The sequence below is a fragment of the Coregonus clupeaformis genome, unplaced genomic scaffold, assembly GCF_020615455.1.
Source record: "Coregonus clupeaformis isolate EN_2021a unplaced genomic scaffold, ASM2061545v1 scaf0462, whole genome shotgun sequence".
Lineage (NCBI taxonomy): Eukaryota > Metazoa > Chordata > Actinopteri > Salmoniformes > Salmonidae > Coregonus > Coregonus clupeaformis.
The window spans coordinates 84,738-156,826 of NW_025533917.1; the positions used below are offsets into that span (position 1 = coordinate 84,738).

General features: G+C 43.3%; 1 pseudogene; it reads right to left on the reverse strand.

Moving 5' to 3' along the window:
- Positions 1-3,732: 3,732 nt before the first annotated feature.
- LOC121559287 lies at positions 3,733-48,514 on the reverse strand (annotated as a pseudogene).
- Between the last annotated feature and the right edge of the window lie 23,575 nt (positions 48,515-72,089).

Sequence of the window (72,089 nt, forward strand, 5' to 3'; positions counted from 1 at the left end):
CCTATAAAGCTATGTGGTGTATAATGTAGCTGGACATTGTAAAGTCTGCTTCCTATAAAGCTATGTGGAGTATAATGTAGCTGGACATTGTAAAGTCATACATACAATTATATTACTTCTTATTGACATTCAACCTGGGAATGGAAATGTAAGAAATTAATGTACAAACATGTATAAAACAAATCCTGCAACAAAGGACCAGGTGTGAATGTTCTAGGGGGTCTAAGTCTACCCCTAAGCAGTTTGATTACACTGTTTGATTTCACCCCCAGACCCCAAAACACACCCCATTCAAAACAGTTAACAGCCCCCACCCGATGCAACTCAATATTAAGAAGGCATACAGTCAGTGTACAGACCAATGCACTACCCCCAGGATCACAACAAGCCCCTCACACATTGGACCACACACACACAATGTGAATGGAAATATATTATTATATTTTTATATATTACAATCACAAGAAAGGGTGTTGGTTATTTTAGTTTTCCTAGTAACATTTCTTGGACATGTCCTTACTTTAAAAAGAAGCATGGTTGGTCTTGTTTGAATCAGCCCAATTCTCTGGTTATAAATAAAATAACCATGATTTACAGATTTTTATTTTTTGCACTACATAGGGAACAGGGAGAGATTTGGGACAGAGACAGTAACTCCTATATGGAAATCTTCATTATAATGACAGTGAGCAAATCTCCAATCTCCACCCTATTCCCTATGTAGTGCACTACTTTAGATCTGGTCAGAAGTAGCCTAGTGCACTACGTAGGGAACAGGGTGTCATTTGGGCCAGAGTCAGTAACTCCCTGGGTATGAATTGTCTCTCTATCTTATCTGTCTTCTATATTATGTTCTCTCTCTTCCTCTCTTCTCACCTCTATTCACTCTATTCTATCATCCACACCACATGCCAGCTTCAACACAATCCATTTACAAGTTAAAGACACACCTTGGAATAAATAGCAAAGGAAAACTACTACTAGATGGATTTTTATTTCCCATTATATATGTTATATCCATAGGCTACACTCAGTATAGTGTTAATGATGACTTTCAGCTAATTATCTTCAGTTTGGTGCCTAGTGAATACGACTCAGGTCTCTATGGAAACATCAATGTAAATTCACCTTAGGTTTTTACTCCTCACTTTTCCCTTTCAGGTCCATAGGGTTTTGCTGCCCCCTGCTGGAGACTGGAGCACAAGGCAGTCCCTGGCTTTCTTTGGGCAGCCGGAGGATGAGGCCCTCCTCACCTGTTGTGACGGGTCCAACAAATATCCCCTGGTGAAGGCAGGGTCCTATCTCATCCAACGCTTCAATGACTCTTATGGGAGGCAGTGAGCATTTCCCATGTTAAGCTATGGAATTAATTGTACAGCATTGGATTGGTGTTGGCATGGGGTAGAGGGAGTTTACATATACCAGTCATTTCCTTTTAAATCCATGAAGGGAAGTGGACAAGTTCACACTTAGAAAGGAGATAATAGTTCCACACCCCATGTGTCCTGATAACTACAGGAATGGAACCATATTGAGGTTGTCTGCTTTCTATACGGGTTTGAGGGGAGAGAGAGAGAGACAGAGAGAGAGAGAGAGAGAGAGAGAGAGAGAGAGAGAGAGAGAGGACATCAGGTAAAGTTCTGGAGATGAGGGAATATGTGTGCAGAAAGAAACCCTCCAGGTATGGATTAACCCCAGTTAGGCCCAGTATGGACTATCAATACAAGTGACCATTTAGAATGTGATCCAGTTCAATGGGTCTTAACAGAACTGGGGGATGTCAGCCATGAAGTTGTCTAATTACAAATAATATAATTTGTTTGTGATTCATTGTTAATGGATTTTCCATTAGGAACACAGGGGAAAAACCTAACACAACAACACACATAACACACAACCAATAAAAACAAAGGGGAGGAAACCACTAAAGTCATTACCATATTGTAATTTTCTAACGACAGGAGAAAACATGTAAAATCTAGAAGACTACTTTAGATCTGGTCAGAAGAAGCCTAGTGCACTACGTAGGGAACAGGGAGAGATTTGGGACAGAGACAGTAACTCCTGTATGGAAATCTTCATTCTAATGACAGTGAGCAAATCTCCACCCTATTCCCTATGTAGTGCACTACTTTAGATCTGATCAGAAGTAGCCTAGTGCACTACGTAGGGAACAGGGTGTCATTTGGGCCAGAGTCAGTAACTCCCCTGGGTATGAATTGTCTCTCTATCTTATCTGTCTATGCTTGGTTGACCTAGCAACTGGGTCTGTTTTAATGTCCAGACAGCATGTACCCAACAGTGAGGTCAGTGGGATTGGAGAGAGTCCCCTCTCCCTCTCTTTGTCTCCTCCCGAGTATCATTTCTTGCTCGGCAGGATCGTCCACGTTATCGGAGGGCTCCTGGCAAGCGGGGAGTCGCCGACCAGCGTTCAATGTGCGGTCCGCTTAGTAAGAAGAGTGCGTCCGCACGCCCCATGTCTTCTTTTTTCATTTTCATATTTTTGAAAAAATAATTTTACATATTTTTTTTTCTGCTTCAAAGTAGATTAAGTGAAGCTTCACCTCCATTCAGGCAGTTATCACACCCCCCCACCCGGATTCGACCCCACTGGTCATTTAAAGACGTGTTTGGCTACGGGCACGTGGTAAGTTATGCGTTCACCTGGTAGTCGTCTTTTTTTTCATTTTCATATTTATGAAAAAAATATATATATTTCTTTGGTAGTCATTTAGCAGACACTCTTATGATGCATATTTTCTTCATATTTTTTATTTTTTTTTATATATATTTTTTTCTAGCTTTATAAAAAAACAAACGGATAAAAACCTGGTTTTCTAATATGTACGGGTTAATGAGGGTTGCCTAATCACACATGTGACATTTGGAAGGATGTGACCTTTTTAACCCTTCAAACAGCACCTATGACCACAATGTAAGGCACTTCCGGTTGTCACAGGAAGCTGTAATTAAACACATATCCTCATTGGGACAAGCTCTTACAGAATCCTGAGTTTCAGGTCAATCCGTGAAAAACTAAACTTTTACAGAGGGTTGAATGTAGCGTTTGTCACTATCTGCTGGTGGATACATCTAAACCATATTTAGGGTCAATCTTCCCACTTCCGGTTGCTCCAGGAAGCTTAAACTCAACACAGGTAATCCTTATAGTGGCCTGATGGGTTGACAAAGAAGACAGTTTGATATGGCAATATAAACCCACATAGGCATCAAGTTGAAGTTAGGGCAGCAGGCAATGTATTTCTATATCCCCTGTGGAGGCTGGCCACTCTCTCCCCCCTTTCTCCTAGCCTGCTGCACCTCATATGACATTTTGGAAGGATTTAACCTATTTGAAAAAGTTGAAGGCAACGTGGATCTACTGTGGTGTGTTCTTCCCAGCATTGCAACCAAATCAGATTTGTATTACATATTGCCTGGAGTGATTTAAAAGGAAAGAAAGCTCTAATCTTTACCCAGCTGGACATTTGTAAAGTCTGCTTCCTATAAAGCTATGTGGAGTATAATGTGGCTGGACATTGTAAAGTCTGCTTCCTATAAAGCTATGTGGAGTATAATGTAGCTGGACATTGTAAAGTCTGCTTCCTATAAAGCTATGTGGTGTATAATGTAGCTGGACATTGTAAAGTCTGCTTCCTATAAAGCTATGTGGAGTATAATGTAGCTGGACATTGTAAAGTCATACATACAATTATATTACTTTATTGACATTCAACCTGGGAATGGAAATGTAAGAAATTAATGTACAAACATGTATAAAACAAATCCTGCAACAAAGGACCAGGTGTGAATGTTCTAGGGGTCTAAGTCTCCCCCTAAGCAGTTTGATTACACTGTTTGATTTCACCCCCAGACCCCAAAACACACCCCATTCAAAACAGTTAGACAGCCCCCCACCCGATGCAACTCAATATTAAGAAGGCATACAGTCAGTGTACAGACCAATGCACTACCCCCGGGATCACAACAAGCCCCTCACACATTGGACCACACACACACAATGTGAATGGAAATATATTATTATATTTTTATATATTACAATCACAAGAAAGGGTGTTGGTTATTTTAGTTTTTCAAGTAACATTTCTTGGACATGTCCTTACTTTAAAAAAGAAGCATGTTTGGTCTTGTTTGAATCAGCCCAATTCTCTGGTTGGAGAGAGTCCCCTCTTCCTCTCTCTGTCTCCTCCCGAGTATCATTTCTTACTCGGCAGGATCCGTCCACGTTATCGGAGGGCTCCTGGCAAGCGGGAGTCGCCGACCCGCGTTCAATGTGCCGGTCCGCTTAGCGAGTCGTCCCGCGCCCCCATGTCTTCTTTTTTTCATTTTCATATTTTTTGAAAAAATAATTTTTCATATTTTTTCTGCTTCAAAGTAGATTAAGTGAAGCTTCACCTCCATTCAGGCAGTTATCACACCCCCCCACCCGGATTCGACCCACTGGTCATTTAAAGACGTGTTTGGCTACGGGCACGTGGTAAGTTATGCGTTCACCTGGTAGTCGTCTTTTTTCATTTTCATATTTATGAAAAAATATATATAAATATTTTTTGGTAGTCATTTAGCGAGACACTCTTATCCAGAGCGACTTACAGTTAGTGATGCATATTTTCTTCATATTTTTTATTTTTTATATATTTTTTCTAGCTTTATAAAAAAACAAACGGATAAAAACCTGGTTTTCTAATATGTATGGGTTCATGAGGGTTGCCTAATCACACATGTGACATTTTGGAAGGATGTGACCTTTTTAACCCTTCGAAACAGAACCTATGACCACAATGTAAGGCATTTCGGTTGTCACAGGAAGCTGTAATTAAACACATATCCTCATTGGGACAAGCTCTTACAGAATCCTGAGTTTCAGGTCAATCCGTGAAAAACTAAACTTTTTACAGAGGGTTGAATGTAGCGTTTTCACTATCTGCTGGTGGATACATCTAAACCATGTTTAGGGTCAATCTTCCCACTTCCGGTTGCTCCAGGAAGCTTAAACTCAACACAGGTAATCCTTATAGTGGCCTGATGGGTTGACAAAGAAGACAGTTTGATATGGCAATATAAACCCACATAGGCATCAAGTTGAAGTTAGGGCAGCAGGCAATGTATTTCTATATCCCCTGTGGAGGCTGGCCACTCTCTCCCCCTTTCTCCTAGCCTGCTGCACCTCATATGACATTTTGGAAGGATTTAACCTATTTGAAAAAAGTTGAAAGGCAACGTGGATCTACTGTGGTGTAGTTCTTCCCAGCATTGCAACCAAATCAGATTTGTATTACATATTGCCTGGAGTGATTTAAAAAGGAAAGAAAGCTCTAATCTTTACCCAAATGGTCTCAAATTATAGGCCTGATCACCCTGGACCAATGCCTGTTGGTAATTTCAGTAGAACCAAGCAACTCAAGTAGCTATTCAACCTCAAAACTACCTGGTTTGCTATACATTCAAAACAGCAGTATAATGTGAAATTTTTTTGTGGGCATTTAAAAATGACAGAAAATCTTTTCCAAAATGGTCTCAAATGAGCTGTACTCTCAGGCCCATGGGAGAAAGGGTTTTACTAGGCAGGGGAGTGTAGAACAAGATGCATGGAGCTCCAGAGGTCACAAGGTCAATGTGGGCCTGCATGGATGTCAGCAGGGCATGAGGGAGAAGGCCCAAGTGAATAGGTGTGTCTGTGTGAGTGTGTGTGTGAGTGATGTATGTTGTTAAGCTATGGAATTAATTGTACAGCATTGGATTGGTGTTGGCATGGGGTAGAGGAGTTTACATATACCAGTCATTTCCTTTTAAATCCATGACGGGGAAGTGGACAAGTTCACACTTAGAAAGGAGATAATAGTTCCACACCTCATGTGTCCTGATAACTACAGGAATGGAACCATATTGAGGTTGGCTGCTTTCTATACTGGTTTGATGGGGAGAGAGAGAGAGAGACAGAGACAGAGACAGAGACAGAGAGAGAGAGAGAGAGAGAGAGACAGAGAGAGAGAGAGAGAGAGAGAGAGAGAGAGAGAGAGACATCAGGTAAAGTTCTGGAGATGAGGGAATATGTGTGCAGAAAGAAACCCTCCAGTATGGTTAACCCCAGTTAGGCCCAGTATGGACTATCAATACAAGTGACCATTTAGAATGTGACCCAGTTCAATGGGTCTTAACAGAACTGGGGGATGTCAGCCATGAAGTTGTCTAAACACAACTGGAATATAATTTGTTTGTGATTCATTGTTAATGGATTTTCCATTAGGAACACAGGGGGAAAACCTAACACAACAACACACATAACACACAACCAATAAAAACAAAGGGGGAGGAAACCACTAAAGTCATTACCATATTGTCATTTTCTAACGACGGGGAGAAAACATGTAAAATCTAGAAGACTACTTTAGATCTGGTCAGAAGAAGCCTAGTGCACTACGTAGGGAACAGGGAGAGATTTGGGACAGAGACAGTAACTCCTGTATGGAAATCTTCATTCTAATGACAGTGAGCAAATCTCCACCCTATTCCCTATGTAGTGCACTACTTTAGATCTGATCAGAAGTAGCCTAGTGCACTACGTAGGGAACAGGGGGTGTCATTTGGGCCAGAGTCAGTAACTCCTGGGTATGAATTGTCTCTCTATCTTATCTGTCTTCTATATGATGTTCTCCTCTCCTCCTCTCTTCTCTCCTCTATTCACTCTATTCTATCATCCACACCACATGCCAGCTTCAACACAATCCATTTACAAGTTAAAGACACACCTTGGAATAAATAGCAAAGGAAAACTACTACTAGATGGATTTTTTATTTCCCATCATCATGAATCATATTTAATAACTGAACAGTAGCAGACCTAACTTCATCTGTTCCTGACTCTAGATAGTTCATTTAAAAAACCATCAATCTCAAATGATATTAAAGTACAATTCTGAACATTACTGATATACTGAGTGGCAAGTCAAGATATCTGCTGTTTTTATTGTTTGGTTAATAGCACCACCTGCTGGACAGGTTTAATGTTGCTTGACTGAGCAGAATGGGAGAATAAACGATGCCAAACTTAGGGCCGGTTTCCCGGACATCTCCATTAAACATGCTTTTTATTCTAGGACTAGGCTTCATCTGTGTCCGGGAAACCCGCCCAAATAGTTAAATTAGCAAGTAAGTAACACTACCTGTTCCATGATACTGAGGAAAATGACATTGAGACAGAGAACAAATTGAGAAAACATTTCAATGGTTCTGAATGACAACCAACATACATTAACAGCATACATCATGATTAATGTGAATATATAAGATTAAACGTTGCACTTAAAAAAAATATGAAATGCATTGAATTGTAATTCATAACATATTCTGAAGATCAAATCAATCAAATCATTGTACATAAAACAGAGCAGAATGAATCATCACATCTGGGGACCATCACCACCAGCATGACTAGTATCTATGTGGACCCTACTACAGTTTAACCAGCTCAGCTATAGACTACACCAGTATGACTAGTATCTATGTGGACCCTACTACAGTTTAACCAGCTCAGCTATTGACTACACCAGCATGACTAGTATCTATGTGGACCCCTACTACAGTTTAACCAGCTCAGCTATAGACTACACCAGCATGACTAGTATCTATGTGGACCCTACTACAGTTTAACCAGCTCAGCTATTGACTACACCAGCATGACTAGTATCTATGTGGACCCTACTACAGTTTAACCAGCTCAGCTGTAGACTACACACAGCATGACTAGTATCTATGTGGACCCTACTACAGTTTAACCAGCTCAGCTATAGACTACACCAGCATGACTAGTATCTGTGTGGACCCTACTACAGTTTAACCAGCTCAGCTATAGACTACACCAGCATGACTAGTATCTATGTGGACCCTACTACAGTTTAACCAGCTCAGCTATAGACTACACCAGCATGACTAGTATCTATGTGGACCCTACTACAGTTTAACCAGCTCAGCTATAGACTACACCAGCATGACTAGTATCTATGTGGACCCTACTACAGTTTAACCAGCTCAGCAGTACCATAGAGCCTAAACCCAGGATAGAGGGGCTGAGTGAATGTGGTCTGGACTCTGTGGAGGAGGGTCATTGTGTCAGAGACACTGTAGAAGGACAGAGTACCTGCCTTGTGATCCAGGTCCACTCCTACTCTGGAGGACCGAGGGTCTGATACTTTAGTCTTAACATTATTGTGTCTGAAACAATAACCACCACTAGAGCACACTAAACTCCAGGACTTGTTATTGTTTCCAAATACACCATCTGTCCCTGTTCTGCTGATGTCTTTATATGAGACTGCTGTAACAACCCACTCCCCACTCCACTCCACCTCCCAGTAACAGCGTCCAGACAGACCCTCTCTACACAGAACCTGGTAGTTGGTGAATCCGTCTGGATGATCAGGATATGGTTGTTCTTGGTCTGTATAGGTCACCTTTCTGTTCCCTTCAGACAGAGAGAGGTGTGTGCCTGCTGTGTTTGGGTCCAGTGTGAGCTGACAGGAATCTGGGAGAAGAGCAGAGCAGAGACCAATGAGGGGGAGTTAGAACAATAAGTGAAGTCAGATACTGTATCTACCCTGTCTTTGATTAGAGCACAGTAGAGATCAAATCAGAGAAATATGAGGAGTCAGATAGATACCCAGTCTTTGATTAGATCTACTATTGCTATATATTTCTAGAGGGATTGTTAGGAGTGTCAGTAAAAAGAGACTGTTAGTTACTTCCAGAATAAAGAGACTCACATTGTAAGAACTGTTCTCTGGTCTTGGGCTCTGGAGGCAGTACAACATCCACTATATTCACTACAGACACACAAACACATTCACAGAGAGAGGGAATGTTATCATCATACCATATTCCACATGTATATGACTAGTAGGGAACTTTCAATGGTCTAAAGTTGATGTTCTTATTATTTTCAACACACCTGTAGTGGAGATCTTGGTCCATTCTCCTTTAAGGGACGTCTTCTAGTTCTCTCTCTCAGTTCAGACACAGTCTTACTCACATCTCCAAAGTACTGAAGAGGACGGACAACGATGCTGGTTAAGTCTGAAGATACAATGGTACCGGAGAGAGACTGATAACTCTGGAGAGAGAGAGCGAGAGAACAGAACCAAATGATTGAGAGTTTCACATTGAGTTTTAGTTTCATATCACATGTATCAAGGCAGTTTAGTTACCTGGAGGAAATGGATGTGATCCTCTGTGTGTGAGAGCTGCTCCAGCTCAGTGCTTCTCTTCCTCAGCTCAGCTATCTCCTGCTCCAGTTGCTCCAGGAGTCCTTCAGCTTGACTCACTTGAGCCTTCTCTTGGGCTCTGATCAGCTCCTTCACCTCAGAGCGCCTTCTCTCAATGGAGCGGATCAGCTCGGTAAAGATCTTATCACTGTCCACCACTGCTGCCTGTGCAGAGCGCTGTTAAGAGAGAGAGACTGACTTGTCTTACTTTAAAGAGCCATCCTCATTACTCTAACACCCCCACCCCTAAAAACACATTGCGTGACACCACAACCTCCACACAATCACATTATCCAGTACCCAACACCACAGTACAATACACCATCCAGCACCACATTCCAACCGTCCATCCAACCCCTCCTCTCCAGCCGTACAGACAGCCCCCTGAGCCCCCATACCTCCTGAAACATCTCCACACTGTTGATCATTTTGTACAACTCAAACTCAACCCTAAGGCGCAACAGTAATGGCATTACCCTGGCAACACAGAAAAACATGATGAACAGTCTGTCATTGCAGAAAACGGACACCCCTCCCCAACTCCCAGGTCAACCCGAGCCAACCAGCTATTGGTGTCCAGGGCTCCATGTAATACCCTCCACTGGAGGACCCCTGACCTTTCCAGCACTGGGAGCTTATAGAGCACCCTCCACTTATACCCTGCCATGCTCTCAGCCCCCACAACCCCCTGCCACTGATGCCCCTTCACTCCCACTAAGCTCAGAGTGTTAAAAGTCAGTAAGTCCTCCAGACTCTCCTGCCAGTCCCCAGTCTCTGCTGTCACTTGCAGTGGTGGAAACGGTGGTGGCCCCTCCTCAGGCTGCTCCAGCCCCCTCCTCACTGGGTCAGGCAGAGCCTCCTGGACCTCCCCATGACTCTCTCCAGCAGCCGTTTGTCCCGCCTGCTGTGCCGACTCTTGGGGGTTTTCCACCCCCCACAGCCGCAGGTCTGCTAGTCTCCTGATGCCTGCTGCCATTAAAGGTCCCTTCAGGATGGCTGAATGAGTGGACCTCAACAGGATCAGTGGGTTGTGGAAGATGGGCTCCTCCCATACCCATGGCCCAGGCACCACACCCCCTCTGGTGTGGTCAGCAGCTGCCAGGCCCTCAGTACTGCAGCATAGAAATCAGAGACTACTGCTGTATTGAGTCTCTCCTGCCGCATGATGAAGAGCTGCTGATCCAGCCCCAAACCACCAGCCCTCCTCAACAGAGCACATGCTGGTTCCCTCCAGCCCACCTCCGTACGGTACAGTAGCCTCTGCGCCGCTTTGAGTCAGAACGATGGAACTGTCCCTGGTGAACGTGGAGCCCCAGATCGCGGGAGATTACAGTATGTCTTCCATTTCCTAATAATTGCTCCCACAGTTGATTTCTTCAAACCAAGCTGCTTACCTATTGCAGATTCAGTCTTCCCCAGCCTGGTGCAGGTCTACAATTTTGTTTCTGGTGTCCTTTGACAGCTCTTTGGTCTTGGCCATAGTGGAGTTTGGAGTGTGACTGTTTGAGGTTGTGGACAGTTGTCTTTCATACTGATAAAGTTCAAACAGGTGCCAATAATACAGGTAACGAGTGGAGGACAGAGGAGCCTCTTAAAGAAGAAGTTACAGGTCTGTGAGAGCCAGAAATCTTGCTTGTTTGTAGGTGACCAAATACTTATTTTCCACCATAATTTGCAAATAAATTCATGAAAAATCCTACAATGTGATTTTCTGGAAAAAAAATCTCATTTTGTCTGTCATAGTTGGCGTGTACCTATGATGAAAATTACAGGCCTCTCTCATCTTTTTAAGTGGGAGAACTTGCACAGTTGGTGGCTGACTAAATACTTTTTTCCCCCACTGTATTTGACATAATTGGTGAAATAGACAGATATCTGCTGATGTAAAAAGGACTTTATAAACACATTTGATTGATTGATTGTTAGGATTAGGGTATTTAAAGCAAAAAAATGAATAGGTTTATAGCTCTCTTGCTCCTCCCTGTGGCCTTCTGTGGGTACTACATACCTCATTCACGACACTTGCTAGGCTCATTATCTGAGGTAGCAACTGTGTCAGATCTATAAATCAATGAGCTACACCTATCCATTTAGTTTACAACTCAGTGAACCTGCGCAGCATTAGCTCAATTCAATGCCAACGAACTTACAGATTTCGACGCATATCAAATTACCCAGCAGTAATATAGAAACAATAAATCGACAAAAAAATGTAAAAGGTTTTTCTTAATTGTAAAAAAATTATTCTGGCTGTTTAAATCGGCCACATCTTGAAAAAAGAGGACGGACATGCGTTTTGTTTAGGTTATACACCTTTTCTGAAAAGAAAATATGATTAACTGTGACCAGAAAATGTTTAATGTTTGATTGCTATGCGCCAACCATACGTAGCACTGTGGGTCACCACAAGGTGTACCCAGGTGAACAGTGAGTTTGCTCACCAAGTAGTCATAACCTTGTTATGTAATAAGTTACCTGAGGTAAAGCTACAATGTTAATACGGGCTGGTGTCATTACCAACAATAGTGAAGCTGGCATTGTGACGCAGAACAATGGGCTGGGAATAGAACTTTCATTAGGCGAGTTGGTGCCACAGAGCTCAGAACAACTAATAGGAGCTGGCAGGGTGAAACATGCCCTATTATTTCTAACCTACGGCAAGCATCTGGGACATATGGTAATATTATGAAACTGGGCTCCATGGCAGATGTATTTAAGTAGTTTTATCAGAAAAAGGTGTTAAAAATGTATTGTGTCCACTAGAAACACCCAAAACTATCTGTGCTAGCAAACCCTGCGTTCCACCCCTCCCCTGCGTAACCTTGAAGTTGTCTACGAAAAGAGACAACATTTTTATCGGATTCCGCTTGGCACCCAGCCGAGAGCACACGAAAACCACTTTATTTTTAAATTTACCAAAACTAACCAACTACTTGCAGTCTGTTCGTAAGTAATAAACGGAGACAGATTAGCCACCACAACTCTTGTCGAAAGAGGCGAATTCAGCACCAACACACCCCTCACAAAAATCCCACTCGCAACAAGACAAACCTTTTTCATTAACACAACCACCGCCTTGTTCATTCTGGATGCAGAGTGCAGATGTTCTGCTCCAACCTGTTCGCCGACCATGAGCAAAACTTCCTCCACACCTTTCTCCGGAACGCACCCGAAGCGACAGCGTTTCTTCTCCACCCGGTTGAGGCCATCACGCCGCCCTAACAAACTACCCCTACTCCCCCTCAACTCTAAACGATAAACAGTGGAAACCAATAAACAAACCCTCCACCATGAGAAAATACATTCATTAAATACGCAAGAACCAAAAGAAAAAAAGAATAGTAGCCCCTCCTCACGAACCACAAATCTCTCACACAACCAACTTCTTCTTCTATGATATAATGGCGGTCCACAAACCAACGTTAAAGGTGCATGCCGCCACCCTACTGTGCTGGAGTGTGTGGTCAATCACGGTTTCCAACATTTCTAAATCCTCCTTCCCTAACTCAGTACTTCTGAGAAAATAAAGAAGAGCCCTACTAACTTCTAATAGACCCTCCCCATCCCCAAAATCCCTTCCAAACCCCCAACCCCGTCCAACCTCAATGACCCTACACATCTTTCCCTCTCTTCAACATACTTACAACAATATAACAACACATGCTCCACCGTTTCATCGACCGTACCTTCCAGACACAAACCATTCCCATGCTTGCCAACCAGATGTAATGACGAGATCAATGTACAATGTCCTAAGCACAATCTAGTAAACACCACATCTTCCTTCCTAATCTGACTTTTGAATCTTGGTCCATCGATCTTTCTGTAAAACTGTAAACTATTCATATAAATGCCGGCCCTTGTGCTCAGAGTACCATCTCTTCTGCCACACATCTATCAAAATGTCTCTGATCTTACATTTGGCCTCACCTCTACCCAGTGGAACATTAATATCAATTATATCTCGTTTCAAACCTCTTTTAGTAACTGGTCTACAATTTAATTCCCCTTCCACACCAGAATGTGCTGGGACCCAGCAGAATCTCACTACTACACCCATTCTCTCAATTCTCCATAATAACATTAATACCTCCAATAGCAGGTCACTCCTATTAGATTTACCAGATGATAAACTATTCAGTACAGACAGAGAATCTGACCATACTATAATTCTACCAGGTTGTACGTCCTCCACCCACTGGAGGGCAACTATTATCACCAACAGTTCAACTGAGTATACTGACAGTTCATCTGTTAGTCTTCTACATATCTGCACATCAAATTCAGGAACGTAACGCCTGCTCCAGTGAGCCCACTATCTGGGTCCTTGGATCCATCTGTAAAAAAGCATAAAAACTTTTACCAATGTAATTGTCAACCAGTTTCACTATATCACTGACTTCTGACCAATCTTTCCTTTTCTCTACCAAGGTTAGATCAACAACAGGGTCTGGGAGTAACCATGGAGGAACATCCCCTATCACCACAGAAGGGCCAACCCAACTCCCTCAAACCACTCTCATCAGCAAGTTTTCCAACTGTCCAACCAAAACCACTGCCTTGTCTACTAGTATATTCCCAAATCATCTAGAACAGTAGCAGTGGGATGCTCAACCTCACAGCCTTTCAACCTAATAAGATAATGACCATTTTTTACGCCGTACATACAAAGGCATCTCACCTGCCTCCACCAGTAAGGCACATACAGATGTTGATTTAAATGCACCAATACATATCCTTAAAGCTATATACTGGATTCTGTCCAGCTTCTGAAGCCAAGTCTTTACCTCTGTTCCATAAACTATACAGCAGTAATCAATTGGCGTCTGATCAGAGCTCTATAAATATCCATCAACAATTGTCTGTCAGCACCCTATTCATAACCAGAGACCCACACAACCAACTACCATGAAAGTTAATGAATGAGAGAGACATGAACATCGTTACAATACTGTACATAGACATAATGTAACGGTTCTTCTTCTTTGGTGTTAACGGCGGTTGGCATCCAATATGTCGCATTACCGCCCCTCAACTGGACTATAATATAAATCCATTATACTTTGTGACACCAAATGGGAAAAGGGGAAATTATAATAATAATAAAAAAACACCCTTCCAACTAACCCTACACTCATTAAATACCCACTACCCCATTCCACTACTTTGACCCTATCTGCTCCCTGCACCATGCCAACGGCCTGGGAGGACAGGAAATACCACCATAATTTGCAAATAAATTCATAAAAAATCCTACAATGTGATTTTCTGGATTTGTTTCTCTCATTTTATCTGTCATAGTTGACGTGTACCTATGATGCAAATTACAGGCCTCTCTCATCTTTTTAAGTGGGAGAACTTGCACAATTGGTGGCTGACTAAATACTTTTTTCCCCCACTGTACACCTGTTCTGAAAGGCCCAAGAGTCTGCAACACCACTAAGCAAGGGGCACCATCAAGCAAGCGGCACCATGAAGACCAAGGAGCTCTCCAAACAGGTCAGGGACAATGTTGTGGAGAAGTACAGATCAGGGTTGGGTTATAAAAAAATATCAGAAACTTTCAACATCCCACGGAGCACCATTAAATCCATTATTAAAAAATTGAAAGAATATGGCACCACAACAAACCTGCCAAGAGAAGCCGCCCACCAAAACTCATGGACCAGGCAAGGAGGGCATTAATCAGAGAGGCAACAAAGAGACCAAAGATAACCCTGAAGGAGCTGCAAAGCTCCACAGCGGAGATTGGAGTATCTGTCCATAGGACCACTTCAAGCCATACACTCCACAGAGCTGGGCTTCATGGAAGAGTGGCCAGAAAAAAAGCCTTTGCTTAAAGAAATATAAGCAAACACGTTTGGTGTTTGCCAAAAGGCATGTTGGAGACTCCCCAAACATTTGGAAGAAGGTACTCTGGTCAGATGAGACTAAAATTGAGCTTTTTGGCCATCAAGGGCAACGCTCTGTCTGGCGCAAACCAAACACCTCTCATCACCCCGAGAACCCCATCCCCACAGTGAAGCATGGTGGTGGCAGCATCATTCTGTGGGGATGTTTTTCATCGGCAGGGACTGGGAAACTGGTCAGAATTGAAGGAATGATGGATGGCGCTAAATACAGGGACATTCTGGAGGGGAAACCTGTAAGTATTGACTTTGGGGGGGCGTTATGCACGCTCAAGTGTTGTGTTATTTTGTCTTATTTCTTGTTTGTTTCACAATAAAAAATATTTTGCATCTACAAAGTGGTAGGCATGTTGTGTAAATCAAATGATACAAACCCCCCAAAAAATCCATTTTAATTCCAGGTTGTAAGGCAAGAAAATAGGAAAAATGCCAAGGGGGAGAATACTTTCACAAGCCGCTGTATGTATAGGGGACATGAGTCAGTCATGGTTACTTAAAGTTATGTGATGAGGTAGCCCTGCCTGCAACTTCAAAATCAGTGTCGGCCCACGGCCCATTATGGGGAATGTCCTCTTGGTGTAATGATCAAGACCCAGGTTCATATCCCATCAGTTACATTAAGCAGTCTATTCTCTGAAAGGGGGTCCAGACATAGTGGGGTCAGTGGGATTGGAGAGGGGTCCTATCTCTCTCTCTGACTGGAGGAGACAGGTAAAATCCTCTGGTCAACAATACTCACCTTGAGAGACTTCACATCTTTTGGAGCTTCTTCAGCTCCTTCTCTCTCTCCTGGAATCTCTGCTGGACCTTCTGCTGACTCATCCCCAGCTACCTCTGTGGAGAATCACTCTTCAATGAGCTATCAAGCTTTATTTGTCCAGTAGATCAATAGTATAGTAATGTGACATAGGGCCCATAGAGAGGAAGGTCTAAAATCTTGAGGAAGTCCCTTTACCATATGACATTTTCTATGTTGCTATGTTAATGATTATAGTGTTTATGGTAGGTGTACATGTATCAAGGGGTTGAAACTCAACTTTGGACTCATAACAGGGCATTCGGAATGATAATAGTGTTTGACTTTAGAAAATGGTGATACATTTGGAGCAAACTCAATATACACCAAAGTTTGTGTTCATATTTCTTCTGCTGTGGATATATTTCATTTGAATTATCTCATATTCAAACAGCCTCAGATCCTACTGTATCTTTAATTCTTTGTTTATCAGACAGTCACCAACAAGTAGTTCTGGTCTTACCTGTTTCTCAGTCCTCTCTGCTGCAGCTGACACTGTATCATGGCCTTTATGTTCATCCATTGTACACTGATTAACAGATACACTGCTGATCGGTACGACAGTAAACCTCCAGCAGTTTGTCATGATGAGAGCAGATCTTCTCCTGTAGTTGTGCGGTGGCTTTGACCAGCTTGTGCTTCTTCAAAGCAGGGAGATTCATAGTGAGGTTGGAGGTGAGTCTCACAGTAAGAGGCCAGACACACCAGACAGGACATAGGGGCTTTCTGCTTTCTGGTCCCAGTGCAGAAATCACACGCCACATCTCCAGGTCCAGCATAGCACAGAGCAGGAGGGGAAGCAGCCTGGAGTCCTGTCTTCTTCAGTTTCTCCACCACTTCAGCCAACATGTTATTTTTCCTCAGAGTAGGCCTTGGAGTGAAGGTCTGTCTGCACTGAGGACAGCTATAGACCCCTTTCAGAACATCCTGATCCCAGCAGCCCTCAATACAGCTCCTACAGTAACTGTGTCCACAGGGAATAGCCACTGGCTCCTTCAGTAGATCCAGACAGACAGAACAACAGAACTGGTCCGGGTCCAGCAAAACTCCCTGCTGAGCCATTTGGACGGTTGTTCACTCTCACACAGACAGACGACACAGAGACTCAGATCAGTTTCGTTTCCACAGAAGAGAGTTTGTGGAGGGGAGGGACTTCCTGGTTCTGCCAGAGGGGTGGGGTTAGAGGGAGAGAGAGGGAGAGAGAGAGAGAGAGAGAGAGAGAGAGAGAGAGAGAGAGAGAGAGAGAGAGAGAGAGAGAGAGAGAGAGAGAGAGAGAGAGAGAGAGAACTGTCCACAATGTTAATAGAGACAAAGATTTGTGTTCCTAGGTTAGGGCCCTTAATATGGAATAAATTAAATAATAGAGTGGTTAAAATATATAAAAGGGTAACAGTTTCTATGAAGTACATATGTATAATGCTTTTAATGAATTGTGTAATGCCTTAAACTTGTGCTATGAAACTTGACATTAACTATAAGAAATTAATACTGTATGTATTGACCGATCATTGAGAATGATGTAACACTTTACATTACAGTGTGTTTATTGGTGTGTAATTATTCCTGTTAGTCCAGTGGTGTAAAAGTACTGTGATGCCTCATTCTTCCACTGTACTAGCAGCAGTAACCCTAGCCAGTAATAAGGCTACTGGAATGGAAAGGGTTACAGGAAATATAAAGGAAGGATTTATACAGGGCATCTATGATATAGTCTATGTAATGATATGTCTATGTCTTCTAGATGGTGTTCTATACTGTATGTAATGATATGTCTATGTCTTCTATATGGTGTTCTATACTGTATGTAATGATATGTCTATGTCTTCTAGATGGTGTTCTATACTGTATGTAATGATATGTCTATGTCTTCTAGATGGTGTTCTATACTGTATGTAATGATATGTCTATGTCTTCTAGATGGTGTTCTATACTGTATGTAATGATATGTCTATGTCTTCTAGATGGTGTTCTATACTGTATGTAATGATATGTCTATGTCTTCTATATGGTGTTCTATACTGTATGTAATGATATGTCTATGTCTTCTATATGGTGTTCTATACCGTATGTAATGATATGTCTATGTCTTCTAGATGGTGTTCTATACTGTATGTAATGATATGTCTATGTCTTCTATATGGTGTTCTATACTGTATGTAATGATATGTCTATGTCTTCTATATGGTGTTCTATACCGTATGTAATGATATGTCTATGTCTTCTAGATGGTGTTCTATACTGTATGTAATGATATGTCTATGTCTTCTATATGGTGTTCTATACTGTATGTAATGATATGTCTATGTCTTCTATATGGTGTTCTATACTGTATGTAATGATATGTCTATGTCTTCTAGATGGTGTTCTATACTGTATGTAATGATATGTCTATGTCTTCTATATGGTGTTCTATACTGTATGTGAATGATATGTCTATGTCTTCTAGACGGTGTTCTATACTGTATGTAATGATATGTCTGTCTTCTAGATGGTGTTCTATACTGTATGTAATGATATGTCTATGTCTTCTAGATGGTGTTCAATACTGTATGTAATGATATGTCTATGTCTTCTATATGGTGTTCTATACTGTATGTAATGATATGTCTATGTCTTCTAGATGGTGTTCTATACTGTATGTAATGATATGTCTGTCTTCTAGATGGTGTTCTATACTGTATGTAATGATATGTCTATGTCTTCTAGATGGTGTTCTATACTGTATGTAATGATATGTCTATGTCTTCTATATGGTGTTCTATACTGTATGTAATGATATGTCTATGTCTTCTAGATGGTGTTCTATACTGTATGTAATGATATGTCTGTGTCTTCTATATGGTGTTCTATACTGTATGTAATGACATGTCTATGTCTTCTACATTGTGTTCCATACAGTATGAATTCTGAGGATTTAAATATGAATCTATAATCATGCTTCCCTTTTCATGTCAATGTGTGTTTGTAACATTCTAACACAGTGTTATAATAGTACTTTGACAAAGAATCTTTCTTCGAACGCGTCAGCAAGTAATATCATTGAAGCTAATTAATCTGCCCTCCTGCACCTTATTTTACAATTTCACTATTTGAAACCATTTCAAAAGCTTGATTAAACTTGGCTGGTCAAATGGAGCCAATAGAAAAGTGAGAAAAGTCCAAAACCCCGCCCACCCGACACTCCAGGCTGGGAAAAGCAAACACTCAATGTATTTGAAAGATTTCAAATAGTATTTGAACACAGCAGTGCTTAATTTGTCAATCGGGAGGTGCCGGAACAAACAGTGAGCTCGAGAGGGTGGTGACCTGGGGAGTTCTGAGGTACTGGAATGCATCAAAATATATATATCCTTTATAATAAAGCATTGCATTCATATCATCAAATTTGCGTAGTGGCATAGAGCAGTAGAGTAGAGGCACTTACAGAAGTTGTACACATGGAGTAAATTTTTAGTAGCTGTTATGATGAGTTCCTCTGGTATCAAGTAATTCATGATGCAAGAAGATATTTAACACTTTGATGGAGAGTTGATGCAAAGTATTTAATTGATTACGGTACCGGGTTCGTATAACAAACGGCACGTGCTTTGCCTCTTGTCATCCGAACTCTGGACAAAGGAAATGTTATATACTTAATGTTCCACGTTTCTTCAACGACGTCTGGTAACCATCAGTGGGCACTCCCCACTCTGATGTTATTACCTTGTACCCCAAGTCAGTATATTCCATCTAGCAATCATTCTAAGATAAACCTAGTAAGCTCCCTAGACATACTGTAATCCTTAGCATTCAGACTCTGTGGCACCAATAGTTACCTATCTAACAGATTTAACATTGCTCATGCAACACTATGACAAGACGTTATATCAATCCCCCATTTCTTTTTCTTTTGTTGTAAGTAAAATTCCCCTTGTATGACATTACTTAAACCCAACAATTCACACAAAACTTCATATTAACTAAAATGTTCCCAAATCAGTAGTATAGATATCTGATTAGAGCCTAAACTATGCTAGATACCGGAGAATTCATCCCCCTCTACTTTCTATACCTGAATCCAACCAGATTCTCCATTTATTTATCAACAAAAGGTATAGATTCTCAGTCACCTGGCTCCTGCACGATCAAACATCTCAAACCTCTATGGAGTCAGTCCGAGTAAAAGATTGATACATGATTAACTACTATATTCACGCTTAATATCTATCTAGGCAAAACCTCACTTATATATAAGGGAAAAATCCCACATAGACCATACAAGAAAAACATACATAAAATGAATGTTGAACATCATGACATCATCCAACCAGATACATTGATTCATGACCATTTCTAAGTTACATGTAAAGTACAATATAGGTATATGAATATATCCCAATAAAAACTGAATTCTTCATTTTCTTGATTCAGAGGAACCCCAAGCTTTTCTCTGGTTACTTGGGGCGCTATCTGATCTACTAAAATAGTCACGTTCCCCAATGACGCATCCTGTAAACCTTATATTCAACGTTATACAATTCCCACATCACATTCCCAAATCCTCAGTCAACAATATCAATGGACTCTACACTTGAATAAGATGATATAGATGATTAATTTGTACTTTTCCTCCTTGCATTAATATTGACTGATACATTTATTTTAATTTATATAAATTTTTATTTAACCAGGTAAGCAGTTGAGAAAAGTTCTCATTTACAACTGCGACCTGGCCAAGATAAAGCAAAGCAGTGCGATAAAAACAACAACAACACAGAGTTACATATGGAATAAACAAAAGCGTACAGTCAAAAACACAATAGAAAATCTATATACAGTGTGTGCAAATGTAATAAGTTATGGAGGTAAGGCAGTAAATAGGCCATAGTGCAAAATAATTACAATTTAGTATTTAAACTGGAGTGATAGATGTGCAGAAGATGATGTGCAAATAGAGATACTGGGGGTGCAAATGGTAAAATAAATAACAATATGGGGATGAGGTAGTTGGGTGGGCTAATTACAGATAGGCTGTGTACAGGTGCAGTGATCGGTAAGCTGCTCTGACAACTGATGCTTAAAGTTAGTGAGGGAGATAATAGTCTCCAGCTTCAGAGATTTTTGCAGTTCGTTCCAGTCATTGGCAGCAGAGAACTGGAAGGAATAGCGGCCAAAGGAGGTGTTGTCTTTGGGGATGACCAGTGAGATATACCTGCTGGAGCGCATACTACGGGTGGGTGTTGCTATGGTGACCAATGAGCTAAGATAAGGCGGGGATTTGCCTTATACATGTCTAGCTGTAATCACTGGCATGTTCGTAATCGTTTGTACAGATCTCAAAATCAATCCCCGAAATATGGGAAAACAACACCCCATAACTATGGCTACAATAATTACTATGGCAACATCCCATCACTATGGCTACAATAATTACTATGGCCACTAGGGGATCTAGAATGCTTGCCATCCATGTTCCTATTGAATTACCACTAACAAACCTTGAAAAGACTTCAACAGCGTTCAAATTGCTATATCCCCTTAATATTTTTGCATCTCTATTCGTATTCTTAATTCCATCCTGTATTTCTCTAATATTTCCCTTAGCTTCCCAAGACCTTCCCGATTCTGATGGCAAGTATGCTCAACATGTATCTCCTCCTACAATCGCACACACGCCCCTTGAGGCTGCTGTAATAGCATCCAATGCTATGCGAGTATCAATTACATATTGTCTAATGAGTGCCCTTTCAGACCCAATTGCTTGAAAACCCAATACTGTTAGTAGGTACCAGGTTTAGTCTGAACTCTGTTCAACCCTGACTCCGTACCAGTAATATTCCTTAGATAGAGACAAAGGATAACACTCTGGTTCCAGTCCCTGATAAATCAGGACTGCCTTGGATTAGTTAGGAGCGAGGAATTCAACCCGAGGTCAGATCAGATAAAGATAGAAAACAAACATTCCTCTTTCACACACCAACCCCAGTGATATGAACCCATTAAGTTCTAACAACACATATGTACCAATGTTTAAACCTTTCAATGTAAAAATACACCTCAATCCCCCTCTCTGGGACTTCATAGGTCCCAATATAATAAGGTATAGAGTGACCAAACCCAGTGAATCAACATGTTCCTGATATCAGGCACAATCCTTGCATCAACCTTACATGTTTCAAACAGTAATATTCCAAATTGTGTATCCTAACACATTATAACTAATGTAGCATTGTTTTAACCATAATATATATTTAAGACATGTATCTTGCGATTGTACCAGCACTGCCAGGGCATGCTGAGATTAGTTTCAACATCTTTAGCTCACATAACTTCTTTACCCAGATCACAATTAGTATAACAATCAAAATAATCAATATCTAATACAGGAATTGCAGTGTCAACTTACTTAAATCACTCAGTCATCTTATAAATCATAACCAAAATCAAATTAATTATCCAACACAAATTTAGAATGACAATTCTTGGTGATTCACATTGTTCCTATCACTCAAAGTTAAAACGCTCAACTCAGCACCCATTGACACTGGCAGAATGTACATTTATATGAACATACAGTATAACTATCCAGAATTACCTTCCTCATCATGATAATAACTACAGATCACAATGCATTCTTAGTCCAAATTACTATAAGTTTAGCAGTGTATATACCTTCTACATCAACCTCATACCCAAATTATCAAATTTAGAGAAGTCCAAATTAATTATGGACACAGCTGACCAACCCCTGTCACGGTCGTTGAAGAACGGGTCAGACCAAGGCGCAGCGTGAAATGCATACATGTTTATTGTCACGATCGTCTTTAAAGGGAGCAGACCAATACGCAGCGCGTTGAACGAACATGACTTTATTTATAAAGTGCACGAACAAAACAAGAAACAGAACGAATCGTGAAGTCCAACAGTTCCAATTACAGAACAAAGAACAAACAGGAACAATAACCCACAATGCCCACAGGAAAACATGCAGTATAAATATGGCTCCCAATCAGAGATAACGAGCCGACAGCTGACACTCGTTACCTCCGATTGGGAGTCAATGACCAAACCTAGAAATAAACGTGACAGAAATGCAAACATAGAAAATCACCCAAAACCCAACAAAACACAATACACCCTGGCTCAAATACCAAAGTCCCGGAGCCAGAGTGTTACAGTACCCCCCCCTAAAGGTGCGCACTCCGGGCGCACCAGCATACAGTCTCGGGGAGGGTCTGGGTGGGCGTCTGTCCACGGTGGCGGTTCTGGCCCTGGTCGTGGTCCCCACCCCACCTTAGTCACCACCCGCTTCCCTAGCCTCCTCCACATGACCACCCCCAATTAAACCCCACTGGATTAAGGGGCGGCACCCGGACTAAGGGGCAGCACCGGACTAAGGGGCAGCACCGGACTAAGGGGCAGCACCGGGCTAAGGGGCAGCACCGGGCTAAGGGGCAGCACCGGGCTAAGGGGCAGCACCGGGCTAAGGGGCAGCACCGGGCTAAGGGGCAGCACCGGGCTAAGGGGCAGCACCGGGCTAAGGGACAGTACCTGACTAAGGGGCGGATCCTGGCTGGCTGGCTCTGGCGGATCCTGGCTGGACGGCTCATGGCAGGCTGAAGGATCTGGCTGCTCATGGCTGGCTGACGGATCTGGCTGCTCATGGCTGGCTGACGGATCGGGCTGCTCATGGCTGGCCGACGGATCTGGCTGCTCATGGCTGGCCGACGGATCCTGGCTGGCAGAAGGCTCTGGCTGATCCTGTCTGGCAGAAGGCTCTGGCTGATCCTGTCTGGCAGAAGGCTCTGGCTGATCCTGTCTGGCAGAAGGCTCTGGCTGATCCTGTCTGGCGAAGGCTCTGGCTGATCCTGTCTGGCGGAAGGCTCTGGCTGATCCTGTCTGGCGGAAGGCTCTGGCTGATCCTGTCTGGCGGAAGGCTCTGGCTGATCCTGTCTGGCGGAAGGCTCTGGCTGATCCTGTCTGGCGGAAGGCTCTGGCTGCTCCTGTCTGGCGGACGGCTCTGAAGGCTCAATACAGACGGGCAGTTCAGGCGCCGTTGGGCAGACGGGCAGTTCAGACGGCGTTGGGCAGACGGACAGTTCAGACGGCGTTGGGCAGACGGACAGTTCAGGCCCGTTGGGCAGACGGCAGACTCTGGCCGTCTGAGGCGTATCGTAGGCCTGGTGCGTGGTGCCGGAACAGGAGGTACCGGGCTGAGGACACGCATCTCAGGGCTAGTGCGGGGAGAAGCAACAGGGCATGCTGGACCCTGGGAACGCACATAAGGGCTAGTGCGGAGAGCCGGAACAGGGCATGCTGGACCCTGGGGACTCACATTAAGCCTAGTGCGGAGAGCAGGAACAGGCCGGGCTGGGCTGGCGACGCGCACCGTATCTCTGGTGCGAGAGGCCGGAACAGGCCGGGCCGGGCTGGCGGGCGCACCGTATCCCTGGTGCGTGGAGTAGGAACAGGCCGGGCCGGGCTGGCGACGCGCACCGTATCCCTGGTGCGAGTGGCCGGAACAGGCCGGGCCGGGCTGGCGAAGCGCACCGTATCCCTGGTGCGTGGAGTAGGAACAGGCCGGGCTGAGCTGGCGACGCGCACCGTATCCCTGGTGCGTGGAGTAGGAACAGGCCGGGCTGGGCTGGCGACGCGCACCGTAGGCTTCGTATGAGGCTCAGGAACAGGCCGGGCTGGGCTGGCGACGCGCACCGTACACTTAGTGCGAGGGGCCGGAACAGGCCGTACCGTACTGGGGACACACACTACTGGCTGTACCTCGGGATTAGGAACGGGCCGGACCGGACTGGATACACACCTCAGTCTCTCACGCCGTGCCTCTACATCTCCTTTCCTACTTTGGCCAGTGACCCCTTAACCTGGTAGCCTCCTGAATCCGTCCCTTCTCTGCCTCCGTCAGCCCCCTTAACCTGGTAGCCTTCTGAATCTGCCTTGTGGCAGCCTCCTGCTGCTCAGTCGCCCAAGCCATGTGCCCCCCCCCAAAAACTTTTTGGGGTTGCCTCTCGTCCTTCCGACGATGGCCCTGCCGATGCCGTTGCTCCTCTCGCCGTCGCCTCTCCACCGTCTCGCTCCATGGACGGCGATCCATACCCTCCAGGATCTCCTCCCAAGTCCAGGACCCTTTACCGTCCATCAGTTCCTTCCATGTCCAGACCCTTTGCTCCTGGACGCGCTGCTTGGTCCTTTTAAGGTGGGTTATTCTGTCACGATCGTCTAAATCAGGAGACCAATGCGCAGCGTGTTGAGCGAACATCGTAGACTTTATTAATAAGAAACCACGATCAAAAACAACAAACCAAATAAGACGAAAGTGAAGTCCAACAGAAACAAAGCCTGAACTTGGAACAATAACCCACCATGCCCACAGGAAAACATGCAGTATAAATATGGCTCCCAATCAGAGATAACGAGCCGACAGCTGACACTCGTTACCTCCGATTGGGAGTCAATGACCAAACCTAGAAATAAACGTGACAGAAATGCAAACATAGAAAATCACCCAAAACCCAACAAAACACAATACACCCTGGCTCAAATACACAAGTCCCGGAGCCAGAGTGTTACATTTATTAAACTGAATAAACATACAAAAACAACAAAAGGCAACGAAACATGACGTTGGAAGATTATACACTAACAAGACAAACTCACAGAGCACAAACAAGATCCAACAACCCAGGCAGGAAAACTGACTGCCTAAGTATGATCCCCAATCAGAGACAACGAGCGACAGCTGCCTCTGATTGGGAATCACACCCGCCAAACATAGAAATACACAACATAGAATGAGAACATAGAAAAACCCACACATGATATTCACACCCTGACCAAACTAACTAGAGCTCTATAGGTCAGGGCGTGACAACCCCGTCCTTCCCCGGCACTCAATCTTCTGGCGTTTCTTCATTATGTTCTTCAGATAGCTTTATATTTCAACTGACCATAACAATGTTCCAATTTCAATGTCTCATCCGAGCAGCTACCATCTCTACCCCCATTCTGTCTCGTCCATTTGCCAACCAGTAAACCAACAACATGAGAAATGTTGTATTTGAACGGATCTCTCTCCATGCCCACTCCACATGGACTCCAGTCACACTCCACATGGACTCCTGTCACACTCCACATGGACTCCTGTCACACTCCACATGGACTCCTGTCACACTCACATGGACTCCTGTCTCCCGTGAGAAAATCATGAGATAAAAGACAGTTGATAGCTTCTATTGGATGCTGTCCATCGGCTGCAGGTAGAAGTGGTGCTGTACAGGAACGTCTTCAACGCCTCTGATGCTCATCTTCAGCCGGTTTAGAGGGGGTTTTGAGGTTCACACTGTTCTTGACCTAATTATCTCTGCTATGCATTCCAGACTCCATCTGTAGTTGCCTTGAGAGAGAGGACAGATCATAACAGTTCAGCTGAGTTCATTTCTAATCCAATAAATCCATATAAGCATTGACTATATGACAAATTATTATGTTTTACCAATTATTCTTAATACCAATTTCTAATATACTCTCCTTATCACCCTGTGGAATCAGCCAGAGCACGTAGCTCATCATTAGCCTTCCCATTGCCATCGTCTCCCATCTCCCGATTCTGATCATCCCCAGCATCCTCATCTTCCTCCTCTCCAGGTCGTCGGTTTCCTCGTGGGACTCTGGTGCAGTGGTTTAGATGATACCGGTCGATCTCCCTCTATCCGTACAGCCGTTGGTGTAGCCTGGATGACGATGTACGGTCCCTTTAGCTCTGAACCTTCTTCCGTCACTAGGGTCTCGGATCAGTCAGAGTCCTTCTCAATCCACCGACATCGGTCTGTGGATAGTGTCCTTCTGGCAGCATACCAATAGGGAAGCTGAGAGTCACTACTGCAAAGACACACAGACACATACAGACACAAAAGAAAATAACGCTACCCAATGGCGAGGCCATCTTCCTCTTCCGGGGTTGGACCTCTCCTACAGTGAGAGACATGGATCTAGGTATCTCTCTCTGCTACTTTCCCTCCATCGAGGTAGCCAGTAACACCTAGTACTGACCTCTCCACCTAGGGTTCGTCCATCTCTTACTTCTGTAATCCTTTACCGCCACAAAGCCTCCAGGGTGGCAGAAAATGCGTGGATTCTCCTGTTAGGTTGGGCAAAGGGAAGAAAGTCTTAAGAACCTTGTTAGGTGAGACACAGTATGCTACTGTACCATGTCTTCTCCTCAGTCAAGAGAAACCTTGAGATTAAGAAGTGCACATCCTTACAGCCCATTGTAGTCAACTAGTTTCAGACACAGGCCTCCTCTACACCCTGCCTCCTACCACAAATACACTTGCACATAAACATTTTATCTAACCCATAACACATTAATAACTACTGCTCACATTCTTAATACAATTTGCATATTTACCAAAAAGGCCCCAGGAGACCAGTAATTCCTCCTCACATCGTGATTCATGTGTTCAAAAAACAAAACAACAACATTGCCTGTTAAACCAAAATAATAAATGAAATTAAAATGACAACCTTTGATAATATCTTAACTTACTTGTATCCCATAAAGTAATTCAAGAATAGTAAAATTGACTAGAGACAGGTATCCCTCATTCAGGGCTAGCACTCCCTCTCTGTCCTGGGCAATTGTCTTCCAAATGAATGTTCATATATAACACGCCATTCTCCAAATCAATATTTCTATATAACATGCCATTCTCCTTGCATTATGCTGTTGGGTCAGGGAGGAGGGAGGTTGCAATGCTGGGAAAAACACCTCCACAGCAGATCAACACAGCATTGCAAAATTTTTTCGAATGAAAGTAACAGCGCCCTTGGGCACCCCTGTAGTTTATTTTTAGTCATTTAGCAGACACTCTTATCCAGAGTGACTTAATATATTTTTTGTGTAATTATTTTTTTCATACCTGCCCCCAGTGGGAATCAAACCCTAAACCCTGGCATTGCAAATACCATGCTCTACAAACTGAGCCTCCTCATCCCTGCCACAATTCAGACTACTGGACATAATTATAATTCCTATCTAAACCTAACGGCTTGTGAAACCCCCACACAGAGGTGTGAAATTCCTCAACTTGAGGAGCTTCAAACATCAGAACAATGGCCTGACAACACCTGAGACATTTTTTAGGAAGATGGCATCATCTGGTTCTATTGCCAACATGATTAGCTAAGTTATAAAAAAGTATATTACAGAGTTAGGCTTTCACAATAACATTCCTGGAAACAGATTGTAATGTTGATGCGCATAGGAATCATGAGTGCATTCAGGTGCGTATGCCACGGCTAAGTTTATTCACAGTAGACAAACAGGCTCATTCTGTTCAGAATAACCCAGGGTATGACGTCATGTCATCTTGTAACTATACATCAAATATAGTGATCATAAATGTTGACACTGTATTTGACATGAGTTTTATAATAAGAAAATTTGAAGTGCACATTTGGACTCATGGGTGTTTTGCTTGCTTGTATGACATCAAAGCAGTATTTATTATAGTCCTCAACGTCTCATCTTTCAAAATACATTTAGTCCTCTGAAGCGTAGAGCCTGTGGTCTGAAGTCATGTATAGCATGTTACTGTACAGCCACTGCGTACCAATTTAGGCGTTTATCAGTGCCATTTTCAACCTGTATACTTTAAAGGGCTACATACAAATTGTGCAACAATATTGCATTTTTAAAAGCCTGTTATATTAAATGAAGTGCCCTTTAATATAGACCACATGTCAAATTCAATAAATCAGATTTTTTTATATGAATAAAGACTTGCAAAAGTGCTAAAATTCTGCATTTTGGCATGTCCCTCTGTGCACCCTCTGTGACTTCTAGGACTATTTTAACCCACTTAACCCCAGAATTCCCCCAAGTTTTCAGGATCATTGTAAAGCCCTAGTTATTCTGTTGCTTTGACAAAGTCATTTCGGGAGATTGTGATTTATTTAATGTGATTAGTGATTCATTTTAAAGGGGCAATCAGCAGATGCAACATCCATTGATTCTTGAAGAATATAACCTATAAATGAAGAGTGAAAACAGTGGAGTGAGGCAGAGCGAGAAAGAAAGAGTGAAAACAGTGGAGTGAGACAGAGTGAGAGAGAGAGAGAATTGTGAGGAGAGAGAGTGAAAACAATGGAGTGCGACAGAGTGAGAGAGAGAGAGAATTGTGAGGAGAGAGAGAGAGGAAAACAGTGGAGTAAGAGAGAGAGAGAGAGAGAGAGAGAGAGAGAGAAAGAGGGAGAGAACTGTCCAAAATGTTAATAGGAACAAAGATTTGTGTTCCTAGGTTAGGGCCCTTAATATGGAATACATTAAATAGAGTGGTTAGAATATATAAAGTCATTACCATATTGTCATTTTCTAACGACAGGGAGAAAACATGTAAAATCTAGAAGACTACTTTAGATCAGGTCAGAAGAAGCCTAGTGCACTACGTAGGGAACAGGGAGAGATTTGGGACAGAGACAGTAACTCCTGTATGGAAATCTTCATTCTAATGACATTGAGCAAATCTCCACCTTATTCCCTATGTAGTGCACTACTTTAGATCTGATCAGAAGTAGCCTAGTGCACTACGTAGGGAACAGGGTGTCATTTGGGCCAGAGTCAGTAACTCCCCTGGGTATGAATTGTCTCTCTATCTTATCTGTCAATGCTTGGTTGACCTAGCAACTGGGTCTGTTTTAATGTCCAGACAGCATGTACCCAACAGTGAGGTCAGTGGGATTGGAGAGAGTCCCCTCTCCCTCTCTCTGTCTCCTCCCGAGTATCATTTCTTACTCTGCAGGATCCGTCCACGTTTTCGGAGGGCTCCTGGCAAGCGGGGAGTCGCCGACCCGCGTTCAATGTGCCGGTCCGCTTAGCGAAAGTGCGTCCCCGCACGCCCCCATGTCTTCTTTTTTTCATTTTCATATTTTTGAAAAATAATTTTTCATATTTTTTTTTCTGCTTCAAAGTAGATTAAGTCAGCTTCTCCAACATTACGGTTTTTTCTCTGCTTCAAAGTAGATTAAGTGAAGCTTCACCTCCATTCAGGCAGTTATCACACCCCCCCACCCGGATTCGACCCCACTGGTCATTTAAAGACGTGTTTGGCTACGGGCACGTGGTAAGTTATGCGTTCACCTGGTAGTCGTCTTTTTTTCTTTTTCATATTTATGAAAAAAAAAATATTTTATATTTTTTGGTAGTCATTTAGCAGACACTCTTATCCAGAGCGACTTACAGTTAGTGATGCATATTTTCTTCATATTTTTATTTTTTTTATATATATTTTTTTCTAGCTTTATAAAAAAACAAACGGATAAAAACCTGGTTTTCCTATTTGAAAAAAGTTGAAAGGCAACGTGGATCTACTGTGGTGTAGTTCTTCCCAGCATTGCAACCAAATCAGATTTGTATTACATATTGCCTGGAGTGATTTAAAAAGGAAAGAAAGCTCTAATCTTTACCCAAATGGTCTCAAATTATAGGCCTGATCACCCTGGACCAATGCCTGTTGGTAATTTCAGTAGAACCAAGCAACTCAAGTAGCTATTCAACCTCAAAACTACCTGGTTTTGCTATACATTCAAAACAGCAGTATAATGTGAATTTTTTTTTATGGGCATTTAAAAATGACAGAAAATCTTTTTCCAAAATGGTCTCAAATGAGCTGTACTCTCAGGCCCATGGGAGAAATGGTTTTACTAGGCAGGGAGTGTAGAACAAGATGCATGGAGCTCCAGAGGTCACAAGGTCAATGTGGGCCTGCATGGATGTCAGCAGGGCATGAGGGAGAAGGCCCAAGTGAATAGGTGTGTCTGTGTGAGTGTGTGTGTGAGTGATGTATAATGTTAAGCTATGGAATTAATTGTACAGCATTGGATTGGTGTTGGCATGGGGTAGAGGGAGTTTACATATACCAGTCATTTCCTTTTAAATCCATGAAGGGAAGTGGACAAGTTCACACTTAGAAAGGAGATAATAGTTCCACACCTCATGTGTCCTGATAACTTCAGGAATGGAACCATATTGAGGTTGGCTGCTTTCTATACGGTTTGATGGGAGAGAGAGAGAGAGAGAGACAGAGACAGAGACAGAGAGAGAGAGAGAGAGAGAGAGAGGAGAGAGAGAGAGAGAGAGAGAGAGAGAGAGAGAGAGAGAGAGAGAGAGAGAGAGAGAGAGAGAGACGAGAGAGAGAGAGAGAGAGAGAGAGAGAGAGAGAGAGAGAGAGAGAGAGAGAGAGAGAGACAGAGAGAGAGAGAGAGAGAGAGAGAGAGAGAGAGAGAGAGAGAGAGAGAGAGAGAGAGAGAGAGAGAGACAGAGACAGAGACAGAGACAGAGACAGAGACAGAGACAGAGACAGAGACAGAGAGAGGACATCAGGTAAAGTTCTGGAGATGAGGGAATATGTGTGCAGAAAGAAACCCTCCAGTATGGTTAACCCCAGTTAGGCCCAGTATGGACTATCAATACAAGTGACCATTTAGAATGTGACCCAGTTCAATGGGTCTTAACAGAACTGGGGGATGTCAGCCATGAAGTTGTCTAAACACAACTGGAATATAATTTGTTTGTGATTCATTGTTAATGGATTTTCCATTAGGAACACAGGGGGAAAACCTAACACAACAACACACATAACACACAACCAATAAAAAAAAAGGTGAGGAAACCACTAAAGTCATTACCATATTGTCATTTTCTAACGACAGGGAGAAAACATGTAAAATCTAGAAGACTACTTTAGATCTGGTCAGAAGAAGCCTAGTGCACTACGTAGGGAACAGGGAGAGATTTGGGACAGAGACAGTAACTCCTGTATGGAAATATTCATTCTAATGACAGTGAGCAAATCTCCACCCTATTCCCTATGTAGTGCACTACTTTAGATCTGATCAGAAGTAGCCTAGTGCACTACGTAGGGAACAGGGTGTCATTTGGGCCAGAGTCAGTAACTCCCTGGGTATGAATTGTCTCTCTATCTTATCTGTCTATGCTTGGTTGACCTAGCAACTGGGTCTGTTTTAATGTCCAGACAGCATGTACCCAACAGTGAGGTCAGTGGGATTGGAGAGAGTCCCCTCTCCCTCTCTCTGTCTCCTCCCGAGTATCATTTCTTACTCGGCAGGATCCGTCCACGTTTTCGGAGGGCTCCTGGCAAGCGGGGAGTCGCCGACCCGCGTTCAATGTGCCGGTCCGCTTAGCGAGTGCGTCCCCGCACGCCCCCATGTCTTCTTTTTTTCATTTTCATATTTTTGAAAAAATAATTTTTCATATTTTTTTCTGCTTCAAAGTAGATTAAGTCAGCTTCTCCAACATTAAGGTTTTTTCTCTGCTTCAAAGTAGATTAAGTGAAGCTTCACCTCCATTCAGGCAGTTATCACACCCCCCCACCCGGATTCGACCCCACTGGTCATTTAAAGACGTGTTTGGCTACGGGCACGTGGTAAGTTATGCGTTCACCTGGTAGTCGTCTTTTTTTTCATTTTCATATTTATGAAAAAAAATATTTTTTATTTTTTTGGTAGTCATTTAGCAGACACTCTTATCCAGAGCGACTTACAGTTAGTGATGCATATTTTCTTCATATTTTTTTTTTTTTTTTATATATATTTTTTTCTAGCTTTATAAAAAAACAAACGGATAAAAACCTGGTTTTCCTATTTGAAAAAAGTTGAAAGGCAACGTGGATCTACTGTGGTGTAGTTCTTCCCAGCATTGCAACCAAATCAGATTTGTATTACATATTGCCTGGAGTGATTTAAAAGGAAAGAAAGCTCTAATCTTTACCCAAATGGTCTCAAATTATAGGCCTGATCACCCTGGACCAATGCCTGTTGGTAATTTCAGTAGAACCAAGCAACTCAAGTAGCTATTCAACCTCAAAACTACCTGGTTTTGCTATACATTCAAAACAGCAGTATGAATTTTTTTTATGGGCATTTAAAAATGACAGAAAATCTTTTTTCCAAAATGGTCTCAAATGAGCTGTACTCTCAGGCCCATGGGAGAAAGGGTTTTACTAGGCAGGGAGTGTAGAACAAGATGCATGGAGCTCCAGAGGTCACAAGGTCAATGTGGGCCTGCATGGATGTCAGCAGGGCATGAGGGAGAAGGCCCAAGTGAATAGGTGTGTCTGTGTGAGTGTGTGTGTGAGTGATGTATGTTGTTAAGCTATGGAATTAATTGTACAGCATTGGATTGGTGTTGGCATGGGGTAGAGGAGTTTACATATACCAGTCATTTCCTTTTAAATCCATGAGGGGAAGTGGACAAGTTCACACTTAGAAAGGAGATAATAGTTCCACACCTCATGTGTCCTGATAACTACAGGAATGGAACCATATTGAGGTTGGCTGCTTTCTATACGGTTTGATGGGAGAGAGAGAGAGAGAGAGAGAGAGACAGAGACAGAGACAGAGACAGAGACAGAGACAGAGACAGAGACAGAGAGAGAGAGAGAGAGAGAGAGAGAGAGAGAGACAGAGAGAGAGAGAGAGAGAGAGAGAGAGAGAGAGAGAGAGAGAGAGAGAGAGAGAGAGAGAGAGAGAGAGAGAGACACAGACAGAGACAGAGAGAGAGAGAGAGAGAGAGAGAGAGAGAGACAGAGACAGAAAGAGAGAGAGAGAGAGAGAGAGAGAGAGAGAGAGAGAGAGAGAGAGAGAGAGAGAGAGAGAGAGAGACGAGAGAGAGAGAGAGAGAGAGAGAGAGAGAGAGAGAGAGACAGAGAGACAGAGACAGAGACAGAGACAGAGACAGAGACAGAGACAGAGACAGAGACAGAGACAGAGACAGAGAGAGAGAGAGAGAGAGAGAGAGACAGAGACAGAGACAGAGACGAGAGAGAGAGAGAGAGAGAGAGAGAGAGAGAGAGAGAGAGAGAGAGAGAGAGAGAGACAGAGAGGACATCAGGTAAAGTTCTGGAGATGAGGGAATATGTGTGCAGAAAGAAACCCTCCAGTATGGTTAACCCCAGTTAGGCCCAGTATGGACTATCAATACAAGTGACCATTTAGAATGTGACCCAGTTCAATGGGTCTTAACAGAACTGGGGGATGTCAGCCATGAAGTTGTCTAAACACAACTGGAATATAATTTGTTTGTGATTCATTGTTAATGGATTTTCCATTAGGAACACAGGGGGAAAACCTAACACAACAACACACATAACACACAACCAATAAAAACAAAGGGGGAGGGAAACCACTAAAGTCATTACCATATTATCATTTTCTATCGACAGGGAGAAAGCATGTAAAATCTAGAAGACTACTTTAGATCTGGTCAGAAGAAACCTAGTGCACTATGTAGGGAACAGGGAGAGATTTGGGACAGAGACAGTAACTCCTGTATGGAAATCTTCATTCTAATGACAGTGAGCAAATCTCCACCCTATTCCTATGTAGTGCACTACTTTAGATCTGATCAGAAGTAGCCTAGTGCACTACGTAGGGAACAGGGTGTCATTTGGGCCAGAGTCAGTAACTCCCCTGGGTATGAATTGTCCTCTATCTTATCTGTCTATGCTTGGTTGACCTAGCAACTGGGTCTGTTTTAATGTCCAGACAGCATGTACCCAACAGTGAGGTCAGTGGGATTGGAGAGAGTCCCCTCTCCCTCTCTCTGTCTCCTCCCGAGTATCATTTCTTACTCGGCAGGATCCGTCCACGTTATCGGAGGGCTCTGGCAAGCGGGGAGTTGCCGACCCGCGTTCAATGTGCCGGTCCGCTTAGCGAGTGCGTCCCTGCACGCCCCATGTCTTCTTTTTTTCATTTTCATATTTTTGAAAAAATAATTTTTCATATTTTTTTTCTGCTTCAAAGTAGATTAAGTCAGCTTCTCCAACATTCCGGTTTTTCTCTGCTTCAAAGTAGATTAAGTGAAGCTTCACCTCCATTCAGGCAGTTATCACACCCCCCACCCGGATTCGACCCACTGGTCATTTAAAGACGTGTTTGGCTCACGGGCACGTGGTAAGTTATGCGTTCACCTGGTAGTCGTCTTTTTTTCATTTTCATATTTATGAAAAAATATATATATATATATTTTTGGTAGTCATTTAGCAGACACTCTTATCCAGAGCGACTTACAGTTAGTGATGCATATTTTCTTCATATTTTTTATTTTTTTTTATATATATTTTTTTCTAGCTTTATAAAAAAACAAACGGATAAAAACCTGGTTTTCCTATTTGAAAAAAGTTGAAAGGCAACGTGGATCTACTGTGGTGTAGTTCTTCCCAGCATTGCAACCAAATCAGATTTGTATTACATATTGCCTGGAGTGATTTAAAAAGGAAAGAAAGCTCTAATCTTTACCCAAATGGTCTCCAATTATAGGCCTGATCACCCTGGACCAATGCCTGTTGGTAATTTCAGTAGAACCAAGCAACTCAAGTAGCTATTCAACCTCAAAACTACCTGGTTTTGCTATACATTCAAAACAGCAGTATAATGTGACATTTTTTTATGGGCATTTAAAAATGACAGAAAATCTTTTCCAAAATGGTCTCAAATGAGCTGTACTCTCAGGCCCATGGGAGAAAGGGTTTTACTAGGCAGGGAGTGTAGAACAAGATGCATGGAGCTCCAGAGGTCACAAGGTCAATGTGGGCCTGCATGGATGTCAGCAGGGCATGAGGAGAAGGCCCAAGTGAATAGGTGTGTCTGTGTGAGTGTGTGTGTGAGTGATGTATGTTGTTAAGCTATGGAATTAATTGTACAGCATTGGATTGGTGTTGGCATGGGGTAGAGGGAGTTTACATATACCAGTCATTTCCTTTTAAATCCATGAAGGGAAGTGGACAAGTTCACACTTAGAAAGGAGATAATAGTTCCACACCTCATGTGTCCTGATAACTACAGGAATGGAACCATATTGAGGTTGGCTGCTTTCTATACGGTTTGATGGGAGAGAGAGAGAGAGAGAGAGAAGAGACAGAGACAGAGACAGAGACAGAGACAGAGACAGAGACAGAGACAGAGACAGAGAGAGAGAGAGAGAGAGAGAGAGAGAGAGAGAGACGAGAGAGAGAGAGAGAGAGAGAGAGAGAGAGAGAGAGAGAGAGAGAGAGAGAGAGAGAGACACAGACAGAGACAGAGAGAGAGAGAGAGAGAGAGAGAGAGACAGAGACAGAGACGAGAGAGAGAGAGAGAGAGAGAGAGAGAGACAGAGACAGAGACAGAGACAGAGAGACAGAGAGACAGAGAGACAGAGAGACAGAGAGACGAGAGAGAGAGAGAGAGACAGAGACAGAGAGAGAGAGAGAGAGAGAGAGAGAGAGAGAGAGAGAGAGAGAGAGAGAGAGAGAGAGAGACAGAGACAGAGACAGAGAGAGAGACAGAGAGACAGAGAGACAGAGAGACAGAGAGAGAGAGAGAAAGAGAGAGAGGACATCAGGTAAAGTTCTGGAGATGAGGGAATATGTGTGCAGAAAGAAACCCTCCAGTATGGTTAACCCCAGTTAGGCCCAGTATGGACTATCAATACAAGTGACCATTTAGAATGTGACCCAGTTCAATGGGTCTTAACAGAACTGGGGGATGTCAGCCATGAAGTTGTCTAAACACAACTGGAATATAATTTGTTTGTGATTCATTGTTAATGGATTTTCCATTAGGAACACAGGGGGAAAACCTAACACAACAACACACATAACACACAACCAATAAAAACAAAGGGGAGGAAACCACTAAAGTCATTACCATATTGTCATTTTCTAACGACAGGGAGAAAACGTAAAATCTAAGAAGACTACTTTAGATCTGGTCAGAAGAAGCCTAGTGCACTACGTAGGGAACAGGGAGAGATTTGGGACAGAGACAGTAACTCCTGTATGGAAATCTTCATTCTAATGACAGTGAGCAAATCTCCACCCTATTCCCTATGTAGTGCACTACTTTAGATCTGATCAGAAGTAGCCTAGTGCACTACGTAGGGAACAGGGTGTCATTTGGGCCAGAGTCAGTAACTCCCCTGGGTATGAATTGTCTCTCTATCTTATCTGTCTTCTATATTATGTTCTCCTCTCCTCCTCTCTTCTCTCCTCTATTCACTCTATTCTATCATCCACACCACATGCCAGCTTCAACACAATCCATTTACAAGTTAAAGACACACCTTGGAATAAATAGCAAAGGAAAACTACTACTAGATGGATTTTTTATTTCCCATCACCATGAATCATATTTAATAACTGAACAGTAGCAGACCTAACTTCATCTGTTCCTGACTCTAGATAGTGGATTAAAAAGACCATCAATCTCCAATGATATTAAAGTACAATTCTGAACATTAATGATATACTGAGTGGCAAGTCAAGATAGCTGATGTTTTTATTGTTTGGTTAATAGCACCACCTGCTGGACAGGTTTAATGTTGCTTGACTGAGCAGTACGGGAGAATAAAAGATGCCAAATTTAGGGCCGGTGTCCCGGACATCTCCATTGAACATGCTTTTTAGTCTAGGACTAGGCTTCATCTGTGTCCGGGAAACCGGCCCATATAGTTCAATTAGCAAGTAAGTAACACTACCTGTTCCATGATACTGAGGAAAATGACATTGAGACAGAGAACCAATTGAGAAAACATTTCAATGGTTCTGAATGACAACCAACATACATCATGATTAATGTAAAATGTATAAGATTAAAACATTGCACTTACAAATAATATGAATGCATTGAATTGTAATTCATAACATCTTCTGAAGATCAAATCAATCAAATCATTGTACATAAAAACAGAGCAGAATGAATCATCACATCTGGGGACCATCACCACCAGCATGACTAGTATCTATGTGGACCCTACTACAGTTTAACCAGCTCAGCTATAGACTACACCAGCATGACTAGTATCTATGTGGACCCTACTACCGTTTAACCAGCTCAGCTATAGACTACACCAGCATGACTAGTATCTATGTGGACCCTACTACAGTTTAACCAGCTCAGCTATAGACTACACCAGCATGACTAGTATCTATGTGGACCCTACTAAAGTTTAACCAGCTCAGCTATAGACTACACCAGCATGACTAGTATCTATGTGGACCCTACTACAGTTTAACCAGCTCAGCTATAGACTACACCAGCATGACTAGTATCTATGTGGACCCTACTACAGTTTAACCAGCTCAGCTATAGACTACACCAGCATGACTAGTATCTATGTGGACCCTACTACAGTTTAACCAGCTCAGCTATAGACTACACCAGCATGACTAGTATCTATGTGGACCCTACTACAGTTTAACCAGCTCAGCTATAGACTACACCAGCATGACTAGTATCTATGTGGACCCTACTACAGTTTAACCAGCTCAGCTATAGACTACACCAGCATGACTAGTATCTATGTGGACCCTACTACAGTTTAACCAGCTCAGCTATAGACTACACCAGCATGACTAGTATCTATGTGGACCCTACTACAGTTTAACCAGCTCAGCTATAGACTACACCAGCATGACTAGTATCTATGTGGACCCTACTACAGTTTAACCAGCTCAGCTATAGACTACACCAGCATGACTAGTATCTATGTGGACCCTACTACAGTTTAACCAGCTCAGCAGTACCATTGAGAGAAACCCCAGGATAGAGGGGCTGAGTGAATGTGGTCTGGACTCTGTGGAGGAGGGTCATTGTGTCAGAGACACTGTAGAAGGACAGAGTACCTGCCTTGTGATCCAGGTACACTCCTACTCTGGAGGACTGAGGGCCTGATACTTTAGTCCTAACATTATTGTGTCTGAACCAATAACCACCACTATAGTAGTGTAAACTCCAGGACTTGTCATTGAGTCCAAATCCACCATCTGTCCCTGTTCTGCTGATGTCTTTATATGAGACTGCTGTAACACACAACCCACTCCACTCCACCTCCCAGTAACAGCATCCAGACAGACCCTCTCTACACAGAACCTGGTAGTGGTTTGTGAATCTGTCTGGATGAACAGGATATGGTTGTTCTTGGCCTGTATGGTCACCTTTCTGTTCCCTTCAGACAGAGAGAGGCGTGTGTATGCTGTATTTGGGTCCAGTGTGAGCTGACAGGAATCTGGGAGAATAGCAGAGCAGAGACCAATGAGGGGAGTTAGAACAATAAGTGAAGTCAGATACTGTATCTACCCTGTCTTTGATTAGAGCACAGCAGAGATCAAATCAGAGAAAAATGAGGAGTCAGATAGATACCCAGTCTTTGATTAGATCTACTATTGCTATATATTTCTAGAGGGATTGTTAGGAGTGTCAGTAAAAAGAGACTGTTAGTTACTTCAGAATAAAGAGACTCACATTGTAAGAACTGTTCTCTGGTCTTGGGCTCTGGAGGCAGTACAACATCCACTATATTCACTACAGACACACAAACACATTCACAGAGAGGGGGAATGTTATCATCATACCATATTCCACATGTATATGACTAGTAGGGAACTTTCAATGGTCTAAAGTTGATGTTCTTATTATTTTCAACACACCTGTAGTGGAGATCTTGGTCCATTCTCCTTTAAGGTCGTCTTCTAGTTTCTCTCTCAGTTCAGACACAGTCTTACTCACATCTCCAAAGTACTGAAGAGGACGGACAACGATGCTGGGTAAGTCTGAAGATACACTGGTACCGGAGAGAGACTGATAACTCTGGAGTCAGAGAGAGAGAGAGAACAGAACCAAATGATTGAGAGTTTCACATTGAGTTTTAGTTTCATATCACATGTATCAAGGCAGTTGAGTTACCTGGAGGAAATGGATGTGATCCTGTGTGTGTGAGAGCTGCTCCAGCTCAGTGCTTCTCTTCCTCAGCTCAGCTATCTCCTGCTCCAGTTGCTCCAGGAGTCCTTCAGCTTGACTCACTTGAGCCTTCTCTTGGGCTCTGATCAGCTCCTTCACCTCAGAGCGCCTTCTCTCAATGGGAGCGGATCAGCTCAGTAAAGATCTTATCACTGTCCTCCACTGCTGCCTGTGCAGAGCTCTGTTAAGAGAGAGAGAGAGAGTGAGAGAGACTGACTTGTCTTACTTTAATGAGCCATCCTCATTACACTAACACACCCACCCCTAAAAGCACATTCGCGTGCCACCACAACCTCCACACAATCACATTATCCAGTACCCAACACCACAGTACAATACACCAACCAGCACCACATTCCAACCGTCCATCCAACCCCTCCTCTCCAGCCGTACAGACAGCCCCCCTGAGCCCCCATACCTCCTGAAACATCTCCACACTGTTGATCATTTTGTACAACTCAAACTCAACCCTACAAGGCGTCAACAGTAATGGCATTACCGTGGCAACACAGAAAAAACATGATGAACAGTCTGTCATTGCAGAAAACGGACACCCTCCCCAACTCCCAGGTCAACCCGAGCCAACCAGCTATTGGTGTCCAGGGCTCCATGTAATACCCTCCACTGGAGGACCCCTGACCTTTTCAGCACTGGGAGCTTATAGAGCACCCTCCACCTATACCCTGCCATGCTCTCAGCCCCCACAACCCCCTGCCACTGATGCCCCTTCACTCCCACTAAGCTCAGAGTGTTAAAAGTCAGTAAGTCCTCCAGACTCTCCTGCCAGTCCCCAGTCTCTGCTGTCCCTTGCAGTGGTGGAAACGGTGGTGGCCCTTCCTCAGGCTGCTCCAGCCCTCAGTACTGCAGCATAGAAATCAGAGACCCCTACTGTATTGAGTCTCTCCGGCCACATGATGAAGAGCTGCTGATCCAGCCCCAAACCACCAGCCCTCCTCAACAGAGCACATGCTGGTTCCCTCCAGCCCACCTCCGTCACGGTACAGAATCCTCTGCGCTGCTTTGAGTCAGAACGCTGCCACCCTGACCAGAAAAAGTTTACTAACTTGCGCTGCAGGTCCACAAGCAGACCACTGGGGGCGTTGAGAATGGCCAATTTATGTCACAGAAAAGGATGCCACCAAGTTGTTGATGATCAGCATCGTCCCTCTGTATGACACTAGGGAGATGAGCCACCTCCACTTCGTCAGCCTCGACACCACCGCTTGTGACACTCCTTCCCAGTTCTTCCGAACCCCACCCCTCCGAGCCCAGATACACCCCAAGCATCTTGAGCCACTCACAGCCCCACTGCAACCCCCCTGGAAGCTGCGGAGGTGCCCTGTCCCTCCTTACCCACCCATCAGGCTCCCTCATCTCCCCACAACAGAAGTTACCCACCCATCAGGCTCCCTCATCTCCCCACAACAGAAGTTACCCACCCATCAGGCTCCCTCATCTCCCCCACAACAGAAGTTACCCACCCATCAGGCTCCCTCCTCTCCCCACAACAGAAGTTACCCACCCATCAGGTTCCCTCATCTCCCCACAACAGAAGTTACCCGCCCATCAGGTTCCCTCATCTCCCCACAACAGAAGTTACCCACCCATCAGGTTCCCTCATCTCCCCACAACAGAAGTTACCCACCCATCAGGCTCCCTCATCTCCCCCACAACAGAAGATACCCACCCATCAGGCTCCCTCATCTCCCCACAACTGAAGTTACCCACCCATCAGGCTCCCTCATCTCCCCACAACAGAAGTTACCCACCCATCAGGTTCCCTGAACCTCGGCAAGACGGAGCTGCTCTTCCTCCCGGGGATGGACTGCCCGCTCCATGATTTCGCCATCACGGTTGACAACTCCATTGTGTCCTCCTCCCAGAGTGCAAAGAATAATATAATAGTTATCCTTCTACCCCCCCTTTACTACCACTGTCTTTTGTCTAAACTAACACCTGACTTATTTCACCTGCTAGCACTGACTTTTTAAAGAAATGTACTTATTGTGATCGAGATGTAGTTGTTCCACTGGCTATCCTAAGTTGAATGCACCAATTTGTAAGTCGCTCTGGATAAGAGCGTCTGCTAAATGACTTAAATGTTAAATGTTAATGAAGAGCTGCTGATCCAGCCCCAAACCACCAGCCCTCCTCAACAGAGCACATGCTGGTTCCCTCCAGCCCACCTCCGTAGGGTACAGTAGCAACACACGTCCTGTCCAATAATTTCCCAGACCTTTTAAAAAAAAAATCAGAGGCAGACCGTCTGAGAGACGGCAGCTGAGAGTTTGTGAAAGGCCAGGGAAATGTCAATTTGATTTCTCTGTGACAGAGAGAGTTTGGAAAGGTCTGTGAGCAGAACCTGAGAACACCCAGGATCACAGAGTTATGCCCTCTATAAATCAGAGTACAACTCCACAGCCGCAGCCTCATCTCCCCACAACAGAAGTTACCCACCCATCAGGCTCCCTCATCTCCCCACAACAGAAGTTACCCACCCATCAGGCTCCTCATCTCCCCCACAACAGAAGTTATCCACCCATCAGGCTCCCTCATCTCCCCCACAACAGAAGTTACCCACCCATCAGGCTCCCTCCTCTCCCCCACAACATAAGTTACACCCCCTTCTGCTGTCCCCACCTCTCCCAAAAGCCTTGGAAGCTTGAGCAAAACGTGACATCTTGGAAGAGCTTTACATGGAATTTCCAATAGGACACCTGCCTGGGCCCTGGTGAAATAGAGAACTGAGCCCTGTACTAGGTGCAGACACATTTTGGAAAGCAAAGACAAGGTCACTGATTTAGGCTCTAACCACTAACAACCTACCCTTACACACCTCTTTTGTTTGACATATTCCCCCAGTCTCTGCCGCCGTTCATGTTAAGGAAGTCTAACCGTGAAATCTCCATAAGAGGTGGAGGAAATCACCACAATCAGAAACCAGTAGAGAAGCCCATAAAGCCGCCATGCCAGAAAAAACCATCCATTTAAGCAGATTCTGAAGACATGCCCTTAAGAACCCATGACCCTTTTTCTCAGCCTATACCGCTTCCTGGGTGAGAGGACACTAAACCCCTCATTCTTCATCACGTGTTGTACTGACCTTACAAACCTTCCAGGATCAATAAAATAAGACTCCAGTAGAACCTTATTTTTCCCCTTTAGTCTCCATCAGGAACCTAGAAAGTTCTATCAGCGTATATACTGGGCCCTCAGCCTGACTGTCTGTCAGCTCTGGATCCAATGAGCCGTCTGAAAACGAGACCGCCTTGTCCTCCGCTCCCGCAGACTCACCTCTCCCCCTCTTCCTCCTCCTTCATTGGCAAGGTACCGTCCTCCTCCTCCCCAGTCTCTGCCCCCCTGCACTTCCCCCTGATCAGAGCCTCTTCCCCAATGACAGGCAATATTTCCTGGGATGAGCCCACCAAGCCTTCGCCACCGGAGTCTCTGTTACTACAGAAACCTGCCTCAGCTCATGTAGCCCAGCTGCAACCCTCCCCACCACCGCTTCTCCACGGCCTGCGCACCACCACTTGGCCATGCACTACTACCGTGTAGCTCAGTTGGTAGAGCATGGCGCTTGCAACACCAGGGTTGTGGGTTCGTTTCCCATGGGGGACCGTATGAAAATGTATGCACTCACTAACTGTAAGTCGCTCTGGATAAGAGCATCTGCTAAATGACTAAAATGTAAAAAATGTACTCTCCTCCCTCCTGGTACCCCTGCCATTTATTTTGCAATTCTGAGTAATCACTACTTTAGTAAGGGGATTAGTAAGGAAAAACACTTTATTCAGTACTACTGCAGTTGCTTAATAATTCCAATAGATGGCAGCATAAGACCATGAATGACATTTCAGAAGATTAGTTTAGTTCTCTCCCTGGATACACCACCACTCCCCCTCACAGGAAAACTCCTGCCTGAGCTTTTACTGTCCCTTTCCACACTGCTAACGCAAGAGGAAGGACTGAAAACACATTACTGTGAAGTAATATAATGATGATTCATGTTTATTATTAACTGTTTTTATGGTCATGTTTTGAAATTATACTTCATTACTATAAGGATTATCAATAAGCCTAAACATTAATTCAGTCACCTCTGGTCGACAAAAACGTATTTTCCTAGTACATTAATTGTAAAATTCATCAACCAGCATCGAGCACTCTGCCTTCTCAGGCAAGCGAGGGGCATGTTGAGATAAATATGCTAACTGCGACGGTTGCATTATGTAATTTATTGGTGGGCTGGAAGATGCAGTGTTTTTTCTTTTCTATTCAGAGGCTATTTACTCCCTATATGAGATAATTTTATATAGAAGGTTTTTATAATGCATGTTTACTAGGGTTGAGGTTAGCGCATCTGAGTAGGGATTATTTGGGTTCAATACCTGTCCTACCTATCAATCATATTGCTGCTTGTAGCCTATAACTGATGATCCCCACACTAGAAACACCGAAAACTATCTGTGCTAGCAAACCCTGTGTTCCACCCCTCCCTGTGTAACCTTGAAGTTTGTTAAGAAACAAACACTTGTCTACGAAAAGAGACATGTTTAACGGATTCCGCTTGGCACCCAGCCGAGAGCACACGGAAACCACTTGCAAATTTACCAAAACTAACCAACTACTTGCGGTCTGTTCGGAAGCAATAAACGGAGGCAGATTAGCCACCACAACTCTTATCGAAAGAGGCTGACATCTGCACCAACACACCCCTCACAAAAATCCCACTCACAACAAGACAAACCTTTTTCATTAACACGACCACCGCTTGTTCATTCTGGATGCAGAGTGCAGATGTTCCGCTCCAACCTGTTCGCCGACCATGAGCAAAACTTCCTCCACACCTTTCTTCGGAACGCACCCGGCGACAGCGTTTCTTCTCCACTCGGTTGAGGCCATCACGTCGCCCTAACAAACTCCCCCTACTCCCCCTCAACTCTAAACGATAAACAGTGGAAACCAATAAACAAACCCTCCACCATGAGAAAATACATTCATTAAATACGCAAGAACCAAAAGAAAAAAGAATAGTAGCCCTCCTCACGAACCACAAATCTCTCACGCAACCAACTTCTTCTTCTATGATATAATGGCGGTCCACAAACCAACGTTAAAGGTGCATGCCGCCACCTACTGTGCTGGAGGTGTGGTCAATCACGGTTTCCAACATTTCTAAATCCTCCTACCTAACTCAGTACTTCTGAGAAAATAAAGAAGAGCCCTACTAACTTCTAATAGACCCTCCCCATCCCCAAAATCCCTTCCAAACCCCCCAACCCCGTCCAACCTCAATGACCCTACACTTCAATCTTTCCGTCTCTTCAACATACTTACAACAATATAACAACACATGCTCCACCGTTTCATCGACCGTACATTCCAGACACAAACCATTCACATGCTTGCCAACCAGATGTAATGGCGAGTTCAATTTACAATGTCCTAAACGCAATCAAGTAAACACCACATCTTCCTTCCTAATCTGACTTTTGAATCTTGGTCCATCGACCTTTCTGTAAAACTGTCAACTATTCATATAAATGCCGGCCCTTGTGCTCAGAGTACCATCTTTTCTGCCACACATCTATCAAAATGGCTCTGATCTTACATTTGGCCTCACCTCTACCCAGTGGAACATTAATATAAATTATATCTTGTTTCAAAGCTCTTTTAGCTAACTGGTCTACAATTTCATTCCCTTCCACACCCGAATGTGCTGGGACCCAGCAGAATGTCACTACTACCCCCATTCTCTCAATTCTCCATAATAACATTAATACCTCCAATAGCAGGTCACTCCTATTAGATTTACCAGATGATAAACTATTCAATACAGACAGAGAATCTGAGTATACTATAATTCTAACAGGTTGTACGTCCTCCACCCACTGGAGGGCAACTATTATCGCCAACAGTTCAACTGAGTATACTGACAGTTCATCTGTTAGTCTTCTACATATCTGCACATCAAATTCAGGAACGTAAACGCCTGCTCCTGTGAGCCCACTATCTGGGTCCTTGGATCCATCTGTGAAAAGCGGTAGAAAAGCATAAAAACTTCTATCAATGTAATTGTCAAACAGTTTCACTATATCACTGACTTCTGACCAATCTTTCCTTTTCTCTACCAAGGTTAGATCAACAACAGGGTCTGGGAGTAACCATGGAGGAACATCCCCTATCACCACAGAAGGGCCAACCTCCAACTCCCTCAAACCACTCTCATCAGCAAGCTTTCCAACTGTCCAACCAAAACCACTGCCTTGTCTACTAGTATATTCCCAACAGCCATCTAGAACAGTAGCAGTGGGATGCTCAACCTCACAGCCTTTCAAACCAATAAGATAATGACAATTTTCTACGCTGTATATCCAAAGGCATCTCTCCTGCCTCCACCAGTAAGGCACATACAGATGTTGATTTAAATGCACCAATACATATCCTTAAAGCTATATACTTGATTCTGTCCAGCTTCTGAAGCCAAGTCTTTACCTCTGTTCCATAAACTATACACCAGTAATCAATTGTCGTCCTGATCAGAGCTCTATAAATATCCATCAATGATTATCTGTCAGCACCCCATTCATAACCAGTGACCCACACAACCAACTACCGCGAAAGTTAATGAATGAGAGAGACAGAGACATCGTTACAACACTGTACATAGCCATAATATAACGGTTCTTCTTCTTTGGAGTTTAACGGCGGTTGGCATCCAATATGTTGCATTACCGCCCCAACTGGACTATAATATAACTCTATTTTACTTTGTGATACAAAATGGGAAAAGGGGAAAGGAACATTTAATTAAAAACCTTCCAACTAACCCTACACTCATTAAATACCCACTACCCCATTCCACTACTTTGACCCTATCTGCTCCTGCACCATGCCAACGGCCTGGGAGGACGGGACACCACCACTCAACACACCCTGGAACTCTTCTGAAGTCTAATCTTGTATGCCCAAATACTTCTCTGCAGCTGCCATCACAATATCAATTTTCTGTGATTGACAATCCATTTCTGCGGTATAGTTGATAACCATTGCTATGAACTCTAAGAAGCTAACTTTACTAAAGCATATATCACTCATTGGCCTATCCCTCTGTGCTGGCACAGATCTACTACTCACAGGGATCCTCTCAGGATCTCTCACCCCTTTACCCATCCTCCTCTACTTTCTTCACTGCCTCAGCATACGACACCTTCTGCACTACTCTGACTCTAGCCACCTCAACCTGCCTCTCTCGCACCGGACACTTCCGATCCCCAGCAACATGGGCATCCCAACAGTTGACACACACAACTTTATCGACCGAAACGACACAATCCTCTATCCCATGCCCTCCTGCACACTTCCCACATCTTGGAATCTCCCTCCTACAAACTGCTGCAACATGACCATAAACGTTGCACCTGAATCAGCACAGTGGATTCGGCACAAAGTTCTAACATGATAACTGATATATCCTACCATTACTTTATCGGGTAAAGACTCAAAATTCAAAAGGACTGACAGTGACTCCTCTGTTTCACCACGCTCACCACCGGATCTGTGTTGCACCAAACGGCGGGGAATCACAAACACCAGCAGTCTTCAACCTTAATTGATCCACTTCTACACTTAACGCTACCCCAGAAATCACTCCTTTCAATGGTGTCCTGTTCCTAAGAGAAAAGCAAGAAACAGATCTTGACCCAAGTTGCATGACACGGAGCGCCCACTCCCTCTGGTCAGAAGAAACAGAAACAAATATCACAAGTCCACTACAGGTTACCTTCACTGATTCAACTGCACCCAACTCCTTTCCCACCCACCCTGAAACCACAAATGTATCTCCTACTGCACCAGATTCTTCTTTATCATGTCCATTGATGCCAGGCTCTGGTTCTGAGCTCTTCACCACACCTTCTACCTCACTAAACTCTCCCTCATTCATTTCCATTTCACCTCCAGAACTCAGTCTGGCGGAATGGCTCACTCTGTTTGCACTTGAATTATAACATTTGAAATGTCTCTATTCCTTTGAACATTTTGTGAGTGCAATGTTACTGTTCATTTCTGAATGTTTATTTCACTTTTGTTTATTATTTATTTCACTTGCTTTGTTAATGTAAACTTATGTTTCCCATGCCAATAAAGCCCTTTGAATTGATTTGAATTGAGAAAGAGAGAGAGAGAGAGAGAGAGAGAGAGAGAGAGAGAGAGAGAGAGAGAGAGAGAGAGAGAGAGAGAGAGAGAGAGAGAGAGAGAGAGAGAGAGAGAGAGAGAGAGAGAGAGAGAGAGAGAGAGAGAGAGAGAGGGCTCCATGTTAATGTATAGGGGACATGAGTCAGTCAAGGTTACTCATGGTTATGTGATGAAGTAGCCCCGCCTGCGATTTCAAAATCAGTGTCGGCCCTCAGCCCAATAGGGAATGTCCTCTTGGTGTAACGGTCAAGCTGTTGCTTTCTCCCGCGGTAGACCTGGTTCATATCCCGTCGGTTACATTAAGCAGTCTATTCTCTGAACAGAGTCCAGACAGCATGTTCCCAACAGTGAGGTCAGTGGGATTGGAGAGAGTCCCCTCTCCCTCTCTCTGTCTCTCTCTCTCTCTGACTGGAAGAGAGAAGTGAAATGGTGTGTCTCCTCTGGTCAACAATACTCACCTTGAGAGACTCCACAGCCTGTTGGAGCTCCTTCAGCTCCTTCTCTCTCTCCTGGAATCTCTGCTGGACCTTCTGCTGACTCATCCCCAGCTGCCTCTGTGGAGAATCACTCTTCAATGAGCTATCAAGCTTTATTTGTCCAGTAGATCAATAGTATAGTAATGTGACATAGGGCCCATAGAGAGGAAGGTCTAAAATCTTGAGGAAGTCCCTTTATCATATGACATTATCTATGTTGCTATGTTAATGATTATAATTTTATGGTAGACGTACATGTATCAAGGGGTTGAGACTGAACTTTGAACTCCTAAAAGGGCATTCGGAATGATAATAGTGTTTGACTTCAGAAAATGGTGATACATTGGGAGCAAACTCAATATACTCAAGGTCTGTGTTCATATTTGTTCTGCTGAGGATCGATTTCATTTGATATCTCTCATATTCAAACAGCCTTAGTTCCTACTGTATCTTTAATTCTTTGTTTATCAGACAGTCACCAACAAGTAGTTCTGGTCTTACCTGTTTCTCAGTCCTCTCTGCTGCAGCTGACACTGTATCATGGCCTTTATGTTCATCCATTGTACACAGCATACAGATACACTGCTGATCGGGTACGACAGAAAACCTCCAGCAGTTTGTCATGATGAGAGCAGATCTTCTCCTGTAGTTGTGCGGTGGCTTTGACCAGCTTGTGCTTCTTGAAACCAGGAAATTCATAGTGAGGTTGGAGGTGAGTCTCACAGTAAGAGGCCAGACACGCCAGACAGGACATGAGGGCTTTCTGCTTTCTGGTCCCAGTGCAGAAATCACACGCCACATCTCCAGGTCCAGCATAGCACAGGGCAGGAGGGGGAGCAGCCTGGAGTCCTGTTTTCTTCAGTTTCTCCACCATCTCAGCCAACATGTTATTTTTCCTCAGATTAGGCCTTGGAGTGAAGGTCTCTCTGCACTGAGGACAGCTATAGACACCTTTCAGATCATCCTGATCCCAGCTTTCTTTAATACAGCCCATACAGTAGCTGTGTCCACAGGCAGTAGTCACCGGATCCTTCAGTAGATCCAGACAGATGGAGCAACAGAACAGTTCCTGATTCTCTGCCATTTTGGTGCTCTCTCCCGTAGGTTAAGCAATGGCAGTGTCAAAGATTACTTTCTGTTCAGTGTCAAAGATGACTTTCTGTTTCATGGAACTCTACACCAGAGGACAGGAAGTGGCTTCCTACTTGACTGTGTACTCTGTATGTAGAGGGGGTGTGGTTTCTTCGATAAGGAAGTGTGACAGAGTGTTGGGTAGTAGCCAGAGATGGTTAGTATTTATGTTTGAAATACATATTTTAATTACTTCTGAATATTTTGTCATTTGAATTACACAGGGCTTAACTACACTCCAATGCATTTTGTATTTTGTATTTTCAGAATACTAAATCGTTTTCTATGCCATTTTTTTATAGCGGTTCACATCTTGTGGCCCCCCTTTCACCCTGTAATGGCATCAGAAGTCTGATAGCACTATGGTGTGATAATAACATCTGCTAAATGAATTACATATAAATGTAAATGGGAAAATGTTGATAAATACTTTTGAGGGAAAAATGTACTTGATACGATTGTAATATATTGTTGTCTCACCTAGCTGTCTTAAGATGAAGGCACTAATTGAAATTCGCCCTGCTAAATGACTAAAATGTAAATGTAAAAATGAATAATTGCAAAGCATGCTGAGTATTATTCTAAAGAACTCCACTCGAAACAAGGCCAAAATAATACCCAGTGTGCTTTGCAGTTAATTTCTTATGTTCATTTTCACATATACAGTGGGGGAAAAAAGTATTTAGTCAGCCACCAATTGTGCAAGTTCTCCCACTTAAAAAGATGAGAGAGGCCTGTAATTTTCATCATAGGTACACGTCAACTATGACAGACAAATTGAGGAAAAAAATCCAGAGAATCACATTGTAGGATTTTTAATGAATTTCTTTGCAAATTATGGTGGAAAATAAGTATTTCGTCACCTACAAACAAGCAAGATTTCTGGCTCTCACAGACCTGTAACTTCTTCTTTAAGAGGCTCATCACGTCCTCCACTCGTTACCTGTATTAATGGCACCTGTTTGAACTTGTTATCAGTATAAAAGACACCTGTCCACAACCTCAAACAGTCACACTCCAAACTCCACTATGGCCAAGACCAAAGAGCTGTCAAAGGACAACAGAAACAAAATTGTAGACCTGCAACAGGCTGGGAAGACTGAATCTGCAATAGGTAAGCAGCTTGGTTTGAAGAAATCAACTGTGGGAGCAATTATTAGGAAATGGAAGACATACAAGACCACTGATAATCTCTCCCTCGATCTGGGGCTCCACGCAAGATCTCACCCCGTGGGGTCAAAATGATCACAAGAACGGTGAGCAAAAATCCCAGAACCACACTGGGGGACCTAGTGAATGACCTGCAGAGAGCTGGGACCAAAGTAACAAAGCCTACCATCAGTAACACACTACGCCGCCAGGGACTCAAATCCTGCAGTGCCAGACGTGTCCCCCTGCTTAAGCCAGTACATGTCCAGGCCCGTCTGAAGATTGCTAGAGTGCATTTGGATGATCCAGAAGAGGATTGGGAGAATGTCATATGGTCAGATGAAACCAAAATAGAACTTTTTGGTAAAAACTCAACTCGTCGTGTTTGGAGGACAAAGAATGCTGAGTTGCATCCAAAGAACACCATACCTACTGTGAAGCATGGGGTGGAAACATCATGCTTTGGGGCTATTTTTCTGCAAAGGGACCAGGACGACTGATCCGTGTAAAGGAAATAATGAATGGGGCCATGTATAGTGAGATTTTGAGTGAAAACCTCCTTCCATCAGCAAGGGCATTGAAGATGAAACGTGGCTGGGTCTTTCAGCATGACAATGATCCCAAACACACCGCCCAGGCAACGAAGGAGTGGCTTCGTAAGAAGCATTTCAAGGTCCTGGAGTGGCCTAGCCATTCTCCAGATCTCAACCCCATAGAAAATCTTTGGAGGGGAGTTGAAAGTCTGTGTTGCCCAGCGACAGCCCCAAAACATCACTGCTCTAGAGGAGATCTGCATGGAGGAATGGGCCAAAATACCAGCAACAGTGTGTGAAAACCTTGTGAAGACTTACAGAAAACGTTTGCCCTGTGTCATTGCCAACAAAGGGTATATAACAAAGTATTGAGAAACTTTTGTTATTGACCAAATACTTATTTTCCACCATAATTTGCAAATAAATTCATTAAAAATCCTACAATGTGATTTTCTGATTTTTTTTCCTCATTTTGTCTGTCATAGTTGACGTGTACCTATGATGAAAATTACAGGCCTCTCTCATCTTTTTAAGTGGGAGAACTTGCACAATTGGTGGCTGACTAAATACTTTTTTCCCCCACTGTACATTTACATTTGAGTCATTTAGCTTATCCAGAGTGACTTGCTCAACTAAGGTAGATAGCAAAATACAGTATCACTGTCATAGCAAGAAAAAAGGTTTTGTCACTGTTTCTGAGAATGTTGTTGGTGTTCGGATCGGTTACTTGCAAATGTATTTTTGTATTTAAAATGAATACATTACATTGAATGAAATACATTACAAAATACAAGTATTTAGTAGTTTATTTTGATACATTGATCTTGATGGTATTTTGTATCTGTATTTTGTAATTGTATGTAGTAATTTCTACCCATCCGTGGTAGTAGAATACTCTGTCTGCAGGGGGTTTTCAGGACCAGGACACTGGAGGCAAAGGACCGGTTTAAACAGGAAAATGTCCTGGAGTTTTATTAAAAATAAATGTTTCACAAATCACTTTGAAAAGGCATTGAAAAGGCAAAATAAAATACCTATCTCTCCTCAGAGCATAATTACTGGGCAATCACTTACAAACTCAAGAGATCAGGGTGTTGTTTCAGTTCTCGGAACAGGGTTCTGAGAACTGACACATCTCAGTTTTCAACCCTAATGCTGAGCTGTTGTGACTTCTATCTCAACAACAGGATGCTGCGCCTCACCCAGAAGCTCTTTTGGCACTCCGCCTAGAACAGTTGGTTTAGACAGAGGATCAACAACAGGATGCTGCCCCTCACCCAGAAGCTGTTTTGGCACTCCGCCTAGAACAGTTGGTTTAGACAGAGGATCAACAACAGGATGCTGCCCCTCACCCAGAAGCTGTTTTGGCACTCCGCCTAGAACAGTTGGTTTAGACAGAGGATCAACAACAGGATGCTGCCCCCTCACCCAGAAGCTGTTTTGGCACTCCGCCTAGAACAGTTGGTTTAGACAGAGGATCAACAACAGGATGCTGCCCCTCACCCAGAAGCTGTTTTGGCACTCCGCCTAGAACAGTTGGTTTAGACAGAGGATCAACAACAGGATGCTGCCCTCACCCAGAAGCTGTTTTGGCACTCCGCCTAGAACAGTTGGTTTAGACAGAGGATCAACAACAGGATGCTGCCCCTCACCCAGAAGCTCTTTTGGCACTCCTCCTAGAACAGTTGGTTTAGACAGAGGATCAACAACAGGATGCTGCCCCTCACCCAGAAGCTGTTTTGGCACTCCGCCTAGAACAGTTGGTTTAGACAGAGGATCAACAACAGGATGCTGCGCCTCACCCAGAAGCTGTTTTGGCACTCCGCCTAGAACAGTTGGTTTAGACAGAGGATCAACAACAGGATGCTGCCCCTCACCCAGAAGCTCTTTTGGCACTCCGCCTAGAACAGTTGGTTTAGACAGAGGATCAACAACAGGATGCTGCCCCTCACCCAGAAGCTCTTTTGGCACTCCGCCTAGAACAGTTGGTTTAGACAGAGGATCAACAACAGGATGCTGCCCCTCACCCAGAAGCTGTTTTGGCACTCCGCCTAGAACAGTTGGTTTAGACAGAGGACCAGAAAGAGGAACTTGTGCGACACACTGTTCTAATGAAGTTTTACTGGCAGAATGTTTTCTTCATTATATCTTCTTCACGCAATAACTACGTTTAGTACCTTTAAGACTAACTGTATGTCATCTTACTTAATTACCTTGTACCTAAGTCAATTTCTGTCACCACACATGTTATCCACAAGTGCATCTGACTGGGGAAGTAAATATAGGGCTTCATTGACAACATCCCTGAAGTATCCCTTTAAGAACAAAACTATAACTGAAATGTCTTTGGCCACCATACCAATCAAAACTACATCAAAAGAGTTCATCAAGAGGTCCATAGTCTTTGAGATAGTGGCTGGGTTGGAGACCCACCAGCCGCATGGTGGCTCACCAAACGGGCATAGAGAGTTGACTGCAGCAAGGTGTACTGCTTAACTAGGATGTGGCCCTAATTGGAGAGTGGCTTTAGGGTGGAGTACGCTTCCAACAGCAGGCATTCCCTTCAACATGTTACAGAAGATAATGTGGAGACAGAGATGGGCAGTATCTCTGTTAATACGTATTTGAAATACATATTTCAATGACTTTTGACTATTTTGTCATTTTGTATTGCACTGGCCTGAACCACAATCCTATGTATTTGGAACAAGATACTTTTGAGACCTGTAATTTGTAAAAACATTTTGTTGTTGTAAAATACAACATATTTTTCTATACCATTCTTTATAGGGGTTGGACATTTTGTGTTCCCCTTTCATCCTGCATTGGTATCAGAAGTCTGATGGCACTATGGTTTGATAAAGTGACTAGTAAATGACAAAATGTGTACTCTGTATGTAGAGGGGGTGTGGTTTTCTTTGACAAGGAAGTGTGACAGATTTTTTGGTAGTCGGCAGAGATAGTTTGTATTTATGTTACATGCATTTGAAATACATATATTAATTACTTCTGAGTATTTAGTCATTTGAATTATGCTGGGATGAACTACACTCCAATGTATTTTGAAAATACAAAATACTTTTCTATACCATTTTTTTTATAGCGGTTCACATCTTGTGGCCCCGCTTTCACCCTGCATTGGTATCAGAAGTCTGATAGCACTATGGTGTGATAAGAGCGTCTGCTAAATGAACTAAATATACATGTAAAAAAGAACACTTGAAAAATATGCTGGGTATTAAAATAATGAGCTCTGCACCCAAAAGAAGGCCAATAATAATACCCAGTGTGCTTTGCAATTGTTCATTTTTACATTGTCATTTTAGTCATTTAGCAGAGACTCATATCCAGAGAGACTTACCATCAGTACATTCAACTAAGGTAGATGAACAATCTCATATCACAGTCATAGAAAGTTAAAAGCTGTTTTCTTCCGTCACTGAGAATGTTGTTGTAGTGAAGGTGTATACTAGCAAATGTATTTACCTGTATGTATTTGTATTTTATCTACATACAACTACAAAAGTATTTTGTATTTAAGTTTGATACATTAGTCTTTAGAGTATCCATTTTTGATGTACAGTATATTTTGCCCATCTCTGTGTTGATATATCGTCTCTCAGTGACTAGCTGATTTGGTTATGGCTACCTAGATTCATGTGGAGATCACAACACCCTTCTCCCCCGACAGAGTCATCAGTAAGCACACACACGGCACACACACACAGACACACACAGACACACACACGGACAGACAGACAGACAAACAGACACAAACACACACACAGACAGAGACACACACACGCACAGACACACACAGACACAGACACATACACGACACACACACACAGACACACACACACAGAACACACACACACACACACAAATACCATCCTCATCAATGAGCCATTCAATGTTAATGTCTCTCTCTCTCTCTCCCTCTCTCTCTGTTTCTCTCCCTGTCCCCTCCCTCCTCTCCTCCTCTCTCAGTGCTGGGTCATGCGTGTGCGGCCCAGTCTGTCCTGGTAGCGGGCCTGTCTGAGGTCCACAGGAAGGGGCTATCCTCTGACGGAGCAGGCCCTGTCAGGAAGGTGCTCCAGGTGTCCTCCATGGCCTGCTTCCAGCTGGCTCCCCAGTACATCCTACTGGGGCTGGCTGAGGGCCCTCGTCACCCCCTGCCTGTGAGTGACAGAGAGCCAGCACGTATTTCTGACACACCTATTGCTGCTACATTGTTCGTACACAGAGACAAACTGGGTTTGAGATTTCGAATGTCAATGGACACCATATGTAGTTAGGATGAAGTTAGAATGTGGAGTTTTGGAACCAACTGCCAACACGGAGGATAGTATTCTGAACTCTGGAAGCTAGGGTTAGGATGCCCCCTACTGGTGTATTAGAGACAGACAAGAGACGTTTGAACCAAATGAATGCTTCTTTCTCTTTGACAGTATCGACCTACTAGTCTGTGCAGATGAGACAGGTGACAGTATTGAGACAGGTGACAGTATTGAGACAGGTGACAGTATTGAGACAGGTGACAGTATTGAGACAGGTGATAGTATTGAGACAGATGACAGTATTGGAGACAGGTGACAGTATTGCAGACAGGTGACAGTACTGAGACAGGTGACAGTATTGAGACAGACGACTGTATTGAGACAGGTGACAGTATTGAGACAGGTGACAGTACTGGAGACAGGTGACAGTATTGAGACAGGTGACAGTATTGAGACAGGTGACAGTACTGAGACAGGTGACAGTACTGAGACAGGTGACAGTATTGAGGACAGGTGACAGTATTGAGACAGGTGACAGTATTGAGACAGGTGACAGTATTGAGAAAGTTGATAGTATTGAGACAGCTGACAGCATTGAGAAAGTTGATAGTATTGAGACAGGTGACTGTATTGAGACAGGTGACAGTATTGAGACAGGTGACAGTATTGAGACAGGTGACAGTACTGAGACAGGTGACAGTATTGAGAAAGTTGATAGTATTGAGACAGATGACTGTATTGAGACAGATGACAGTATTGAGATGGGTGACAGTATTGAGACAGATGACAGTATTGAGACAGATGACTGTATTGAGACAGACGACAGTATTGAGACAGGTGACAGTACTGAGACAGGTGACAGTATTGAGACAGGGTGACAGTATTGAGACAGGTGACAGTACTGAGACATGTGACAGTACTGAGACAGGTGACAGTATTGAGACAGGTGACAGTATTGAGACAGCTGACTGTATTGAGAAAGTTGATAGTATTGAGACAGATGACAGTATTGAGACAGGTGACAGTACTGAGACAGGTGACAGTACTGAGACAGATGACAGTATTGAGACAGGTGACAGTATTGAGACAGCTGACAGCATTGAGAAAGTTGATAGTATTGAGACAGGTGACAGTACTGAGACAGGTGATGTGATGTGGGAGTGTGTTATGTGTCATCTATTTGTCTAAATGGTACATAGATGACTGGAAATAGCTGATTCATTTGGGTCAATCATTTGGGTTTTAGACAGTTTAGATGGTTATAGACTTCAACCTTTGTGTTCCTTCCTGCTCCAATATAATGTGGGAGTCTATTATGTGTCATCTATTTCTCTAAATGGTACATAGATGACTGGAAATAGCTGATTCATTGTGTCAATCAATTCAATAACAGAGCAATTCCAATGTCATGATTTTGACTTTTATATTGAAAGATCACATTGATTCAGTAATTGATTCAGAATACAGAATTGTTTGGATTCATACATGGACATGGGTGATTTAAATATTCTCATCTGATCATAAATGGATCAACAATGATCCCAGTTTCTGATTTGACTGGTTTGCCAGTACTACAGTTTACATCAAGAGAAAAAGAGACACATTTCCAGAGGATTGCAACAGCCAAGAGGTGATCAGGTAGACAGTAAAAGTCTGAAGCCTGAGTGTCAGTCTGTATGTGCCATCATGCCATCTGTTTAGCAAGACCACTAACAGATCTGGGACCAGGCTTTTATTTTTATTTTTACAATAACTTTAAAAAAGGGGAATTGAACCAGATCATAGGCCTACTGGAAGACTGTTAATAACCCAGAAGCTCTCCATCAATATGTCTGAAATGGTTGAAATCATCTGTACCTACTGGTAATTATTGAGATATGATTTTGTACCAATCCCAAACCCAGGATAAAGGGGCTGAGTGAATGTGGTCTGGACTCTGTGGAGGAGGGTCATTGTGTCAGAGACGCTGTAGAAGGACAGAGTTCCTGCCCTGTGGTCCAGGTCCACTCCTACTCTGGAGGACCAGGGGACAGATATTTCTGTTTTATTAGCATTGTGCCAAACCCTACAATGGGGGGGATAGCACTCCAAAGTCCAGGACTGACTGTTACCTAGAAATGTAGACTCTGGGACCTTTCCTTTCCTGATGATCCATCTATATGACACTTCTATTTCAACCCATCCACCGCTCCACTCTACCTCCCAGTAGCAGACTCCAGACAGGCCCTCTCTCCACAGCAGCTGTCTCCAGTAGTCAGGATAGGGCTGAGCTTTATCAGTGGCTGTCACCTTCCAGTTCCCCTCAGACAGCCTGAGTTCTGGATGGGCTGTATTCAGATCCAATGTCAGCTGGAGGACGTCTGACTGATGAACAACAAAACCCAATAAGTAAAAGAAAGAACATGTATGTTGTCTTTGAGAGGGTGTTTGAATATCACTGACAGAGGAACAACTCTTCTTTGGTCTTCAGCTAAGGAGACATTTCGAATTCTGTCACTATTAAAAAATGCAACTTCATATCACATGTATCAAGGCAGTTGAGTTACCTGGAGGAAATGGATGTGATCCTCTGTGTGTGAGAGCTGCTCCAGCTCAGTGCTTCTCTTCCTCAGCTCAGCTATCTCCTGCTCCAGGAGTCCTTTAACCCGTCTCGCTGCAGTCTTCTCCTGGCCTCTAATCAACCTTTTCACCTCAGTGAGTATTCTCTCAATGGACCGGATCAGTTCAGTAAAGATTGTCTCATACTTACTAACTTCTGCCTGTACAGAGCACTGATAACTCACAGAGAGAGAGGAGGGGGGTCAATGTCCACTGTTACTGGATTCCAGACAACCTGTTCCCCAGTGTTGTCTTGGTACTATTTTCACAAGTGTGTGGTAAAATTTCACAACTCTTAGAACAAAACTCATCACAGATCGTCAAAAAGGCTGTTACTTTGCTTGAAGCACATTTTCAATTGACTAAGTACAAAACACAAAACCACACAGTAACATTTTCACCAAACCTAAATCAGTGTTTCATCTAGAAATACCTTTCATATAAAGTAAATGCCCTTCACAATGCAATGCTCACAATACTTTTCATATGATTCTCTTCTCATTTGTTTAAATACATTTGACCATCACTTAATCTAACTGCGCTTAATGGTTAATCACTTAACCGGGGGTAACTGTATATGCCATGTATGCATGTTTGTGCATTTGTGTGGGTTTATAAAAGGGATGTCTAAGCCAGAGAGAGACAGCCGTTTCATGGAACTGCTCGGCTTTCGTTATTAGATAATAAAAGTCTAATTCTTGGATTCACAGGCTCCAGTTTCTTGTGAGATATGTTTGAGTTGACTACTTCATGAGTCATATATATTTCTACAACAGCAGACGGCAAGGAACTGTTGTGTCTAATGAAGTCTGGGCCATCGTTGTTGACCATGTGGTAAACAGAGGCCTTACCATGGCAGAGGCTGCCAGATTAGTTCACCCCAATCTGAAAAGATCAACTGTCAATTCAATCATAAGAACATTTTCTCCAAGAAAACCGGTAAGACTGCTGGATATGCACTATGTCTTTACCATTACATTTACAATAAATTACATGTTGTAATGCATGTAAATTCACATAACTTGTTCCAGTATTCTTCCAGTATGATCTACTGACAGTATACTCTTGTTCTATCCTCAGAATTGACAGAAGACCCCATGGTGGTGGTCGTGTGCTGACCGACCAGCAGGAGTGGGCAGTGGTGGAAATGGTGAGGGCCAGGAATGACATACGTCTGTCTGAAATAAAGCAGGCCATTGAGGAGAATGATGACACCTTTGCCAATGTGGCATCCATCAGCCTACCAACAATCACCCGCCTTTTGAAGAGGCACCAGGTATCTATGGAACACATTGACCTGGAGCCTTCTGAGAGAAACAACTGGGGGCCGAGTATGTTCAGGTACAGCACTATATAAATACACTGTATTACTGTTGCTATTAATGCACATGCTACTTCACAATATCATAATGGAACTATACTGTAAAAAGAACTAACCAAAATATATTTTTAGAGGGTGATGGTGCTTGATGCTGCTGTGAACCATCACTAGTATATCTTTGTTGATGAAGCGGGCTTCAACCTGGGCCAAAACTTGGCGCCGTGGGCGGAACCCTATTTGCCAACGGGCGTCCGTCCAAGTGCCTGGACAACGTGGGGGAAACATTTCCAAGAGCAGCAGCTATCTCTGAAGATGGTGTGGTAGGACGTAGACCATTACTTGGATCCTACCACGCTGCACACCTCATTGTGTTTCTCAATGAAATGGAGCAGGCCTGTCAAGGTGAAGGGGTCACCTATGTCATTGTGTGGGACAATGTCAGGTTCCACCATTCAGAGGTGGTTCAGGCATGGTTTCAGGTCCCTCCCTGATTCGTGACCCTATACCAGCCCCCCGTACTCTCCTTCCTCAACCTTATTAAATTATTTTTTTCATCATGGAGGTGGAAGGTGTACGATCGCCATCCCCATGAGCTTGCCACCCTCCTTCTGCCCATGGAAGAGGCATGTGATGACATCAATGCAGACCAATGTCAAGCTTTGATTCAACATGCCGAAAGGTTTCTCCAGCGGTGCATGAACAATGAGGACATTTACTGATGTGGATGAGAATTTATGGCCAAATGCTCTAGATAGGCTTGATGCTAATTAATGCGTAGCTAAACATTATTTTATTTTCATTCATGTAATGTTTCATTTAAATGTCTTACATCTAATTACAGACAGTACTGTATGTTGCAATTAAATCAGAAAAATTAAAAAAATTCCCCATGAATGATTGTAGAGGATGTCATCATTGATCACACCTTTGATTACGCATTGGATAGATATCATGGAAATGATAGATTGTCAATGTTGTTGGGTAATGTAAGTGTATTGCCTAATGTAAACTGTAATCTACAGTACTGTAGCATATTAATTTCAGCACTTCTAAGGGTTATTTGAAACAATTATCTTGCAGTGATTGCTATTGGATTAACTGGTAGTTAATGATATATTTTCAATTGAGTAGTTTTAAGTTGTTTTGGTGATTAAACCAATGCTCTCATTACATTTATATTTTGAATCAATGGTTGTGTGGTGAGAGATGTTTCCAATCCAAATGAATGCACAATGACAGGTTTTGAATGAAAGACTGGCTGCGTAACAAGCGTGACCAGCTTGGAGTTTTATACTAAGAGTTGTGAAAATGTACCACCTGCTTGTGAAAATAGTACCAAAGTGATTAAAACAAAACCGTAATATGATTTTTTTGGGGGGGATGAATTGTTAATTGATTTTCAATAAGGAACACTGAGGGAAAACACAACAGAAGAAAAAGGGGGGACGCAACCACTACAGTGAGGGAAAAAAGTATTTGATCCCCTCTCAAATCAGAAGGATTTCTGGCTCCCAGGTGTCTTTTATACAGGTAACGAGTTGAGATTAGGAGCACACCCTTAAAGGGAGTTCTCCTAATCTCAGCTTGTTACCTGTATAAAAGACACCTGTCCACAGAAGCAAACAATCAATCAGATTCCAAGCTCTCCAAGGATGTCAGGGACAAGATTGTAGACCTACACAAGGCTGGAATGGGCTACAAGACCATCGACAAGCAGCTTGGTGAGAAGGGGACAACAGTTGGAGCGATTATTCGCAATCGGCAGAAACACAAAAGAACTGTCAATCTCCCTCGGCCTAGGGCTCCATGCAAGATCTCACCTCGTGGAGTTGCAATGATCATGAGAACGGTGAGGAATCAGCCCAGAACTACACGGGAGGATCTTGTCAATGATCTCAAGGCAGCTGGGACCATAGTCACCAAGAAAACTATTGGTAATACACTACGCCGATAAGGATTGAAATCCTGCAGCGCCTGCAAGGTCCCCTGCTCAAGAAAGCACATATACATGCCCGTCTGAAGTTTGCCAATGAACATCTGAATGATTCAGAGGAGAACTAGGTGAAAGTGTTGTGCTCCAAAATGGAGCTCTTTGGCATCAACTCAACTCAGCGTGTTTGGAGGAGGAGGAATGCTGCCTATGACCCCAAGAACACCATCCCCACCATCAAACATGGAGGTGGGAAACATTATGCTTTGGGGGTGTTTTTCTGCTAAGGGGACAGGACAACTTCACCGCATCAAAGGGACGATGGACCGGGCCATGTACCGTCAAATCTTGGGTGAGAACCTCCTTCCCTCAGCCAGGGCATTGAAAATGGGTCGTGGATGGGTATTCCAGCATGACAATGACCCAAAACACACGGCCAAGGCAACAAAGGAGTGGCTCAAGAAGAACCTCATTAAGGTCCTGGAGTGGCCTAGCCAGTCTCCAGACCTTAATCCCATAGAAAATCTGTGGAGGGGAGCTGAAGGTTCGAGTTGCCAAACGTCAGCCTCGAACCCTTAATGACTTGGAGAAGATCTGCAAAGAGGAGTGGGAAAAATCCCTCCTGAGATGTGTGCAAACCTGGTGGCCAACTACAAGAAACGTCTGACCTCTGATTGCCAACAAGGGTTTTGCCACCTAGTACTAAGTCATATTTTGCAGACGGGTCAAATACTTATTTCCCTCATTAAAACGCAAATCAATTTATAACAATTTATATATATTGTTTTGTTATTCTGTCTCTCACTGTTCAAATAAACCTACCATTAAAATTATAGACTGATCATTTCTTTGTCAGTTTGCAAACATACAAAAATCAGCAGGGGATCAAATACTATTTTCCCTCACTGTAACATTCCAGTATGATATTCTAATGAGGCAACCACTAACATTACAGTATGATATTCTAATGAGGCAACCACAAACATTACAGTATGATATTCTAATGAGGCAACCACTAACATTACAGTATGACATTCTAATGAGGCAACCACTAACATTACAGTATGATATTCTAATGAGGCAACCACTAACATTACAGTATGATATTCTAATGAGGCAACCAGTAACATTACAGTATGATATTCTAATGAGGCAACCACTAACATTACAGTATGATATTCTAATGAGGCAACCACTAACATTACAGTATGATATTCTAATGAGGCAACCACTAACATTACAGTATGATATTCTAATGAGGCAACCACTAACATTAGAGTATGATATTCTAATGAGGCAACCACTAACATTACAGTATAATATTCTAATATTCTAACGAGGCAACCACTAACATTACATTATGATATTCTAATGAGGCAACCAATAACATTACAGTATGATATTCTAATGAGGCAACCACTAACATTACATTATGATATTATAATATTCTAATGAGGCAACCACTAACATTACAGTATGATATTCTAATGAGGCAACCACTAACATTCCAGTATGATATTCTAATATTCTAATGAGGCAACCACTAACATTACAGTATGATATTCTAACGAGGCAACCACTAACATTACAGTATGATATTCTAATGAGGCAACCACTAACATTACAGTATGATATTCTAATGAGGCAACCACTAACATTACAGTATGATATTCTAACGAGGCAACCACTAACATTACAGTATGATATTCTAATGAGGCAACCACTAACATTACAGTATGATATTCTAATATTCTAATGCCAGTGAGCAAATCTCTCAATCTCCACCCTATTCCCTATGTAGTACTATTTTAGATCTGGTCAGAAGTAGCCTAGTGCACTACGTAGAGGGAACAGGGTGTCATTTGGGCCAGAGTCAGTAACTCCCCTGGGTATGAATTGTCTCTCTATCTTATCTGTCTTCTATATGATGTTCTCCTCTCCTCCTCTCTTCTCTCCTCTATTCACTCTATTCTATCATCCACACACATGCCAGCTTCAACACAATCCATTTACAAGTTAAAGACACACCTTGGAATAAATAGCAAAGGAAAACTACTACTAGATGGATTTTTTATTTCCCATCACCATGAATCATATTTAATAATATGGCAATATAAATCCACATAGGCATCAAGTTGAAGTTAGGGCAGCAGGCAATGTATTTCTATATCCCCTGTGGAGGCTGGCCACTCTCTCCCCCTTTCTCCTAGCCTGCTGCACCTCATATGACATTTTGGAAGGATTTAACCTATTTGAAAAAAGTTGAAAGGCAACGTGGATCTACTGTGGTGTAGTTCTTCCCAGCATTGCAACCAAATCAGATTTGTATTGCATATTGCCTGGAGTGATTTAAAAAGGAAAGAAAGCTCTAATCTTTACCCAAATGGTCTCAAATTATAGGCCTGATCACCCTGGACCAATGCCTGTTGGTAATTTCAGTAGAACCAAGCAACTCAAGTAGCTATTCAACCTCAAAACTACCTGGTTTTGCTATACATTCAAAACAGCAGTATAATGTGAAATTTTTTGTGGGCATTTAAAAATGACAGAAAATCTTTTCCAAAATGGTCTCAAATGAGCTGTACTCTCAGGCCCATGGGAGAAAGGGTTTTACTAGGCAGGGAGTGTAGAACAAGATGCATGGAGCTCCAGAGGTCACAAGGTCAATGTGGGCCTGCCTGGATGTCAGCAGGGCATGAGGGAGAAGGCCCAAGTGAATAGGTGTGTCTGTGTGAGGTGTGTGTGAGTGATGTATGTTGTTAAGCTATGGAATTAATTGTACAGCATTGGATTGGTGTTGGCATGGGGTAGAGGGAGTTTACATATACCAGTCATTTCCTTTTAAATCCATGAAGGGAAGTGGACAAGTTCACACTTAGAAAGGAGATAATAGTTCCACACCTCATGTGTCCTGATAACTACAGGAATGGAACCATATTGAGGTTGGCTGCTTTCTATACGGTTTGATGGGAGAGAGAGAGAGAGAGAGAGAGACAGAGACAGAGACAGAGACAGAGACAAGAGAGAGAGAAAGAGAGAGAGAGAGAGAGAGAGAGAGAGAGAGAGAGAGAGAGAGAGAGAGAGAGAGAGAGAGAGAGAGAGAGAGAGAGAGAGAGAGAGAGGCAGAGAGAGAGAGAGAGAGAGAGAGAGGCAGAGAGAGAGAGAGACAGAGACAGAGACAGAGACAGAGACAGAGAGAGAGAGAGAGAGAGAGAGAGAGAGAGAGAGAGAGAGAGAGAGAGAGAGAGAGAGAGAGAGAGAGAGAGAGAGAGAGAGAGAGAGAGAGAGAGGACATCAGGTAAAAGTTCTGGAGATGAGGGAATATGTGTGCAGAAAGAAACCCTCCAGTATGGTTAACCCCAGTTAGGGCCAATATGGACTATCAATACAAGTGACCATTTAGAATGTGACCCAGTTCAATGGGTCTTAACAGAACTGGGGGATGTCAGCCATGAAGTTGTCTAAACACAACTGGAATATAATTTGTTTGTGATTCATTGTTAATGGATTTTCCATTAGGAACACAGGGGGAAAACCTAACACAACAACACACATAACACACAACCAATAAAAACAAAGGGGGAGGAAACCACTAAAGTCATTACCATATTGTCATTTTCTAACGACAGGGAGAAAACATGTAAAATCTAGAAGACTACTTTAGATCTGGTCAGAAGAAGCCTAGTGCACTACGTAGGGAACAGGGAGAGATTTGGCACAGAGACAGTAACTCCTGTATGGAAATCTTCATTCTAATGACAGTGAGCAAATCTCCACCTATTCCCTATGTAGTGCACTACTTTAGATCTGATCAGAAGTAGCCTAGTGCACTACGTAGGGAACAGGGTGTCATTTGGGCCAGAGTCAGTAACTCCCCTGGGTATGAATTGTCTCTCTATCTTATCTGTCTATGCTTGGTTGACCTAGCAACTGGGTCTGTTTTAATGTCCAGACAGCATGTACCCAACAGTGAGGTCAGTGGGATTGGAGAGAGTCCCCTCTCCCTCTCTCTGTCTCCTCCCGAGTATCATTTCTTACTCGGCAGGATCCGTCCACGTTATCGGAGGGCTCCTGGCAAGCGGGGAGTCGCCGACCCAGCGTTCAATGTGCCGGTCCGCTTAGCGAAAGTCGTCCCCGCACGCCCCATGTCTTCTTTTTTTCATTTTCATATTTTTGAAAAAAATAATTTTTTCATATTTTTTTTCTGCTTCAAAGTAGATTAAGTGAAGCTTCACCTCCATTCAGGCAGTTATCACACCCCCCACCCGGATTCGACCCCACTGGTCATTTAAAGACGTGTTTGGCTACGGGCACGTGGTAAGTTATGCGTTCACCTGGTAGTTGTCTTTTTTTCATTTTCATATTTATGAAAAAATATATATGTATTTTTTGGGTAGTCATTTAGCAGACACTCTTATCCAGAGCGACTTACAGTTAGTGATGCATATTTTCTTCATATATTTTATTTTTAATATATTTTTTTCTAGCTTTATAAAAAAAAAAAGATAAAAACCTGGTTTTCTAATATGTACGGGTTCATGAGGGTTGCCTAATCACACATGTGACATTTTGGAAGGATGTGACCTTTTTAACCCTTCGAAACAGCACCTATGACCACAATGTAAGGCACTTCCGGTTGTCACAGGAAGCTGTAATTAAACACATATCCTCATTGGGACAAGCTCTTACAGAATCCTGAGTTTCAGGTCAATCCGTGAAAAACTAAACTTTTACAGAGGGTTGAATGTAGCGTTTCACTATCTGCTGGTGGATACATCTAAACCATGTTTAGGGTCAATCTTCCCACTTCCGGTTGCTCCAGGAAGCTTAAACTCAACACAGGTAATCCTTATAGTGGCCTGATGGGTTGACAAAGAAGACAGTTTGATATGGCAATATAAACCCACATAGGCATCAAGTTGAAGTTAGGGCAGCAGGCAATGCATTTCTATATCCCCTGTGGAGGCTGGCCACTCTCCCCCCTTTCTCCTAGCCTGCTGCACCTCATATGACATTTTGGAAGGATTTAACCTATTTGAAAAAAGTTGAAAGGCAACGTGGATCTACTGTGGTGTAGTTCTTCCCAGCATTGCAACCAAATCAGATTTGTATTACATATTGCCTGGAGTGATTTAAAAGGAAAGAAAGCTCTAATCTTTACCCAAATGGTCTCAAATTATAGGCCTGATCACCCTGGACCAATGCCTGTTGGTAATTTCAGTAGAACCAAGCAACTCAAGTAGCTATTCAACCTCAAAACTACCTGGTTTTGCTATACATTCAAAACAGCAGTATAATGTGAAATTTTTGTGGGCATTTAAAAATGACAGAAACTCTTTTCCAAATGGTCTCAAATGAGCTGTACTCTCAGGCCCATGGGAGAAAGGGTTTTACTAGGCAGGGAGTGTAGAACAAGATGCATGGAGCTCCAGAGGTCACAAGGTCAATGTGGGCCTGCATGGATGTCAGCAGGGCATGAGGGAGAAGGCCCAAGTGAATAGGTGTGTCTGTGTGAGTGTGTGTGTGAGTGATGTATGTTGTTAAGCTATGGAAATTAATTGTACAGCATTGGATTGGTGTTGGCATGGGGTAGAGGGAGTTTACATATACCAGTCATTTCCTTTTAAATCCATGAAGGGAAGTGGACAAGTTCACACTTAGAAAGGAGATAATAGTTCCACACCTCATGTGTCCTGATAACTACAGGAATGGAACCATATTGAGGTTGGCTGCTTTCTATACGGTTTGATGGGAGAGAGAGAGAGAGAGAGAAGAAGAGACAGAGACAGAGACAGAGACAGAGACGAGAGAGAAAGAGAGAGAGAGAGAGAGAGAGAGAGAGAGAGAGAGAGAGAGAGAGAGAGAGAGAGAGAGAGAGAGAGAGAGAGAGAGAGGCAGAGAGAGAGAGAGAGAGAGAGGCAGAGAGAGAGAGTGACAGAGACAGAGACAGAGAGAGAGAGAGAGAGAGAGAGAGAGAGAGAGAGAGAGAGAGAGAGAGAGAGAGAGAGAGAGAGAGAGAGAGAGAGAGAGAGAGAGAGAGAGAGAGAGAGAGAGAGAGAGAGAGAGAGAGAGAGAGAGAGAGAGAGAGAGACAGAGAGAGAGAGAGAGAGAGAGAGAGAGAGAGAGGACATCAGGTAAAGTTCTGGAGATGAGGGAATATGTGTGCAGAAAGAAACCCTCCAGTATGGTTAACCCCAGTTAGGGCCAATATGGACTATCAATACAAGTGACCATTTAGAATGTGACCCAGTTCAATGGGTCTTAACAGAACTGGGGGATGTCAGCCATGAAGTTGTCTAAACACAACTGGAATATAATTTGTTTGTGATTCATTGTTAATGGATTTTCCATTAGGAACACAGGGGGAAAACCTAACACAACAACACACATAACACACAACCAATAAAAACAAAGGGGGAGGAAACCACTAAAGTCATTACCATATTGTCATTTTCTAACGACAGGGAGAAAACATGTAAAATCTAGAAGACTACTTTAGATCTGGTCAGAAGAAGCCTAGTGCACTACGTAGGGAACAGGGAGAGATTTGGCACAGAGACAGTAACTCCTGTATGGAAATCTTCATTCTAATGACAGTGAGCAAATCTCCACCCTATTCCCTGTGTAGTGCACTACTTTAGATCTGATCAGAAGTAGCCTAGTGCACTACGTAGGGAACAGGGTGTCATTTGGGCCAGACTCAGTAACTCCCCCTGGGTATGAATTGTCTCTCTATCTTATCTGTCTATGCTTGGTTGACCTAGCAACTGGGTCTGTTTTAATGTCCAGACAGCATGTACCCAACAGTGAGGTCAGTGGGATTGGGAGAGAGTCCCCTCTCCCTCTCTCTGTCTCCTCCTGAGTATCATTTCTTACTCGGCAGGATCCGTTCCACGTTATCGGAGGGCTCCTGGCAGCGGGGAGTCGCCGACCCGCGTTCAATGTGCCGAGTCCGCTTAGCGAAAGCGTCCCGCACGCCCCATGTCTCTTTTTTTTCATTTTCATATTTTTGAAAAAATAATTGTTCATATTTTTTTTCTGCTTCAAAGTAGATTAGTGAAGCTTCACCTCCATTCAGGCAGTTATCACACCCCCCCCCACCCGGATTCGACCCCACTGGTCATTTAAAGACGTGTTTGGCTACGGGCACGTGGTAAGTTATGCGTTCACCTGGTAGTCGTCTTTTTTTCATTTTCATATTTATGAAAAAATATATATATATATTTTTTGGTAGTCATTTATGCAGACACTCTTATCCAGAGCGACTTACAGTTAGTGATGCATATTTTCTTCATATTTTTTATTTTTTAATATATTTTTTTCTAGCTTTATAAAAAAAAAAAGATAAAAACCTGGTTTTCTAATATGTACGGGTTCATGAGGGTTGCCTAATCACACATGTGACATTTTGGAAGGATGTGACCTTTTTAACCCTTCGAAACAGCACCTATGACCACAATGTAAGGCACTTCCGGTTGTCACAGGAAGCTGTAATTAAACACATATCCTCATTGGGACAAGCTCTTACAGAATCCTGAGTTTCAGGTCAATCCGTGAAAAACTAAAATTTTTACAGAGGGTTGAATGTAAAGCGTTTCACTATCTGCTGGTGGATACATCTAAACCATGTTTAGGGTCAATCTTCCCACTTCCGGTTGCTCCAGGAAGCTTAAACTCAACACAGGTAATCCTTATAGTGGCCTGATGGGTTGACAAAGAAGACAGTTTGATATGGCAATATAAACCCACATAGGCATCAAGTTGAAGTTAGGGGCAGCAGGCAATGTATTTCTATATCCCCTGTGGAGGCTGGCCACTCTCTCCCCCTTTCTCCTAGCCTGCTGCACCTCATATGACATTTTGGAAGGATTTAACCTATTTGAAAAAAGTTGAAAGGCAACGTGGATCTACTGTGGTGTAGTTCTTCCCAGCATTGCAACCAAATCAGATTTGTATTACATATTGCCTGGAGTGATTTAAAAGGAAAGAAAGCTCTAATCTTTACCCAAATGGTCTCAAATTATAGGCCTGATCACCCTGGACCAATGCCTGTTGGTAATGTCAGTAGAACCAAGCAACTCAAGTAGCTATTCAACCTCAAAACTACCTGGTTTTGCTATACATTCAAAACAGCAGTATAATGTGAAATTTTTTGTGGGCATTTAAAAATGACAGAAAATCTTTTCCAAAATGGTCTCAAATGAGCTGTACTCTCAGGCCCATGGGAGAAAGGGTTTTACTAGGCAGGGAGTGTAGAACAAGATGCATGGAGCTCCAGAGGTCACAAGGTCAATGTGGGCCTGCATGGATGTCAGCAGGGCATGAGGGAGAAGGCCCAAGTGAATAGGTGTGTCTGTGTGAGTGTGTGTGTGAGTGATGTATGTTGTTAAGCTATGGAATTAATTGTACAGCATTGGATTGGTGTTGGCATGGGGGTAGAGGGAGTTTACATATACCAGTCATTTCCTTTTAAATCCATGAAGGGAAGTGGACAAGTTCACACTTAGAAAGGAGATAATAGTTCCACACCTCATGTGTCCTGATAACTACAGGAATGGAACCATATTGAGGTTGGCTGCTTTCTATACGGTTTGATGGGAGAGAGAGAGAGAGAGAGCGAGACAGAGACAGAGACAGAGACAGAGACAGAGACAGAGACAGAGAGAGAGAGAGAGAGAGAGAGAGAGAGAGAGAGAGAGACAGAGACAGAGAGAGAGAGAGAGAGAGAGAGAGAGAGAGAGAGAGAGGTCATGCTCAACATGTGCTCCTGATTTATTTCAGTTTTTTTGTTTTTAGAATGAGATAAACACTCGAATCTAAAAATAATTCAAGGCAAGAAGTGATGAACAACAACTCTATTAAATCAGAATAGAAAAAAAAGTAACTTTGCGCCTCAAATTAAGAAGTTGACTCTCACTAGCTAGCTACACAACAAAAACCTAGCCAGCAGGCTAACAAGCCAGCCAGAAAATTGAGCTAGGGACAAACCTAGCAAGGGGAATTAATACAACTACATCAAACGACCAAACTGAGTGAGTAAATCAAAAAGAAGCACGGACTCCAACTTTAAACATATCTTCTGTTTTTGTGTGTGAAGATTTTTCACTCTTTTTTGCTGGTTTTTGAGCTAAACAGGAGCTAGCTAGCAACAGCAGAAGACAAACAAAACTGGTTGCCATAGCAACGGTGCAGCAGAACAGAGCAGCAGCAGCAGTAGTAGCAGAGCCCACAGGCACCATGTCCCCACTCCCCTCAGCGCTGAGTCCATTTTCTACCCTCCAGAAGCCAAAAATGACACAACAAGGAAAGCTTTTAAACAGAATCTACTAAAGGGGAGGCCAGAAACCCTTTTCACAGACCTCTACAAAAACGGTGATGTGAGTAATCTCATCTTTCTCACTGACCAGCCAAATGACATGGCGCTCAGCAGTCTGCTCTCACTACCCATCCGTAAAGAAAGAGGGAATCTGTAATGGGTGGAAGCTGAAAGTGAAAGAGACAGATGACCCTGACAGCACCATGATAACAATCAACCTCTACAAGACTGGGACTGTCATGGTGCAAGGTAACCTTAGGCTGTTTGAAACAGACTTTCAGACCATTAAGGAGAGAGCAGAGAGATAGAAGGACACCACCAGTGACATGCCCTCCCACAAGACAAACTCCACCAGCACCACCCCTCACCCCCACTATCCCCACCCAAAAAGGCACATCCAGCACCTCTCTTCCCACCATAGTGGAGGACACGCCACAGGAGGAGAGCGACCCCCTCAGTGCAGAGCAGGCTCAGGCCCTCCTCACCACCATAGCTGCCATGAGGGATCAGTTCACCACACTGGAGGGAGAGGTGGTCCTGCTCAGGGAGAGTGTGAGCAAACAGCAACCAGACATCCACACCTTAGAAGAGCTCCTAACCAAGGTGCGGACAGAGCAGGACAGCAGCCTTGCAACACAGTTGAAAGAAGTTCAGCAGAGAGAGAGACGGACTCAAGAGAGAGCTGGCTGATCTAACAAAGGAGGTGAGAGAGCTCCAAAAAGACAGGCAGAGCAGTAATAACGAGCTGACAACACTAAGAGAGGAGCTGCAGGAGAGAAAGAGAACAGAAGACAGACTGCAGGAGCAGCTAGATCACCACTCTATGACCTGCCATCACACAGCAGAGGAGCCCACCTCAACCAGCCAGGCCTCCCCAGCCCTGCCGGCTGCATGCCTCTCCCCCAGCCCCCAAAACAGCCTCCCACTGACAGCGGCACCGGCACAGACCAGCCACACCCCAGCTCCAACACCCACCAGCCCCAACTCTACCCCCTCCAGTCCAGAAGAAACACTGGCTGAGATTGTCCTGTTGATGGACTCAAATGGGAAGTTTGTTCAGGAGAAGAAACTTTTCCCTAGACACAAAACGAGAAAGGTGTGGTGCCCAACAACGCAGAGTGCCATGGCGCTGCTTGATAAGGCCCAGCTTGGGTCGCCAAGCCACATAATCATACACACCGGAAGCTAACGACCTGCGTGCTCAGCAGGAGAGGGTGGCGACTTCACTACGGGGAGTGATTGAGAAGGCCTCTGCAATCTTCCCCAACTCAAGGATCGTGGTGTCAACCCCTTCTACAGAGGAAGGACTTCCACCCTGCCACAATCCAAAGAATAAACGCCAGCCTCTCCCGGGACTGTGCCCTGCGACCCAATGTACACCTGGCCCAC